Source organism: Lytechinus variegatus, chromosome 10, assembly GCF_018143015.1.
Source record: "Lytechinus variegatus isolate NC3 chromosome 10, Lvar_3.0, whole genome shotgun sequence".
NCBI lineage: Eukaryota > Metazoa > Echinodermata > Echinoidea > Temnopleuroida > Toxopneustidae > Lytechinus > Lytechinus variegatus.
Window position 1 is genome coordinate 1333078 of NC_054749.1, and position 57911 is coordinate 1390988.

The following is a 57911-nucleotide window of genomic DNA, read 5'->3' on the forward strand; positions in this document are numbered from 1 at the left end:
TATGATAGCATATTTCAGATCTGTTGTTGGAAATTCTTGGAAATAAATAAACCTTGAGAGATTAGAATGACTATTTCAAAGAAGTTTAAAAAACTTAAATCAATGCTTCTGTTATTTAAATTACTGGCTAGAAATGTAGTTCTTGATAGATTTACATGGTTTCATAACACATTTGGGTGTTCTGGGAGTATTGTTTATTTCTTAAATAAATTTTCGACTTTCTATGTAGGTTATCTTTCTTTGATTATTAGATTATTATACATGTAAAGTAGACCAATTGTCTACTCAGGACTAAAAACGAAATGATTAATACTTTGAACTTGGGATACAGAGTAATGTCAGCTACAGTTTCTGTCGTTAGCACCAACCATATGTTTCACTCGGGTTCGATTTCAAACTCCATGCACCGAAAGTTCTCGTCACTTTTATTGTGTATTGGGTTATTCAGACCTGAAAAAATTCTGTGTTTCTTTCTGTTACATTGTTCAAATTTGCTTTGGTTGACTTTTCTGATTATTTATGAATCAGTTGTGATGATAAATTAATCTGGATTGATTCATGACAAAAAACTTTTCCAACAGCAAAACCTTGTATCTGAAAACAAGTAAATATTCAAGAATATTTTAAAACCCTATAATACTAACATTATCTCTTATCCGATCCCCTTAAAGTGATTGGTTAACATTGTTTTGACTTTTAAAAAATCTGAGCTAGAAGGTCACACTTGTCACCTGTGTCTGTGATAAGTTACAAAAATGAAGCCCAGAAAAAATTGCGTTCGAAAATAATTATTTAGTGTTTCAAAAATTGAAATATAAAGTGACCTGAAACACCATCTTAATTTCATCCCATACACTTATGGGTACTATTTAGGTGTCTATAAGACGCCTACCGGGTATTTACAAAATCGGGGTTTGCCTTGTAGTTTTTGCTTTTCATTCTCAATAATGGTTTTCAGGGTTTATTAGTTCTAATACATGCACTTGTACACATGTTTCATCTTAGTTTGAGAATTTTTTTAAATCGGCTGCTCACAAAGTTAAACAATACCTTTAATGTGGTATAATGGTTTCATTGTTTGTGACCTAAGAACTATCAGAATATATGAAGTACTATATAGTCAATCATTTATTTTCATTATGCCGCAATAGGATTCAATTTTTACATAACTCTAAGATCATGTTTATAAATTTGTGAATGATATCTGTGATAATCTTCATATTGTGTTATCTCTTGTCGTCATATTTCTTTATGAATTTTGTTAAACATTAATACCTTGAGTTAACTTCCAACCTTTTTGAAATTATAACGAGTATTAATATTTATATACTTTCCAGGTTTCGTTAAGAATGAGTAGTCAGTATGTTATCAATTTATATGCGAGAGAAGATGAATACTATACTTACAGTACAAATGTTGTGCTCTTCCATTCTACTATATGTTATTACCTCTGACAAAAACTAACAAAGATATCTATATCATTCATTTATATCAGAACCTACATGTTTAATTATTTATCGATATTTATAATTTTTGAATTCCAATAAAAATAAAAATTGATTTGATAAAAGAATATCAAACTAATACTAATCTTTCCTCGAAAGAAAACTCAATAGGCCTACTCATCTGCTATATATTTGATCCGTTGTGTTATCTAATGGTTATATTTATTCTATTAAATCCTCACTATTCTTCTAAGACAAGAGTGGGAACAAACACAATCTATTTGTACGTGGGAGATATATATTGAATTTTAAATGAAGTATATGCACATGCGATACATGTGTGTACACTCAGTGCGTTTGCCATTGCAGCAATAACTTCTATTGATGGACTTTTCCTGTGTTACCTTGCTCAATGTTCTACTTAAGTTATTGTGACTTTTTACATCAGGGGAGTGTTTCATCAATATTTTCATCCGACAAGTTGTCAGATCTGACATCTTTCTTTGATGTTGATTGGCTGAGAAGTACTGTTACTATGGTAACTGTCGGATAAAATGGGACTTGTCGGATAAAACGTCCGACAAGTCCTTTCATGAAACGCCCCCCAGATTTATGACTTTCTTTTGCATGTGTAATTGTGTGAGGCATACAAAGTGACAAGGATATATGTTATTTTATCTCTAGAGATGAATATAGTTCAGGTGCTGGTGTTGGTCAGCTCTTTAAAAGCACAATCTTATTTGAATTTGAAATGTTATCATATACTGTGTAAGATTGTTACTCGTTGGGATAAGACATCCCATTTGAACTGCTTTTATTGGTGCATAGTGTTATGCTAAAGATACTCCTCAAGCCATTTGAGACTTAGTATCAAAAGGCATTTCATTTCTAAGATTCTAAATTGCAAGTGTTATGTTATAAAAATTAGCTTGTGTTCCTTCTCTTAGCTTTTGTATTGACAGAATTATGTGAACAGAATACAAGTGTTGTATGATAGTAATATAGATATATATGTATATTGACCTGGAAATTTGTATAACTTAAAAAATATGTATAGAAAGATCTCATGGCAGTGAATAAGAAATCTTTATTGTCAAAATTTATTATAAAAACAAGGAAAGGACTGATTTTTTAATGTGATGTTTACAATGTGGCCGATATGTATAATAATGATAATTTGATATATGAAGGTGAACATGTATTATATTGACGCTTCTCAAAAAGATGAATGTATATAAAGTATGAATATATTTTGTGGCCTTTTGCTTTCCTGTGTACATGTTCATGCTGTTGATATCAAAATGTTCATATGATTGTCCATATGCTTTTTCATCAGATGAGGAGAAAATGACGCAAAATGGAATAAAAAGCAACACCCCAACTTAACTGTTAGTACAGAGCATAATGTTAGGAGTATGTGATTACTGAATTTGCTTTTGAGTTATATTTAGAATGAGAAAGAGGAATAGATAAAATGCATGCGACATCACATCCACGGCCCTAGAGACAGAATGGTACCCTCATTCAGAGGACTAGCAAGATTGCTAGAGGTTACTCACTCTCACTTGATTATGTGTAATTCTGATTGAGTTCAGACTTAAAGGGATGGTCCGGGCTGAAAGTATTTATATCTCAATAAATAGGGTAGAATTCACTGAGCAAAATGCCGAAAATTTCATCAAAATCGGATAACAAATAATAAAGTTATTGAAGTTTAAAGTTTAGCAATATTTTGTGCAAATAGTCGTCATGAATATTCATTCAGGTGGGCTGATGTCACATCCCCACTTGTTCTTTTGCATTTTATTATATGAAATTAGGTTTATTCCAATTTTTTCCTCCAAGAACTAGAAAAATTGGATTGACAACTGATATAGTGCTTTAGATATTTATTGCTGCAACTTATTTCATTATAAGGGAGACATATTATTCACACAAAAAATGAAAAAATTATGATTTTATGAAATAACAAAGACAACGGAAAGTGGAGATAAGACATCAGCCCACCTGATGAATATTCATGACAATTGTTTTCATAAAAAAATTGCTAAACTTTCAACTTCAATAACTTTATTTGTTCAGTGAATTCTACTCTATGTATTAAGATATAAATATTTTCAGCCTGGACCATCCCTTTTAATAGTTCTTTTAAAAAATGGTGCATTTTTGCTGCGTTTTGGGAGATTCAAACCGCAGTAATGGAGACTAGAACTTGCACTTCTACTCCGTCTACGGCATACTTGCATAAATTCTCAAAAGTATGCATGTTTCAGTGTTAACATGGCATTGTGATTGGTTATGCTGCACAAGGTCTATAAAGAATGAGGAAACACATTGTGGGGGAATTGTTACGAAGAGGAGAGGGGAAATGTGAGAAAGAGAAGATAAAGGAAGGAGAGATTGGATTGGGATGAAAAAGAGAGTGAAGTAGAAAGGGGGGAAGGAGAGTAAGGGACCCATATAGAGAGAGCGGTATGGGCCCGGGGTAGGGGGTTGAGTGAAGATGGGGAAGAGTGCAGGGGGGGGGCAGAAGATGATTTCACAAAGGGGACATAATAAGGTGCTGTGGCTCAGTGGATAAGTCTCTGGACTGTGAACCACAAGGTCCGGGGTTCAAATCCCATCACAGCAGTAGCGTCCTTTGGCAAGGCGTTTATCTACATTTGCCACTCTCGACCCAGGTGTAGTAAATGGGTACCCGGTAGGAAGGAATTCCTTTAATGCTTGATACGTCCGATCAGGGTAGCCGTGCTAAAGCCGGGGGAATAGTATGCAGCGCTTAGAAACATTTGTATTAAGCGCTATATAAGAAATTGCATATTATTATTATTAATAAATGTGCTAAACAACATTTCATGAAATGGAGCCAAGGAAAGAAAATATCTTATAATGCTCTACACTAACACAAGAGTGAAGAGTCATGATCAAAACACCTGAACATTTCTCAATGGAAGTTGTAGATGATTCTTTAATTCCATTATCAATTAAATTGAAAATGAATATAACATTTGAATAAAAGTAAATTATTCATATATTGTACAGTAGATAACTTGAGAGTAAAGACTAACCGATTCTTGATAGCATTGTCGCCTGATATTTAAGGCTGAAGGGCAAGACTCCCCCTTGGCAACCCCCCTATTTTTTCCAAGAGATGAAAAGAAGGGGAAATTTGAAGAGATAAGAAACAAAGGAAGAAACATGAGTGAAAATATAGAATAAGAGATAGATCTATATGTAGCTTAGTCATGTAAGTTACACTTACATGATGTACTCTACAATAACCTCCCTACATACATGTATGTATTTTCAACAAATCCATTATAAGAAAATGAATACAGGTAACTCTTTTTGAAAAGTATCTGGGTGATTTTTCTGCTTTTCAGATTAGATATTTTGATTTCTTCATAATCACAAACTTGAATTGATTGAATATAAAGCATTTGAATAGTTTTTACCCTACCTTATATTCTGCTTATTTGGCGCAGCTTTCTAATTTCTGCATTCAGATTATGCGTAACAACTTTCCCTGACATAGAAATTTAGGCCCAATAAGAGCTAAAGAAATCATAAAAGTCTAGTGAAGAGTTGTAGGTTTCTATCCATTTGAGCACTGAATAGTTTTCAGTGCCATTTTTTTCTGCAAATTGAAAAAAAGAATCGAATCTGAAAAGCAGAAAAATATTTTTGTGTCAAACCAATAAATCACAATGCTCCTAATACAAATTATATTTCCCATATTGAATATATTGCACACATTCAATAACTTCACACAAAACCTCTCATTCATGCAGGTCTTAATAAGTATTTGGAAAAAGGTTAGTCATTGTAAAACATGCTAAAAATTTTGCATACATTCGTAATTCCGAAACTTCGGATATTCCGAAGGTTCGTTAGTCCAAAAACGAAATGATTAGCGAACCTTATTTCCTTTTTGGATCAGCAAACCTTATTTCGTTTTCAGATTAACGAGCCTTCGGATCATCAAACCTTATCTTGCTTTCGGATTATCGAACATGCGGAATAACAAGCCTTTGGAATAACGCCACAAATGTTCGGATTAACGAACCCTTTTATGTTTTCGATTAACGAACATCAAGGTATAGGCAATTTACGTGTTTTGGAATTACGAACCTTCGGAATTACGAAGTGTAACCAAAAATTTAAGGTACCTATCTTTCATATTGATATGTGAATATTTTAATGAACAGCTGTAGGCCTGTACGGCATGAAAATGACAAGAAAGGCATCTACATATTATCAAACAAAGAATGATGAAATATTTGAGTGTCATCACTCACTTCCAGTAACGGTATGATGAATCCTGGTAACGATATTCTTGTTTCTACCAGCAAATACAAATAAATCAATAAATAAACAGAAGCAAGCAGCACAAAAAGTCAGTTATAAAGCACTCTGAGAAGTATAAATGTAGTTTGTACATTACAATAAATGAAATAGTAATTCAGTCTCTCTACAAACTATACTTACGGGACAATATAAAGCCTGTCTTTAGTAAAGGATCAATAAGGTGGATTATATTTGAGTATCATCCAAAAGTCCAGTCTTGAAAATTGATATTTTTTAACTGCCTATTCTCTGTGAACATTTAAATTCTCAAATGAAACATATTTAGTGCCCTCTATTGGCGATATCTATTATTTTCCTAAATTAAAAACAGGCTCTTTAGACATTTATCTTACAAGTTTATAGATAATATATCAAGAAGCTATGAACAAATATTATATCCTGAAATTTTCTGCCCAGTCCATGCTTTGGAATCGGTTTGATATCAAATGGAAAAACCATGCAGATATTTTAACTTGATCGGGCACAAGATCGAAATAATTTTCACGTAAAATTGTGAAATTTATACTTTAAAATCATATTGATTTCATATCCGCCACATCATAACTATTTTTAGGGCATACACATTTATATAATCTACATGTAGTAATGAACTGAAAAGTGATTTTTTGGGATTCACCATTTAAGTTAAATACAGGCTTTAAGTCTAAGTTCAAGTTTATACATTGAAATGCGTCCTATTTAGGCTATTATATTATGTTGTGCTTCTTGCTTTAAAAAAAGCTGAAAGTATTGGTTTTCCAGATAAGGGCCTTACATACTGAATAAGCTTTGTGCAATAGAAACTTTACAATTAAGACAATAAAAAATTGGATTTGAATTTCCGATAAACTGTAATAAAATAACAAGCATTAAGATCTTTTGATTCTCTGTTTAAAAACTTATACATTTGATTTCTATACAAAAAGTTTGAAGATGAGAAAGTGTTTAGAGGGGGAAAGAGTAAATTTCATGACAGCTTTTCCCTGAAGTGGCTAAAATAATTGATAGAAAGTACATGTAGAGATCATACCAGAGGAAACAGTAAAACTTTGTTAATCAAGAAGAAAATGAAGATAAAACAATAAGTTCTATGTAAGAATACATAGATATGGAATAGTCTGATTGCTTTACATGTATGTCATTGTCCAAAGGCAAAGTGTACACTGTTTTGATCTACCTGTAATTTAATTGATATAGATTAATGCTGGAAAAATGAGGTGATAACATATGACTACAGAAGCCATGCTCCTCGCCAGCCATCTTGAAGAGGAAGAATTTTTTTATAGATCTATATAAATAGGGGCATATTGCAAGCTTGCATTCAGAATCTTGCCTACATTTACTGTAAATACATGTATCCTTAGAAATATAAACATTGCACCATACAGTTTACTACTTTCCTAGCACTACATCCTGACTTCTGGATCCTGACGAGTATCATCTTAGAAGTAGCGTGTACTATTCCATGTCTAGTTGGGGTCGAGACTACTTTTTGATGCCCAGTTCCATCCTGACGAACATCTTGACATTGTAATCTTCAATCGAATCCACAATTTCTTTTAATCTTTCTTGATGATCTGGATAGTAGTCTTTGACCTCTTCGGCATACTTGATCCAGACACAGTTCACGCAACCGCTTTCACAGCACGTCTCGGGATCTGGGGCTACCGGTGGCTCCTTTCTTCCAGATTTATCATCATGAAGTGTTTTCTCTGACGTGTCATTTGTTGAGTTCTTCCCCTTGATACTATCATCCTGTGTACTACTTGACATTGAACTTTTACTGACCCGAGAGGTATCTGACGTTGATCTTGTCGAATAAGCACCATCTACAGACTTTGTTGTGTTTCCCTGATTTTCAATTAACGACGGTGATTCAACACTTCTATTCTGTGTTGCAAGTGTGTGTCCGTTATCTCTAATATTCATACCACTTCTCTCTTTATGTTTGCCTTCTTTAATTTCTTGCTGTGTTATTCCATTTAAGTCATTGTTGGAAGCATCATGATGACACTGATGAAATTGAGGGTGGTAGGGACTTCTGCCTGTTAAGACAATTGATCCAAACTGTTTCCATCTCAAACACCTATGATGATGAAGAACCAAACCGTACATAGCCTGGAGTAGAACAATGAAAAAATTAGAATATCAAATCAATATCAAGAATATCAAAATTGCAACTCGGTGTTATGAACAAAGAGTTCATGATGTACAACTACAACAATTTGACAGATATGAAGTAATATCATAAATTATGTTTGTTATATGTATATCAAGTTATGAAAATAAAAAAATAATTGAAAAAAAAATCATAAATTACAGTAAACAAAGATCCAGCTACACTAAAGATTTCCATTTTTTTCTCATATTTTTGGTGTCAGCTCTCCACTATCTAATCAATCAATCAACTGAATTTCAGGTGCATTAAGCATCAATTGGTAACAAAATAGCTCTATTTGGGCTTTGATTTTGATGTTGTTCTAAGTCTCAATCAGACTTTGTCTAAGTTGTTTACAGGTAGTACTCGACCACAAAAGTGGTAGGTATGTGTCAGGGGGGTACTCGACCACAAAAATGGTAGGTATGTGTCGGGGGGGGGGGGGTACTCCACCACAAAAGTGGTAGGTATGTGCCGCGGAAGAAACAAAAAAACGGGGGCTTTAGAACGGGCTTCGGAACTACAAATGTTTGTGAAAACGGGGGTCCTTGGAGCGGGTCCCCTGTGTGTGAGTGGGTATGCATCGCTATGGAATAGGCATATGCGCATTATATGATTATAAATAATTATTATAATTATTATATTTATAATCACGCATTAAATTCTAGTAATTGTTAAATAATAATTTTTATCTATAAATTGTTCTTCAAAACGGCATTTTGAAACATCGCTAATTGAATGTACGTCATAACGAAGTGGTTCACAGGTCAGACCTATTGTATTTGCTTTGTTGACAAACGGATCAAGGGATCTACACAAGAAATCGGTCTGGTAAGAAACCTTAAAATTTTCACTTTTTTACCAACCAATTTTTGGAACCTTCATACGCATTAGGCGTTTGAAGGTTCAAATATCAATAAAATTCACCCGTACAAAACCGATTACACCATCAACATGAATTTCCTAGGGAAATCAATCCGAGTGTCTAGGTCTCACTTCTGCGTCTATGGGAAGTGTCAAGACTCCATGATGAAGTATACCCAGTTGTTGTGTGTCCGGACGATCAATTTTAGAAAGTCATTTGGAAAAAATTACAAGCGAAGTTTCATCAATTTTTAGTACAAAATGTTGGGAAATATTTTAAAGAACAATATAGAAGATGATTACAAGTAGTGTACTAAATTCATATTTTTTAGTGTAATCCAAATACAAAAAAGAAGGCTTCAAAAAGATAAAGTGTCCGGACACCCTACCATGCCGACCCCCCACTCACACAACATGCGAGGTTAGAAATCCTATATGTCAAAATATTTAATAAACATGATCATGGACTGGAGTCCTCAACCTCAAGGCTAGTGTTATCTAGAACGAGGCATCAGTCTCCATCTACATGATATATTTACCTGCCGTGAAAAGGCAATAATTATATCCATGTTTCCTCTGACTCTGTATTCTGACCTTCTTGAACTGAATAATGAAGACTTGATCTTATCATCTTGTTTTGTAGTCTAAGTTACTCTAACTCTATTTGGCAAGCAAAGACAGGTCGTGCATATTTAAAATAGTAGGCCTATTTTCATGGGCATGGGCTGGCCACATTATACCGGCACTGCATAAATCTTGATCTCGTCGTTTTTATTAGTACTAGTCTCAGCTCGGCGATGTAGGATAGTGTAGGTCGTTGAACCGGTCACAACGTTTGCGAATGGAAAAAAGACTGAATTGTTGTTTTACTGAATGTTCGACATTATTGTGATTCCGGGATTCCCCTGGCTTGTTCGAATTGTGTTTTTATTTGTTTATTAATAACACAATAAAAAATAAAAAAACTCTTCGTTAACATTGAAAAAAATTTATTTTATTTTCTTATTTATATTAATGAAACAAAATATCCTAAAAAATGATATACAAATGATTTTAGAATCTAAGTCACGAATTTACAATTTGGATGCTAGTGACAAAACAACATGGCAGCGCCCATTGATCAAAAGACTTTGACTCATGGCTCACGATTATTTTATACCTTTCCAAAGGAAAATAACCAAAGTGTGGAAACTTTGCATCGGAAAAATGAAAATTTATTTCTGACGTATATGAGAGATAATGTTATTGGGCATGATTCAACATTCTCAGGGCCTTTTGGACCCCGAAAAGGTAACTCGTGTCGCGAGCTGCTAGCTGCTCAGTCATTGACGCCCCGCCCGGCACGCCAGCGCTAGCGCCGTCTGTCATGCCGGCCGGCAAGCGCGGCGCCACTGCGTCCGCGACACAACTCACTCATTCAATGAACAAGGTTATGATATAACCTTGTTCTCAGTTATATCTCCATGTGTGGCAAAATAAGGGTGCCAATCATGGCAATGTTTGGCTTATTTTTTCTTTTTCTTTGGGGCAAATGCTTGATTTTTTTACACTGACAGTTTCCATAGACCTGTTATTCATACAACTTGGCTCTTATTTGAATTTGATTCTTTATATCATTTTTTCTTAAAGGGGAATCCAACCCAAATAAAAACTTGATTTTATAAGGAAAAGAAAAATCAGACAAGTTGATAGCTGAAGGTTTGAACAATATTGGACAAACAACAAGAAAGTTAAGAATTTTTTAAAGTTGTAAATATTGGTAATCACTATACCCATGGAGACATCAAATTGGCCACATATGGGATGTCATAGTGATGTAAGGCAAGGACTACTCTTCCATGTACTCCAATACATATTATGGCTAAATTGTCATTTTTCCCAAAAGTTTTATTTCAAATTATATTTTTCTTTAATGAGGACATAAAACAATATACTATCTGGGTTATATTTAGATTACAGCCCCAGGGGAATGGGTACTTAGGAGAAAACCACAAATCCCTGATAATAAAGTACATGGCCTATGGGAAAGTTGTCCTTGCCCCTTGTCATAATTTACTTACCCAGTTGCCAATTTGAAATCTACATAGTATTAGTGATCTCAGTTTTAAAACAGCAATAACTTTCTTATTGCTTGTCCGATTTCTTTCAAACTTTCACCATTCTGTTTAATTTATTTTTCTCCTTCCCAACACACCATTTTATGGCCAAGGCTGAATTCCCCTTTAATTAAAAATAGAGATCAAAAAATGAAAATTTTCTTGCCATATTACTTTCCACCAATACTAGAGGGCGTACACAAAAATATGCCCAAAATTCAAGTTTTTGAGCGCTCTGGTGAATACAAAAATTATTCCTACATTACTAATGATAAATAAATTAAAACTATATGGAAATTAGTAATTTTGGCCACAAAAGTGATATTTTAAGGATTTTTTAAAGTATGTGCTCAATACAGCATTGGCATGCCATAGTCCTACCTGTAGATTCTCCACAGGCCAGATGGTACATTGACAATCTGATGAGAAAATTTACAAAGTTGGTTTTTAGATTTAAAGGGGTGGTCCGGGCTGGAAATATTTATATCTTAATATGTAGAGTAGAATTCAACATGTTCAATGAGCGAAATGCTGAAAATTTCATCAAAATCGTATAACAAAGTTTAGCAATAGTTTGTGGAAACTAGACCAAAAGCTTCAGTCTCTGTATGAATGGGGATTATAGTAAAATGTCAGAAATTGTTGAATAAATTCCTAGACATGCTAGAAATGATGGTTATTCCTGTCTAGTGAAAACGGTCATCATGAATATTCATTGGGCTGATGATGTCACATCTCCCCTTTCCGTTTTTTATTTTATATTACATAAAATTGTAAGTTTTTCATTATTTCATACTTGTGTGAATAATATGTTTCCCTTTATGAAATAAGTTGCAGCTTCTTCTTGATTTCATCCAGTCTGGAGAACTGTACACAGTGTACAAATACAGGTAGTTAGTTTGAAGTTATACGTGTACATGCAAGTAGTGGAGGTAAACGTAAGGTAGGTACAAAGTGCAGACACAGGGACCAAAGATACAAGGTCAAGGGTTTAGAACCTCTAGTCGTTTGTGATGTATTTCAGTCAAGAATCGGAAAGTGAAATAATGAAAATGCAATAAATACCTAATGCACTAGGAATCAGTTGTCAATCCAATTTTTCTAGTTCTTTGAGGAAAAGATTTGAATAAACCTAATTTCATATACGGTAATAAAATAAATAAAAAAGAACAAGTGGAGATGTGACATTATCAGCCCACCTAATGTCTGATGTCTGTTTTCACAAGCTATTGCTAAACTTAAAATTCAATAACTTTGTTATTTGTTATCCGATTTTGATGAAATTTTCGGCATTTTGCTCAGTGAGTTCTACTCTATTCATTCATCTAGATCTATGTTTGATACTTTTAGCCTGGACCACCCCTTTAAACCATCTGTTGGAGTGTTGAATCCAATAGAATATGCAGATTCATTTAGTAGATGCGCTGGTCATCATGCCATGGTCCGAAATCAAATTTGAAATAGGCAAAAATTAGGATTGTCCCAGACCTAGCCTGGAGGCCCCTGGAGCAGTGCCCAGTCTACAATACGTAAACTTTAATACTCCCAAGGGATGATGGAGCCTGGAATTGCTTCCCATACATCTACACACACTGCCAAAAAACATGAAACTTTTGCCCCCGAGATTTCTGCTTTCCTTCTAAAAGATCTAGCCCTAAATCATAGGCCTACATGGGGTACAACTTCATTTCTGACGTTTCTACAACATTTATTTCATTTTTTAACAAGAATTCATTAAAAATGCGAGAAAAATGTTATGAAAAGATGGACAAGAACTTGCCACTGTTTATGTTGCCATCTTGATTTCATTGTCTTTCGCTTGGCGACGGCATGCAAACCGTTAATGTTAGGTGTATTTTAATCCACATTTCCATCCACATTTTAATCCACACACTTCGGCCCGCTTTGCGGGCCGGAGTCCACCGTGCATTTACCATAGAAGGCATAGTCATGACTAGGGTAGATTGTGGTCTCAATAACTTGGAAAGAAAATTGTGAAAACAGAAATTATGCACTTATTACGATTATATGGATGAAGGTCTATCACGTGGCATTATCCTGACATTGAGGCACGGACTGGAACCTAAAAAAAAACCGGAAAAGTTCTCTCCTACTACAGTACTACCCCAGTCTCGATCGGCCATTTTGTAATGAATTTTGAAAGAATTAGGAGAGGTATCGCGACAGAACTTTTTGTTTTTTTGAGGTTCCAGTCTGTGCCTCGATGTCGGGATACTGCCATAACGATAGACCTTCATCCATATAATCGTGGTAAGTGCATATTTTCTGTTTTCACAATTTTATTTCCAAAGTGGTGTTGGAACCAGCCACCCACAAAATTCTGGCTTATGACCTTTTTTTTCGCTTGTGAATTTTGTTTCTTGGTTCCCTCCCTCAACCATCCCCCCACAAAATTCTGGCTTATGACCTTTTTTTTTTTCTTGTCAAAAATTTTGTTGGTCCCCTCCTAAAATTTTTGGCTTCCGCCGCCAATGGATGTTAAAGGGAAAGTTGAAGCACTTTTCTATTTGAAAGGAAGGAAGAAATATTACAAAACTGTTTTATTAATAATTGTAACATCCATCACAGATTTTTCAGCTCAGTGGGCCTACATGTACATGTATATTGTAACTCTAACTCTGAGGTCTAGATATAAATGTTTTGTCGTTTTAAAGCCTCTTCATCATTTTTATCAAACTTAAAATTTTCTTTCTATAGCAGTTTCACATATATATTTTTCTTTCTTCAGTTACCTACAGCGATTACACAGCATCAGGAAAGTAAGTAGTTAAATAAGTAGTTCAACAATTAAGGTTCAATAAAGTAGATTACATGTATATCTGATCTTCCAAAAGTATAGGGATTATTGGGTTGTACTGTACCGAGCGAGTTGGGGCATGTCATAATTGCTCCAACTTTCTCCTTATTACAAACCTGAGTTGAGTTCATTTGCTGCCTTTAACTTACATGGTCGTGCAGCCCTTATTATTTTTATGATATCCTTTAGTTTTCTGTATTCATGTGACTTCATTCAATCTCAGTTTATGAGTTACTACCAGTAGTAGTAGCCATATTGTACGACACAAGTTCAAGTCAATGTTTAATTGCTAATGCTATTCAGTCTGTTTTGTGAAGTATGGTATTCAGTCTGAGATCATATATTTCGTAGAATCATAAACCAGTACCAAATGTAAAACATGTTGCAGAGCTGCCAACCAGTGCTGATTTTCAGTATTTAGTACTGAAAAATGAGAAGAATACTGATGGTTTCGTGCAAAATACTGATTTCTTATGTTTCAGTCTTATGTGTTGTGCTATGGTATGTCTTTGAATATACTGATTTCCTCACCAAAATACTGATTTTCAGCATTTAAAATAATGTTGGCAAAATTTTATCACTCTACTACCACATATATGTCTCATTTTTAAGTATATTTCCTTCAATGTGGGGACATGTCCAGTCTAGGTCAATACTCTATCTCAAATAAAGAGGATCTATTTAAGTGCTGATACCTAAATTGATATACGTCCAGTACTAGAATTACATATGATATCAGTACACTATTAAAACTTATACATGAATGCATTAGAATTGAAATGCCTGTGTAAAACCATACCATCACATGAACACTTATGTTTCTTTCTTTTTATACTAGGTCATTAGGATTCATAGAGGATTACATCAGGGCTAATGTTTTACCGACCTATGGTAATACCCATACTACCACCTCTGTTACATCTCTTCAGTCAACTCTCTTCAGGCACGAAGCAAGGTACAGTACATTCAAGATTGCAGGGTGCTACATAAGCACTTGCCCGAATGCCTGGGGCAAGTAAAAGTTAGAATCGGGCAAGTGCTTTGAAGTAAAGACCAAAACTACTTGCCCGAATTGGGCAAGCAAAATTCTCACAGTACTAGAATGACCAAAAATAGGGTCAATATGATATGATATTGACCATAATTCATAGTCATGGTAGGCAAAATAAAATCTCTTTGGAAAAAGAAATGCAATAACAAGGTCTATCAGTGCATGTCAAAAGAGAGAAAAGGGTCATTGGTTTAAATAACCGCAAAACTTTCCTTTGAAGAGATAAAACTTAATTTTTCAAGGATTTTTTTCGGGCAAGTGAAATAGATTTTTGGGCAAGTATATTCCAACCATTTAATAATTTACTTGAGTTTCATAACATTTCTTCAATATAGAGAATTATACTGTATACATAATAACACTGATTGCTGGCTTGATTCGTAACCATACTGCTTAGATGGGAATACATGATGATGTACCTGTGATGACACATATAAGACTTATTTTATAGAATCTTTTATCTTAAATTCTTGAATTTAATTTTTGTAATCAACTCATTATGGTACTTGCTTTTTTTGATTGTCAGTGTTTTGGGATGGTCATGACTGTCATGTTAAAACTGTTTTTCTGTTATTTTTTATTCTAACTTTCAGTGCATTTCCTTTTCTTTGTCAGAGATATCGTGCGGAATGCGGTGAATGCGAGTGAACATGATGCAGTCATCTTTACTGGGACTGGATGTACAGCTGCCATTCATAAACTTGTCAATGCACTCCATCTAACTGACCCTCCTGTACGTAGGTATAGTGCCACTAGGATGATGATGGTGGTGTTTGTTGGTGCTGTGCTGGTTGTAGTGATGGTGGTGGTTGTAGTTGTGGTGGTTGTGGTGGTGATGGTGGTGATGATAGAGGGGGTTGTGGTGGTGATTATGGTGGTAAAAATGGTGGTGGTTGTGGTTTTGAGGGTGGTGGAGGCGGTTTTGGTAGTAGTGGTTATGGTGCTGCAGAGCTACCAAGTCTCACGCATTATGCGTGAGACTCAAGCATTTTGGACTCTTGTTCATCCCCTCGAATCTCTGTCTCACGCAACTATCACAGCCTATCCCCATATACATTGTACACAATGTCTGTGATCTCACTCAGATTCACAGAAAATCTCACGCATAGCTGGTCTTTGAACTTAGCATCTCTGGTGCTGGTACAGGAATAGTAGTAGTCCAGATTGGACCTTGGCATTTGGAAGTGCCCTTTCCAAAGCTAACATAGAGGGCACATGACTGCCACTCTCTAATCAGCACCAATCCACTCATCTTTTGAGGGGGAAGATGAGTGGATTGGCGCTGATTAGAGAGTGGCAGTCATTTGGGTAAGAGAACTTCCAAACACCATTTCGATAAATCAAAAAATTTAATTGTTCACTTTTAAAATCTTTTTTTTTCTTTTATTACCACTATTTATGATCAAGAGTTTTGAAGTTCATCTGAGAGTATGTAAATATTTAACAATTTTTGTAACCGTGATCTGTTATTTGTCACAAAATTTTGTGCTAACTATCTAATTTTTTTTCTTTTTAACTGACTATATATTAAGGTGGTGTTTGTGGGACCTTATGAGCATCATTCAAACCTGTTACCATGGCGAGAGACAGGAGCAGAGGTAAGCATGTTTCTGTTATAATTCTTATAAACATTCTCTACTTTCTGCATAGTGTGAATACACTGTCCCCCATATGTTTATCCATGTGAGCTTTTGTTCCAATTGAATCATTTGTTTCTGAGATATCACTACACTGTAATATAAATATTTGATCTGTATTTACATGTAGGTCTATAAACAGTTATAAGTTTTTGTACATGGGTTACTGTAAGATTTACAGCTACAATGCATTAAAGTCTCCGGACTTTAAAACAGAGGGTCATGGGTTCAAATCCCAGCCATGGCGTTAATTTCCTTCAGCAAGGAATTGATCCACAGTGTGCTGCACTCGACCCAGGTGAGGTAAATGCGTACCGGCAGGAAGTAATTCCTAAAAAAGCTGTGTGCACCGAATAGGTGGCCTACATTGTAGCTTACCCGGGTAATAATAGCAGGGCCCGCTGGGAGAACAGTTTTCGGAACTGAAGTGGCTACCCTGGGTAAATATACCATTTATTATTATGATTATAAAGGTTCAAAAAGTAATTCTTATTGTACATATTTACTAAGAGGTATATTTCAGACATGCATGTAGATTTGATGTTAGTGTTGTTTATAAGTTTGATGTGTAATCTCTCTGTTGTATTCAGATCATAAGGATACCTGAAGATGCTGATGGTCTAGCTGATACAAGAATCCTTGATTCACTATTACAGGTGAGAATAAATATCTCTAGGAATCAAACTAATATTAATCCAAATATATATAGCATATAGCTAACAGATAAAAATGAGTTCGTACAGACTCCAATGAAATGACCACCAAAGTGTTTGTGTAAATAAAAAACATGTTCCAAAAGATTCTGGAAGAAATTGTGTAATTGCTGAGAAATTAGCAAATAAGCACAGGATTCGGGTCAAGCGTCGGGCCGACGTTCAGAGCAATTAATGCCCTGTCCCAAGTGCGCTTATCTGTGTTGGTGATCTTCAGTGTGAACATTTTTCAGCGTAGATTTCAAGATTTCACAAAGTTCAGTTTATGCAACTGTACCAGATCTAGATCCTCGATGATATACTAACAATTCAGCCTGGTTTTACAGACTTTCTCATGAAATCAGTGTTTTCTGCAACTACTGGCATTTCTCTTTTACATTCATGTTCTCTGAAATGACATTCTTTCCCAGGGCTCCCAGCCCATCAGGAAAATCAGGGAAAATTATTTTATTTTTTCCATTCAGGGAAAAATCAGGGAATTGGATTTTGAAAAATGCCTCTGTTTCCGGAGATAAGATGTGGAGGATCATTTCATTTATTTCATTTTCAACAAAATATAAATCAAGTAAATACAATCATAACAAGTCAACATCATAACAAATATACCAATGTCATAAAATCAACTTGAGAAAGACATGTTATAAGAAAGTTACATACAAAATAATCATGTGTAAAGGATTTGTGATTTATAATTTGTGAAAATGGAGGATCCCACTAAAAAGCTAAGCTTTTTTATTTTGGGCTCCTCAAAATATGACAAACGAGAAATAAATTTTATATATACAAATCAAAATAGAAACCATGATTGCCAACAGGAGACATCATTAAAAGAAAATATCAAATAACCAAAATATACGAAAATTACGCAAAAAACTCAGGAATGAGAAACTATAGAAAGAAAAGCGGATGAATGAGAGAGGGAGAGGGGAAAGGGGGGTGGATGGGGAATGAATGTGAGAACTGCATATGAACTATCATGATAATGATGATTGACTTTTAAGCCACATTACATGATCTATACACAACAAAAAAAGTAAGTCCCCCCTTAAACAAACATCAATAATATCCGAACCAATATATAATATATTTTTACATGAGCGTGTAGGTAATTTTTGGCCCCTTCAATACAATGTGCTTACTCAACGATATCAAAATTGTGTGTGGAGTGGCTAAATGATGGATAGTAAAACAGTATAACACCATAAAATTCATCGAAAAACAACTTTTGTCCAACTTTGTATTTGCACAATCTGAAACACGACTCTTGTGACTTTCAAAAATTGTCATTTTTAATTCAATCTTCGATTACTCATACATGACTCATCCGATCACTCTCATATTTCTCCAGGAGTTGCTTAATAGGTGTTGAAAACTACCTACGAAATATCATATCTCAAAACAATTCCGTTCAAGATTTAGGGGGGGACTTACTTTTTTTGTTGTGTATATTTGTGATCCGATTTTGGGAAAATGTGTAATTGCATGTAATGTAAACAATCAAACCTATAAAATCTTTAATGATCAAAGTTACAAATGGTGGTGTGGATACTCAATGTAAATTTTATCTATTGCGAGCCTCCCTGTAGGAATTCAATTCCAAAGCATAGTGATGCCACAGCAATTTGCTATTGGCTACAGTTGGAAGCCTTTATGGACTGACCACAAGACTTAGAAGACCCTGACCACAAGACATACAATACCACAAGACTCCGACCACATGACTTACAAGACCACAAGACTTACAAGACTCTGACCACAAGACTTACAGGACTCTGACCACAAGACTTACAAGACCACATGACTTACAAGACTCTGACCACAAGACTTACAGGACTCTGACCACAAGACTTACATGACTCTGACCACAAGACTTACAGTAAAGCATAATTATGATTTTTTGTATTTGTAGCATTATTTTGAACTTCAAATAAGATGATTTTACTTGTTTGAAATTTTAAAATGGAAAGTTGTGAGAACAATCAAATATCAGATTTTATTACAGTGTAGGACAGGCTTAATGCATTCTTCATGTTCATAATAAGATGGGTCGTATTGGTATTCTTTCAGACGTGGAGGAGCACAGGACGTCAGCTTATAGGTTGCTTCTCAGCAGCATCCAATGTAACTGGTATCCTAGTTGATACAGTTGCCATAACAACCATCCTCCATCGACACGATGCCCTTGCCTTTTGGGACTATGCTACTGCTGGTTAGTGTATTGTTTGATTTGATGATGCTATCTCTTTCAAGATAGTGCTTTTGTATAAATTTGCTTGATCTTGAAAACAGTATGAACAAGATGTAGGCTTCAACAGACCAATGTTGTAATATGTTAGAATTTAAATGCTTTAATAGGTGTGTGTTGTAAAGTGCTTGAAGACGAATGCTCAATCTTTCAAAAGTAATTGTCTTGCTTGCATATGTTGTTAGGCTCAGCAATCTATGATGATTTCCAGCCTCTTAACAACCAATTTTTATTTCATTTCATGAGATGTAATCTTAACGGGTGATTGTATTCGTTAGTTTCAAATGTAGTTTGGATAAATTGAGAAACTTGTCTATGAATAGTTGTTCACATGCAATAAGCTGATGCATTACTATTCAGATATTTTCTGCATACTTTTTAAACCAAAGGTTGAACTTCACAACTTGTAAGCTTGCCTGAAGCATACCTAATATAGCAGCATGATATAAGCATTCTGCAATCCAAGTAATGTAGTTAATTTGTAAGTAACAACTTGATGGAAAACTCTATCATTATTTTCCAGGAAGGGAGCATGTATTAATTACAAGAGCTACTTGGATAATAATTCATCCATGTTGTTTATAAACATTTTACATTTAAACTCTGGAAAAAATGAACTGTTTGCCATGCAGAATATCCAGTGATTCCTTCCTTTTGAATTTACCTATCTTTTATTCAATCTTTTGATTGCATTATTCAGGACCATATGTGGAAATAGACATGAATCCTGTTGTTGCAGGGTAAGTTTTGATTAAAAAACAAACAAACTGATATGTTTGAATTTTACTACGGAATGAGAGAATATTATTGAATTATTCACTGTGACTGCAGAACTTCCCTGATTGTCATGGGGATTTCCTTAAAATTGTATTTTTTTTGCAAAAATCAAAGTTTATGATGGTATAAATATTCCACCATTGATTACTTCCAACAGATTGTGTGTAATGTAGATGATCTTTCAGAAAAGCAAAGGGGGAACCATTAAATCACGATGGTATAGAGAATAATATACAATTAGTGAATAGGCACGAGTGCGATGGTGCGAGATTCGCATGAGATGAAAGAAAGATGCTCTATTCAATGAGGCGTTAGCCAAGTTGAATAGAGCGTTTCTTTCTTTACTGAATGTGAAATCTCGCACCATTGCACGGAATCTAGCGAAAATATGAAAAACAAGAGTTTTTCCCTGCAGCAATCTGTGAAAAGGGAGCAAAAATATTGAAAGCAAAATCCCACAAGCCAGGCCCACAAATGCATGATCTTGGACAGCATTGCGCATTTAGCCAGCGGGCTATACGTGCATTGTCACCTTATTTAATACTGAGCGCAATTAATTACATGTAAATCGCATTGTGACATCACCTCCTAAAGCCATTTGGATGGTACGTCTTGTGTGCAACGGAATGAATGTGTGACATTCAGCCTCCCATTTGCTTGGGTACAACATGCTATTAGGCGTTGTACAATAGTGATAAGTAAGAGGTGCATTCCTTTAATAAGTGATTCTAATGATGTATAAGTCATATTTTTGTCCCTTTGCCTACAGTGGGTGAAAGCTCTATGTTCAAGGTAACACTTTTATTAGAATCATGAAAGCTGTTGAAAGTTCTACAAGTTAAGCATGAAATAGATTTCATATCTGGCATTGGTGGAGGTATAATTATACACTGCATAATCAAGAATCCAACTTGCTTTACATTTTTACTTTTTTTAATTCAATTCAATTTATTCAAATTCCATTCAATAAAAATACAAGATACAATATCAGAGAAATGCATAATTGGTAACAAAGCAATTAAACATGCATAAATGCAAAATGAAATTTGGGAGACTGCAAATGTAGCAAAAATAACAAAGATTGTTTTATTACAGGCCTGTGAAATCTCCGCTATTTAGCGGAAATCCGCTATTTTCATTTTTAAGACCGATTTCAATATCCGCTTTTTTCCTGTGTTCCATTTCCGTTTTTTTTTTTAGTCAAAATTCCGCTATTTTATCCAAAACGGCTGGAAAACAAGTCTAGTTAAATGGATGCGAGCAGAATGTGTGTGTTGTCAATATACACGTTACGGGGCCTTGTATTTTGCCTTCGAGAAGTTTCGAATTTTTAGTAACTATATGAAACTGCTGCAGATCACACCGTTGCCGTTGTTGGCATACAAGCGCAAAGCAGCGGCTCAAATCGCGATATTTTGCGACTGGTAAATACGTCTGTAAGGATGATGACGTCATCCAAGATGGTAATTTATGTTGACCAACGAAAGGATCGAAGATGACAACGTTTCCATCATTATTTCAAAGGAATTAGTGGTAAGTGCGGTCTAAGGTACGATATTTCTGAATTTTAAACATTTTTTTGTAAATAAGGATGTGATTTCTTTTTCATAATGTGACATTTTATGTACAAAAAACGATCGGAAAATCGGGTTTCCACTGTTAGATACGTTACTGCTAAAATACGTTGTCTGTGCGTATGGGCCTCCAAGCTCTTCAGTCTATGTACATGTATTGATGAGTGAGCCAACGCAGTTCAGTGGAACAACCAAAATACAGAGACTGAAGCTTTTGGTCTAGAATACACCGTGAATCGTGATGGGCGCAAATGCAGCGGCTTGGTGATAGTAAGGTAAATTTTCAGATTTTTCCGCTATTTTTTTGAAACCCCACTCACAGGCCTGTTATTAGAAGTTCAATCTTTCTCTCATCTCCTGTAATTTGAAATAAAAGGCCACTTACCATCCCCCCTCATACTAAAACTAGAAAGTCATACATTTATAATGAGCAATCCAATTTCTGTGTATTTTTCAGAATTCTGCCATCTCTGACCTCCAAAGATGCCATCTTCTTGTCTCCTCATAAGTTTGTTGGAGGTGTAGAGACTCCTGGGATATTAGTATCAAAGAAGGCCCTCTTTGTTAATCCTAATCCAACTGGTGGCGGTGGCGGTAGTGTTTTCTTTGTGAGTATTCAAACTTTTGGCCACTTGGTCTTACAACCAGCTCCTCTAATTGCCATTTAGCCTCTTTACCATTTGGTCTAATTTCAAGTTAGGCTATATTTTGCCCGAGTCGAACCGGGCGGTCCACTGGTGCCGGTACAAGGCAGTCAGTCACCGGTGCAATTTCGTCCGGACCAGTGCACCACTTAAATAATGAAAAACATAACAAATTCAGAGTTCCCAAAGAATATGAATATCAACAATTTTTCAATTCTTTATTTCCTTTTTTAGATTTATGATCAGAACTTTCACATGGTATATATTTCCGAACTTTCAATCAACCAAGTAGAGCTATAAAAATAATATTGTAAAGCAGAACTTATCAATTTTCTTGATCAAAGAAAAAAATGGATGAGTCAGGCTTCGGCTATACCCATTTCATGTCATATCCACTTGTTCTAACAACACTAAATAGACACATTGGAAATGAGATCAACTGGGCATTGCACAAAATTGATTCGTGCAAGTTTCAATATTTTCTTTGCTTGCAAATAATCAAGTTCTGTTATCATTATGGCATGTTTCTATCTGTGCCATAGGTACGGAGAGAAGCTCATCGTTATCTGAAGCAAATTGAGATGAGGGAGGAGGGTGGGACGCCCTCTATTGTTGGTGCTATCAGAGCAGGACTGGTAATGCAACTCAAAGAAACTATTGGACATGAAATGATTATGAGAAGAGAGAAAGAAATATGGGGGTAAGATTTCATTGTTAAGTTTGCTAAATGTTTTGTTTAAAAATATGTTTAAATGCATATTTTAAAATTATTTCATCAAAATGCAGAGCTTAATACAGTGATGATAGATAGCAAGACTTGAAGTAAAAAGTCAGCGAGCAGCACAGTCCAAAAAATTCGGGCGGCAAAAATATTGCGCGAATTGTTGAGGGGGGGGCTTCTGAGGCCCCCTGGCCTAGATAGGGTTAAATGTAGCAGTAATTTGTATGAAAAGATACGCACAATTTTTTTTCTTCTATGCCTCAGGAAGTAGAAAAACAAGTTTGAAATTACAAATGCAGTGTATTTCCACTTTAATGAAAAATTATAATAAAGGAAAATGCTAGAGGTGTCCGAAATTGAAGCCGAAAGTTATGTTAACCTAGGCTTAAAATGTTCAGTCAGGATCCAAAGTTGTTGTGAAACTTACAACATATCTGTTTTATTTCCATTGACCCAGAATGCCACCCAAATAATAGAATTGCCCAGCATGGTCAGTCCGTTTTTTTTTCACCCTTGACACACCATGAAAATCCTCATATTCACCCAAACAAATTCCGTGAGCTTTACATAAATGGATATTGTCAAAGATTCTGTCAAAAATATACTTTCATCTGATAGGTGAAAAAAATATTACCTTGTATTTTTTTTTCAATTTTGGGGATCTTTTCAAAGTGTAAACTTTTTATTGATACAGATGGGGATGGCCGGTCACATGTAATATATATATGTTCCATTGGTATCTTGGTCCACACAGCTCTGTTCTAGAACGTTTCTCCTCCTGTCCTAACCTGGTCATCCTAGGGAGTACATCCCAGCCACGCCTTCCTATCATCTCATTCTTGATCCGTCATCCTCACACCAAACAATTCCTCCATCATAACTTTATCTGTGCTCTGCTCAATGATGTCTATGGGATACAGGCTAGGGGAGGATGTGCGTGTGCTGGTCCCTATGCACAGGTATGACGGCTTCCTTTTTATCTCATTCTTGACTCTGATTCAGTTACCTATGATTCTTTGGCTTAGAGTGCATTTAGATTTATGAATATCATACATTTTAAACTGCGTGTGATACCTTTGAATGAGGAATTAACAATTTTATATCAGCCGCTATTAGTATGTAAAGAAATAAACTGATTTGACATCAGCTTATGATTTTCATATGTATTTTTATATGCCTTTCTAGACGTATTATGGTATCACGCTCTGTGTCCGTCCTTCTTTCTCTCCGTCCATGAACTTTTTCTTGTAGATGCAATAAATCAAGTTTAACTTAACCTAGGCTCATATAATTTGGTGTTTATAATACTAGCATGAATCCCAGGAAGCCTATTGATTTTGAGGTCAATAGACCAAAGGTCAAGATCACACTGACATGTTTTCATCTTACCCTTCTTCAGTCCTTGTAAACGCGATAACTTCAGTTTAACTTGAAGGTTTAAGGCTTAAGGCTCATATAATTTTGTGGTTTATGATATTAGCATGGATCCTAGGAAGCCTATTGATTTTTTTTAGGTAAAAAATGTCAAAGGTCAAGGTCACACCGACATGTTTTCATCTTACCTCTCTGAAATCCTTGTAAACGCGATAGATTTAGTTTTTTTAACCTAGGCTCATATAATTTGGTGTGTATGATAATAGCATAAATCCCAGGAAGCCTATTGATTTTGAGGTCAAATGGTCAAAGGTCAAGATAAAAGTGACATGTTTTTATCTTAACCTTCTAAAGTCTTTGTTAACACGATAACTTTAGTTGAACTTAACCTATGCTCATATAAGTTGGTATGTATGATACTGGCTTCGATCCCAGCAATTTTGTTGATTTTGAGGTCAGAAGGTCAAAGGTGAAGTCGCCACCTTCCACTTTTCTTGCTTGACCAATAACTCCATTTTTAGCAACACTCTTGTTGGTCAATAAAATCACAAATGGAGTTGTGTGACATTTCTGTGTAACAAACTGTTCTAGGAGTTTGTCATCAAAAGTTGACCCAAGGTTTCTGCATGTACGAATAATATTTCCAAACCTGATATGATTATTTCCCAACACAGGACTTGCTTGGTATTGATGAAGATTTGGCAGAGCAATTTGAAGATATGTTACTTGAAGACAGGTAAGTGAATATAATGCACAGATTGGATTAATGAAGTAGTCTTCTTTAAGTGAATTTCATTTGAAAGCATTATACTTTGACCTGATATGTGGTCAAACAAAATTATTTTTAAAATTTCTTTGAGCAAGGAAGTATTCTGTGTTTCCCCTATTAGGGAGTTTTAGATTAAAAAAAACTCAACCCAGGAAGTGGAATGTTCTCTCCCTACGACCTCAGTCCCATTTTCTCTACATACCGCCATACGGTGAGTCGAAAACAGCCATTTTATTCAGTTTTATTCAAACCATCTATATGTAGCTGGTACCAAAAAGTGTTAAAATGGCTGTTTTCTACTCGCCGTAGAGCAAATGTGACTTGGCGTTTTAACACTGCGTTCTCCTTATTAGAGAGCTTTAGATTTCACAACCTAGCCCATGACACGGAATCTTCTCTCCCCTCAACCATGGACCTATTACGAATGGACATTCAACGAGAGCATTTTATGACCACCACCTGTTTCCAGCTGTTAAAATCGCTGTCTAACCCTTAACTTTCTCTTTACGCGTTTTTTACGACGACCGCCCGGGGCGATTGTGTACACAAGCTCCTTTCGGCCATTGATCGTCACCGATCGATCACTGGCCCTCTTTCGATCAAAGACGGTCATGTTTAGCCCCGATTGCCAAAAGGGAAAATCCCTACATTACCTAGAATGCAATGCGCAATTCATATCCGGTTTTTCAGTACATTATTTTAGGCTGTCTATAATGTGCGATTGTCGTCTGACCATAAAAAAAATCCCGTTAAATTTCATCACTTCTGACTGAAGGTAAGCGCTACTATCGACATCAATATTGTCCGAAATAGATGCATTTTTAACGATTTTCCGCACGTTTCTCCGTCAAATTTTAACTGCATCTTTGCCGTAAATATACTGATCTGCAAGGTGATGTCAATGCATTTCATGTGCGGTTATTTGCGATGTACGTAAAAAATATGTTTATGCACGCCTGTTTTCTTGTTTCTGCAATCATTTTCATAGTGCTAACGTTCGCTGCTGTGCGTTGCTTTTGATAAAGTGAACGAACAACATCGCAATGGGTAGGAGCAGCGCACAATTGATTTCCGCTGTCCATCAGTGATAGCGTGTTTTACGACCGGCTTGATGGGCGTCAGCTGCCAGCGCTCTGTTTATAAAAGGATTAGCGGTGATGGTCTTTGGCCCAAAGGAGGGGATTCGTTGAATGTCCATTTGTGATAGGTCAATGCCTCAACGCTGCATTCTTGTTATTAATGATCATGTATCAGGAAGGAGAAACATAAAGGTATTGATATTGAATAAAAAATATTGTGTTTTTCTTTTTATTTTCCAGTCGTCTTGATAGGGTTCATCTTAGGAGGTACAGTGAATATTCAGAGAAAGAGATTCTCAGGTAAATCATAATGTATCATACCATTTTATCATGTTCAGTAGAATGTTTATGACTGTAAAATAATTCTATTTTTGTTTTTTCTTAAAAGAAATTGCTGTCTATTGAACTTTACATCTAGGCCCTTCCACACAAAACTTAGGCTTAGCAGTTGATTGTCAGGCTGAATTTTAGGCTTGATTATGTTGATCATTATGTGTAGCCAAGTATGTAAATCAATTGTAAGTTCAATCGCTAATCTTTGTACTTCTTGTGTTTATAATACTGACTAATCTTTGTGTTATTGTGTTATATTCTTTGTCTAAAAATTTTAAAACCAACCATCCAGCAGTGTCCTAGAATTTTCAGCATGTCATTGAACCAGGGGTGTGAGAGTTGAGATTTTTATCTGATTTCAGATTTTTATGTTTTGATTTTCAGCTTTATTTTAGCTTTTTTGGGCTTTCCTCTGTACAAAAAGAATGGAGCTTGTTCTATTTCAGACTTTTTCACCACTCCTCAGCTTTTTTCAGATCTTTTTATTTGTGACCACTCACACCCCAGTTGAACTCTAGAGCAAATGCAAATCTTTAAAATAAAAGCAAGGAAAATGTCTTTTTGAAAGTTCAGTGTGATTATTTTTTTTTTATTCCCTCTGCTGTCATTAAACCTTTTATTTTTATTTATTACAAAACTCCATTTTCTTTGGGTATGAATATTTTTTTTGAATGGAATTTATTTTTCTAGACCTGGTTTTGCAAGACTCAACTTCCCATTCTTCATGAGCGAGGAAGAGAAAGACTTTGTCATGGAAGCCGTTGCCATGGTTGCAGAAAATGGATGGAAACTTCTACCACAAGTAAGTTTTAAGAAATACCTTAGTTTGATTTGTATTCACCTGAAGAACCAGCTTTTCATTCTCCTTGCCTACAAAGAAACCACTCGTATGTTTGAATGGAGAGGACCTATAGCTTTCTGTTTTTGTTGAAGGAATAAGGATAAGTGCTACTGGAACTATTTAATTCAATTTGTTTCAAACTAGGGTCATCCTATCAAGCAGTTTTCAAGAAGTTCTTTACAAATTGCAATTACTGATTCTTGATAAATTCAGCTACATATAAATGAATTTTACAAAATATCTTGACAACTTTGTCGAATTCATTGTATGTGAAACTGAATGTTAAGTATGTGTAATAAACTGAGGAAGAACTGTTTGAATACTATACATTTCAAATTGAGAAGCTGTGCATCTGTCTTTCCACAAGCTTTCATTGCCAATGTTTCAACTAAAAAAAATAGAGAAAATGTTTTACATTTCAATGTCATGATGTCAATACCACTGCTGAATTAGCCTATTGTCAAGGCCCTGGCGGCTGCTTCCTGAGCGAAGCGAGGGATTTCTTAATTCGTTTAGCGAATTAGGCCTGGGGAGTGCAGCGAGCCAGGGCCTCTTGACATCTGGGCTGAATTATATATTCATGAGGAACATCTTCCTAATGAATATACATGAGCCATGAATATTACCGGTCACCTAGTAAACCAATGAAGTGTCAAAGCTGTTTCGTTCGGGGTTCGGAAGACTAGTAGTCCACTATTCAGCAGGGGATTTATTTGATTGCGGGACACTAAAGGGGATATAACCAGCAAAATGCTACAAGTAGTACTAGTACTATCTGTAACAGACCCATCACCGCCCAAAACTTCCCGGGAGATCGGCCTGGTCAGACTCTAGGCAAGGGGAAGCACCAACTGAACATCTCGACTCCAGCATTCCCTCTCTGCACCGCGGAGATCGATAATCGACGCATACAGGCATAGTGGAATCGTATGAAAGATTAAATTTTTTCCATATCCTGTGGGTAACATCTCGTCATTTCAGTGCATATTTAATTTCATCGACTTGCAAATCCTTAAATCGATCAATATTCCGCATGTTAGAGGCATATTCAATGTTCATTGATATTTAATCATCACTCTTCGCCAAGAATCAATCGGTCACCATTCAAGATGAGCTCATGAATATTCAATATGACGTCATTGCAGCCCGTGCTCTCCTTGGATGATTTTCACCGACCAGTTTTGGGGCGGAATATTGGTAAAAACAATAAATAACAAAAGATAGTCGGTGAAATTCGGCTCAGATGTCAAGAGGCCCTGTTCTCGCTGTGCTCTGCTTCGCTATATCCCTCACTTTGCTCGGGAAGCAGCCGTCAGGGCCTCGACAAAAGACTACTGCTGAATTGACTGTGATTGTGGAGGCGAGACTGTCTTGGATGTTTCACTTGTTCTCATTAACTCTCTCACATTGATTTTGTTCTCCATCATCTTCTTTCTCTATCTGTGTGTGTGTGTGTGCATCTCTTTTTCTTTTCTCCCTCTCTCTCTACCTCTCTATCTATCTATCTATTTATCTGTCTGTCTGTCTATGTATCTATCTTCTGTAGTACATGTTCAACCCCGAAACAGGAGAGTGGAAGCATCAAACACATCAGGTCTTTGAGGATCGTCGTTGGCTTGGTTCTATCTCCTACACCTCGGGTCACATGACCTATCCTGAACCTCGTGTGGTCAAGAAGAAAGGTTCCCTGCCCAATGACTATCAGGTAGATAGATTCACAGTATGTTCTGAATTGTAATTGGAATTATTTTTAATAACTGGATTAAATCATGAATAGACTTATCACCAATTGTAGTATCCCATTTCATATTAGATTTAGATTTATTCATTTTCCGTTCACAAAGCACAACAAAATCAAACAATACATAGTCAAATTTAAAGTACAACATCAATCGAAATGAGGTATAAACAATGAGAACTAATGCAAACTAAAGTAACTTTGACTATGATAACTATGTAAAACAGAACGGAGGGGCTTGCCAAGAAAAGCGAAGCTTGAATGGGAGGCAAGCCCCCGTAACTTAGTTTCAATACGTATATTACAAAATCATAGTATAAAGGAGAGACAGAAGACAGTTTAAAAGGAGGCTATACAAAGGAGACTGTTTACAAATATTACTAATGTTGGGACGGTTATTTTCTGTTTATCGGTAAATGAAATTGGAAAATCTATTTTGGTATTTTACTTTTTGTACTGAAAATTCATTGAACTTACTTTGCTATGTACATTTTCTATGCCGAAATGGAATTTCAATTTTAGATCAAGTTTAATAAAGAATTGCAGGTTTTCAGAAATGGATGATCGCTTTTCCTGAGCATAATGCTTTATTTGTGTATCCATTCTCTATTTATTAAATATATATTTGTTATTAAAGGTATTGTTTAACTTTGTGAGCAGCCGATTCAAAAAATTCTCAAACCAAGATGAAACATGTGTACAAGTGCATGTATTAGAACTGATAAACCCTGAAAACAACCATTATTGAGAATGAAAAGCTAAAACTACAAGGCAAACCCCGATTTTGTAAATAGGCGTCTTATAGACACCTAAATAGTACACATATTAAGTGTATGGGATGAAATTAAGATGGTGTTTCCGGTCACTTTATATTTCAATTTTTGAAGCACTAAATAATCATTTTCGAACGCAATTTTTTCTGGGCTTCATTTTTGTAACATATCACAGACACAGGTGACAATTTGCACCTTCTAGCCCAGATTTTTTAAAAGTCAAACCAATGTTAACCAATCACTTTAATAATAATGATAATAATAGTGATGTCTTATTGAGCGCAAACACCGTCTAGAGACGCTCATGGCGCTACTTAGTTATAAATATAAATCTTATTGCCTGTATAATGAATTGAATTTCCATTGTGGTCAATAGATATTGAATTGAATAAGGTGAATTTTTATTGAATGCAATATTGTTTTTAAGTATTAATTATGGGAAGTTATTAGTTATTAGTTCTAAGTCTCCGGACTGTGAAGCACAAGGTCCGGGGTTCAAATCCCACGACAGCACTAGCGTCCTTTGGCAAAGCGTTTATCTACATTTGCCACTCTCGTCCCAGGTGTAGTAAATGGGTACCCAGTAGGAAGTAATTCCGTGAATGCTCGATGCGCCCTATCAGGGTAGCCGTGCTAAAGCCGGGGTAATAGTATGCAGCGCTTACAAACGCTATATAAATGTTGCATATTATTATTATGGGGTAGAGAACTGATTTGTCATCATAGCAGAGTTGAACTGTATGGTAAATTTGTACACTTACATTAACTCACAGGTTTTTACGGTGTTGTGAAATGAACTTTGTTTTAACCCTATAGTAAGAGAGAATGAGGAAAACATTTTCATAGGTTGGGAGGAATAGTGATAATTCTTATTTTTCATGTATTTTTTTTATTTAATACAGCACTGCCTCCAGCTAGCCGAAGAAATCTTTGTGAAAGCAGCAAAGGTAGGAAGGGATTTTTTAAAATCAATTCTTTTGTCATTATGCCCCCCTCCAAGAAAATATGTTTGTTGCAGGAAAGGAGGTTTAAAGAAGGGGGTCGTTCGGTTGTTTTTTTCCTTCCCATATCATGGTTGATTGAGTAGAAGAAATAACCAGTTGTCTCACGATGTAACAAACGTAGTTTCTCACATCGTGAGACAACTGTTTATTTCTTCTACTCAATGCTTCACCACAATGAACCTCTTCCACATCATCATCAGTCAGACTGCAGGTCCCAAGAAAGTGGCTTCTTTCATCCAAGTGATATTCATGACTTGAGTTGTTTTGCATATTTAATGAGCTTGATGCGGACCAAAACACCTCTTTTCATTCGGTCATTGCTGCTCTAATTGTGCATCGAATTTCATGAATTTGGTACCATTGTAAAGAAGAAGAATCATTCTTTCAGGTCATGTGTTTGGATTTATTCAAAGATTTTGTAATATAGGTTAAAATTTTGATCTAAAATATGCTACAAAATAAATATTTTCACCTGACAAAAGCTGCTATTTTCACACTTTATTTATGTTTGAGCCCAAATGATTTTTATATCATGATAAAGCTGAATATGTATGCTTTAAAATGATATAGGTTTCAAAATAAGATTTGGTTTAATCGGGTCAAGATCACACTTTTCATTTGCCAAGTACATAAAGCAGTTTGAAAACAAGAATACTGCACTCTGATTGGTCAAAGAGACCACCCAGTGGCAAATTCCAACGGTTCCAGTGCCTGGGTTCGTGGGAAGGTCACACTTCCCATGTGGTAATCTCCTCAAATACCGCGCGCCTGTTGTTCTGTGAACCTTATCCAGCCAATCAGGACTCTGGATTTCATGCAAGTACAAAATTTCAGAAATCTCGTCTTGTACCTTGGTGGGAAAAGTGTGATCTTGACCCGATTAAAAGGTGCCGCATATCAAGTGTGGCATTGTGAGAAAGTACAGAAGTTCAGCTTTATGGTGATATAGATATCATTGAGGCTCAAAATAAAAAGTTTTGCACAATTTGCAAAAGAAAACGGAGGAAGAAAATTCAGTTTTGAGGCACACTTTCAGGCCAGAAATTTACTTATTTAACAAAATATTGTATACAAAACAAATGACCAATATGAAAGAGTAACTTTTACTCTATCTGATGGTGCAATAATATTTCATTTAACTTGAGGTTAAAACAGGTAAATTCTTAGAGAAAGAAAATCTCACGAATCACGAGATTTTGCAAGGAGGAGGATTCAGTCACGAGATGATTTGGATGAATCTGGCCTTTTTGCTCATTAGCATAGGGACCTGCGGTCTGACTGTCATGGGTGATGTTCAACTGCACCATTCGTTAGTAAAAAAAGGGAGAAGCAATGAAAATTAAGGTCAGGGGGGATTGAATTTGAATAAAAAAAGTGGACAGGTTTGACAAGGGTCCATCAGGTTACGGCAAACAATTATTTCTTCTTTTGCCCAATAAAACTCTTCTTACAATAATGGAATACCTTGTTTTTATCAGACATCAATGAATTCTGTTTATTCACTGTTGAGATGACTTTAAGAGCTTGTGGACACATCACAAGTTACCTATCAAAGCTTTATAGGAGCATTGTAGCCCAGCGAATTAGTATACAATCGCAAGCAGTCCAAAGACTGAAATATATGACTGTTTACAAATAGAATCATAACAAAAATGTGAGGAAAACATTACAAGTAAATATTCAAATACAATACACAAATTCATACAAATAAAAAAAAAATTAGTATAAATACATGAACTGAAGGAATGGGAAATGAGACCCAAAGAGAAAAAGGAAAGAGGGGGTTAGGGGACAACCAGGAGGACCCCAAAACTGTCCATTAACAAAAGCCCCAAATCAATGTAAAGGAACCCAAAACCACACACAATATCCTACATCTCAGAGGGTCTCAGTCCCATATTAATTACATTTAATAAAATACCAATAATCATTACATAATTACTACAAGGAGAGGTGCCAATAAAGTTGAAAATGGAAAGAAAGATAGAAGAAGAAAGAGGACAGGAAGGCAAGCAAGAAATAAGTCAAAAGAAAATGGAAGTCTTTGGACTCTGAAACATAAGGGTCGTGGGTTTGAATCCCAGCCATGGTGTTATTTCTTTCAGTGAGAAATTGATCCACAATGTGCTGCACTCAACCCAGGTGAGGTAAAAGGGACAGGAGGTAATTCCTCAAAATAGCTGTTAGCACCAGAATCGGTATACTATCTTAGCTGGGGTAATATAGGAGCACCTAATAAGGTGGATACGTGTGTTATAGAAATACCCTGCATATATTATTATTATCATCATCATCATCATCCTAGGTCATGTTTCATCAAACTCACTGCCAGAATTTTATTACGGTGTCGTCCCTCAGCCAATTACATTGTACTAATTAAGGACCTTTTAATTGTAGCTTGTAAATTTATATTGACAAGTTTTATCCAAGTTTATCAACAAAGGGTCAACAGCTTAGGGAAGCTTTTTAAGGGATTATATATGTGACAGTTCAAGCTTTAGGGTTACCCATTTTATTAGTAGTGTTACCATCCAAAACTTGTAAATAAAAGATATGTCTCAAATAATTGTTGTAGAAAATGTGTAATTGCCCAGAATTTAATATTAACACTGCATTTCTGCATGGCAATAAGTCTTTTTTCCAATTAATTATGATAAATTGTCCCATATAGGTTCTTTTCTCAAGTTTGTCACTTTTCAGCCAGATTTAATGATTTCACTATGTTGAGTTTAAATCAACATTTCAAGGTGACAATTGACTTGATTTTAAATAATTTCTCATGACATTATATAATTTGTGCGATTACTTAAACTTATCTTGAACTTTGATTTTATTCCAGACTCAGATCCACCACTTACCCGATCAGACCATCCTGTTTGATGAAGGAACAACCAAGCTTAGATGGTTTATGCTTCCGAGTGAAGCAAATAAGGTTCTTAAAGGCAATAAGAAGACCATCCAAGCTTCCACTCTTCCTTTTGAACCTCCATCCTATCCCCTGACGGAGGGTGAACTGGGTAAAAGGAGAGAACATCTTAAAAGATGCCAGCCTTCAGTGACATCTACAAAGATTCGTGACCGTGTGAAAGGTCAAAGGTCAGTTAGTGGGTCATCATATGAAGATGGATTGGAACAGAATGATAAGGATGTGGTCTTGGGTCAGAAACCGGGAGAGGATGACAGCTTGGATGATGGTAAGAATGTTCACCAGAGGAGCAGCAATGCACAGAGATTTGTTGATAGTGTTAATGAAGGGTTTGGAGGGTCATGTGTTGCTTCCTCAATATCACCTGATACATCACATGATACATCACCTGGTAGTGGTGAGTCACATACACACTGTGTCATACTGCAAGAGGAATCAGAGAACAAAGGGTCAGGAGATATGGTAGCTGATATATGTGAAAGAATGCCAAGGTTTTCCAAAGGTAATAATGATGTTCCTGATATTCTTGGAGAATCAAGTTTAAGTGACCAAGATCGATTGATGCAATCAGGATGTGAAAACAACCTTTGTAGTGTGAATGATGATACGCTTGACCAAGATGGTTCCGTTTTACCAAGGACGAAAGAAAATGATGGCATAGTGAACAAAGATGCAACTCTTGAATTTTCTCTGCAAAAGGAAAACTCTAGTAGCAATACAAATTCTGATGGTTGCCTACCATGTCAACAACAGAGTAGAGCACCTCAATGTGACAATGCTCAAGGATTACAAGATGACGTCTCAATAGATAGTGATGTTTGTCAGAAACTTCAAACTCCTCCAAAAACAGAAAGTAGTCATGACAGCAAGGGAGAACCTGCAGTGAAATTCAAAGTGCCACCTAAGAAGATCTTCAAACCTACATTACAGGTAAAAAAAATTCGACTTTTAGAGTCAGACAAAATGAAAACCTTAAATGTTCTAGCATTCTAGTTATCAAAATATTGGTATTATAAGCATATGAGCTTTTCAGATGTAATTTATACCATTTATGATATGTATGATGTTCAAGTACAACTCCTAGGCCCGTATTCTGAAGTGGGGTTTAACTTAAACTCAGGTTTAAAGTTGTGGTTTAAGTATGGATAGCCAATTGTTACATAAATCACAACAGTAGAGATTTCATTTCAGCTCACAACTTGATAAAAATTTTGACACATTTGGCTTCCCATAATTTTAGCATGGAGTTAGACCATGGTCATAGACCTAATTTCAGAATACGAACCATAGTGTGCTGACTTTGTTATAATTTGAAAATGCTAATAATGTATACATTTTGATATGAATAGTTGGTCCTCTACATACAGCTCCTTGGACATGGTTTACTGATTTATTTCAGGCTTTAGAGGATTATAAGATGTTGCGAGATGGAGATCGTGTTTTAGTTTGTTTATCTGGAGGCAAGGATAGTCTCTCTCTGCTTCATACTCTCAGACAGTATCAATTTGCTGCAAAGAAAAATGTAAGTTTATTATGTAGTTTTCATTATTTAATATGTATGTATATATAAACATTGGGCTGACACAAAAAAAATTATGTGAGTAATAAAAAAAAAATTATGATTGGTATGAATGTTAAAGGGTAGTTTGAAGGATTGAGGTTTCTTTCATATACATTTACTTGCAGGGAAGGAATTATTAGGTGATTGCTGAAAATTGGGGCCATTTCTTTCATGTTCAGGAATTCTCCTTTTTTTTTGGTGCACAACAAGAAATTTTGCAAATAGCATTTATCTGCCATATATATATATGTAGATTGATGAATTGATTTTCTAACTATTTTGAAAGCAATATGGTCTGTGACAAGGGTGAAATATCACAGTACCCTTTTGTATTTACTGTTTACTTGCTCAATTAGCAATTATGTAAATATCATTTATCTGCCATATATATATGTAGATTGATGTATTGATTTTCTAACTATTTTGAAAGCAATATGGTCTGTGACAAGGGTGAAATATCACAGTACCCTTTTGTATTTACTGTTTACTTGCTCAATTAGTGCCTATTTGGTTTTTGTCTCACCTGCATAGCAGAGTGAGACTATAGGCGCTGCTTTTCCGACAGCGGCGAAAGGCGGCGTCAACATCAAATCTTAACCTAAGGTAAAGTTTTTGAAATGACATCATAACTTAGAAAGTATATGAACCTAGTTCATGAAACTTGGCCATAAGGTTAATCAAGTATTACTGAACATCCTAGTAGAGTTTCATGTCACATGACCAAGGTCAAAGGTCATTTAGGGTCAATGAACTTAGACCATGTTGGGGGAATCAACATCAAAATCTTAACCTGAGGTTAAGTTTTTGAAATGTCATCATAGCTTAGAAAATATATGGACCTAGTTCATTAAACTTGGACATAAGGTTAATGAAGTATCACCAAACATCCTGCATGAGTTTCATGTCACATGACCAAGGTCAAAGGTCATTTAGGGTCAATGAACTTTGGCTGATTTGGGGGTATTTGTTGAATTACCATCATAACTTTAAAAATATGTTGGTCTAGTTCATAAAACTTGGACATAAGAGTAATCAAGTATCACTGAACATCCTGTGCTTATTTTAGGTCACATGACCAAGGTCAAAGGTCAATGTACTTTGGCCATAATGGGGGTATCTGTTGAATTGCCATCATAACTTTGCAAGTTTATTGATCTGACTTTTGAAACTTGGACATAAGAGTAATCAAGTATCACTGAATATCCTGTGCAAGTTTCAGGTCACATGATCAAGGTCAAAGGTCATGTGAGGTCAATGAACTTTGTCCACATTGGGGGTATTTGTTAAATTACCATCCTATCTCTGTAAAGTGTATTGGTCTAGTTCATAAAATGTGGAAATAAGAGTAACCAAGTATCACTGAACATCTTGTGCGAGTTATAGTAGTTTTCAAAGTCAGCACTGCTGCTATGTTGAATCGTGTGATGCAGGTGAGATGGCCAGAGGCATTCCACTTGTTATGTATTGATTTTGTGAACAAGTGATATTATAATGATGTAAATGTGAGACTGTATTCTATTACTTTGTAGACATTGTGATAGTTTGATTAAGCTCAAATAAATTTCCAGGAGTTGTCATAAGAACAGTTAAAGAAAGACAACAAACAATACATTACATTGTCTCGTTGCTGATATGATTTTTTTAAAAAAATCATATTCTTCATCTTTCCTTTCCTTAGGGTATAACCTTTGACCTTGGAGCAGTGACTGTTGACCCACAAACATCCTCCTTCAATCCTCGACCTCTCATTGGATACCTCGCTAAACTGGGTCTGCCCTATTTTTATGAAGAGCAATGTGAGTAACAGGAGACCTGTTAGGGTCACTTCAATTAAATGGGAAGTTCACCCTGAAGAAAACTTTGTTGTAAAGATAGCAGAAAATATAAAAGAAATATTGGTGAAGGTTTGAGGAAAATCCATTAGAGATTAAGAAAGTTATTAGTGTTCAAAGTCTTTATTTGTGACGTCATAAATGAGCAGCTGCCCCATATGTTATGTAACATAAAATTTTGTATGGTTCCTGATGACTTAATTTTGTTTTCTATTCATGATCGGGTGTGAAATGATTTGTCTATTGATATACAAAAGGTACAGTGAAAACCATCTTCAATTTTCTGAGAAAATGACATTTCATTGATTTTTTTACCATTTGCTATGTAGGAATGCGGCTCGCATATGACGTCACAAATCAAGTAATTGAAATACTTATAACTTTTTAATTCTTTGATGAATTTTTCTCAAACCTTCAGCAGTATTTTTTATTATTTTTCTACTACTTTTACAATAAACTTTTTGTCAGGGTGAACTTCCCCTTTAAATGGTCATCCTTTGTCCGTCTGACCCCAATTATTTTCCATCGTCATTTCACTTCTTCTTCCTCTCTGGTGTATTATCATGCTATTCTGGTTTGCCGGGACCAGCTGGTGCAATACACTGGGTGACCACCTTACTATTTGACGAATGGTGTATTGGTTTTGACTTGCATAGGTTGTGATTCTCCTATACTTGGGATGAACATTTGTGTATTTTCCGATGGGCGGAGTGTTTTCTAACTGCATTCACACCTGCACTGAATTCAGTGGTGAGGCACGCCAACTTGCAATGCTACATGTAGCTTCAGTTTTTTGTCTCGCCTGAACAAATTTCGGCAGAGACCAAATGATAACTTTTCCTGTAAGTCTGTTGGTCCACATGTGAGCCCATGAGAATGATGGGGTCAAAGGTCATCTAGGGGTCAAAAGTTCGAAAGATGTGAGGTCATGTCCATCCTTTTTGGGAACTTTTCATGCAACTTGCTTTCATTTGTTAATTTCTACATCAATTTTGATCACACTTGGTTCAAATGATTCTTGGGTAATATCACACGTGTGTTCATGAGGATGATGGGTCAAAGGTCATCTAGGGGTCAAATGACCACATTGCAAATTCACTGATCGCCAAATCAGGCGAGACTCGTGGTTCGTGTACCACCTTATTTTTGTTAGATGTCTTTCGGCATAAGCTAGACTCAAACCCATGCATGTTGAGATCATACGATCTCATCTGAAACAGGTGCTCTTACCAACTGAGCTACATGTATGTCACTTGATGAACTGCTCTAGCTATTATAATCTGAGAGAATCCCAGCCATAGCGTAATTTCCTTCAGCAACAAATGTATCCACATTGTGCTGCACTCGACCCAGGTGAGGTGAATGGGTACCCGGCAGGATTAATTCCTTGAATGCATGAGCGCTAAAAGGCAGGTCGAGCTAAAGCCGGGGTAATAATAATAATAATAACAACACACCTCAGAATAGAATATTTCTAGATAGATGGTGCTATATTAATGCCTATTATTATTATTATAACCTATTATTTGAACTAGAAAATAGAGAAATAATGGAATACATGTAGCTCTTATGAGAAGAGCATGTCAGACATATTCAGGCGCGCCGGAACACTTTCAGTTTTGGGGGGGCAAAATCCCGAAAGGGGCACAATATTTTTGACAGCGTGAGATACCGAAGCGATCGAGGGGGAGAGGCTATGGGACCTCCCCCCACGTAAGGATTTTGTGTAAAATGGAGTGTAAAAGTTGCGTTTCTAAGTGCATTCAAAAATAAATTTCTTGAGAATTAAACAGTCTTGGAGTTCTTTTTGCTCCTTCTGTTTCCTCCGGCCGGCCGGCCCTTCTGACCCAGCCTGGTGTTTCTTCGTGACCAGGGTTGCAGTTCCAGCAAATTACAAGCCTTATTGCAAACGAAATTGTTTCAAGCCAGTGTAATATAGGCCTTTTAAAGACTTTAAGATGACAAACATGACCGTACGCAGCCGGGGGCCGCCGATCGAGAGGGCAAAATTCACAAAATTCACCAAAAGTGTGCACGAAATCCTTCAATTTCGTTCTAGAAAATGCAAAAGCTCCCCCATCACAAATCCCCTCGCTCTTACGTTTCTTCGAAAATTTAGGTCTTGCAGCCCCACCCACTCCCGGGTTTTTTTTTTTATTTTTGCAAACGTCCATGAATAACAAAAGCTGGGATGAACCAGAGAACATAGCTGCCATCTCGATCTGACTAGTAACAGGTAATGGGAAGAAGTTTTGGAATCTAAAATACATAAGTGCTATATATGAGCTGAAATAGTATCAGACAAAACGCCTTCCAATCATGCCAATGAAAAGGAATAGAGGAAATACGGGGCTGTGAAAATATCTTAAGATTTTTTTTATAGTAGAGCACTACTGTAACGCTTATTTTTTTCTTTTATATTCTTTACATTTTTATTCATATCTCGGATAATATCTTCCGGTCAAGAAGACACTTTCACAGATGACTTTATTTTGTTCATGTCTAAACATTATCTCTAAGTTGCTTTCGAGTGGGATTCACCATTTTTACAAATTATAAATTATAATCCTCTACACATGATTATTCTGAGTGTAATTTTCTGATAACATGTCTATATTGAGTTGAAATGACCTTGGTATTTTCTTTAGGGCACTGAATTGTTATTATTATTTGTTTGGCGTCACCTGTGCCTGGGAGGCGAAAAGCGAACTGAATCACTATGATCCACAGGTCTCTCCTCCCGATTTAACTGATTGGAGGGGGGGGGTGCAGGTGGACCTCGACACCGGGGTTTCCCCCTACTCTTATACGAATAGTGCAGTGGGTTCTTAACGTGCAAAGGTGGTGACTCTCCTCTACACGGGGCCTCCATTTAACGTCCTATCCGAGGGACGGAGTGTTTTCCATTGTAACATAGCCTGCATCTATGAAACATGGGAGAGACGTTTACACACAACGCACTGACTTCAGTCATCCGCCCAGGGTGGACTCGAACCTACGATCTTTGGTTCGACTTCGACGGGCAGACGCGTTCCAACACCGCTTTCTTGTTATCACTGTATTAACTAAATTTAAATTTAGTTGAAAATGAAATAATTGATATATATAATATGGTTTCTGGGCTTGATAGCTATGACATAGATTCCATATCTTGCTCGAGTAACTAGTGTTCACGCGCGTTAGTTATATCGGGTCCAGTCTGAGCGTTTCTGGGCGACCGCGCGTTTGTTAGACGACACAGCCAGCATCATAGAATTATAAACCTAATCATTGGTGGACCACTATCAATTTGCCATTCGCTTTTAGTCTGAAATGTATTCATTAAAAGGTTAAACGTTATCACACTGTAATAAGATGGAAAAGGGGCTTATCAAAGCTATGTTTCACAGAGGAACTGTTCGTCAAAAGACGCGAGGCTTACTATGATAATGTATTTGCCCCGTCAGGGGCAAAATTTTTTCATTTTTGACAATGGAAATGACAATTTTCAGGCAGAAAAGTGCCTTCATTTACTTTTGTCCTTAAATAATTTATCATTTTTTATCTGTCAGGGGGGCACGTTGGGGGGGCAAAATCTCGTTTTGCCCCCCCAAAGTTTTATTTGGGGGGGCAAGTGCCCCCCGCTTCCGGCGCCCTTGGACATATTACCCAAAGGTGTGGAGTTATTGTGATCAATATCATTCACTTGGAAATGATCACAGTTCATACTATGTGAATACAAACGAACACAATCAATCCAACTTTAATTTCAGTGATTGCCACTCAATTCATCGTACGCACCACGAACCGTCCTCTCTGGAATAGATACAATGCACTATCGCGCCTCGCGATTTCACCACGAACCGTCCGCTCTGTTACGATGCCCACTGTAGCGTAAATAATTCACTTCAAGAATATATAAAGATACGGGATGGAAATTTGGAACCTGAACTTTCAAACGAAGACACCGGTAAATAATTTGCTCTCCTTGTAGGTGCACTTATTGCTGGTTTTAAACAAGCTTTTCTTTAAATGCGTTTTCTGCAACACTAACTTTCGCATTGAAGTACGCAGAGAGGACGGTTCATGATGCGTGTGACAAATTAAACAATATCTCTGCCTATGATTTACCTTTCATCTAGGAGAAAACAATATATTACAACTATTTTTAGAAACACTAAGGTTTAATATTCTATACGTTGAATCCAAGGTATCATTGATCAAGCAGCCGCTTTGCCTGAAGGATGCGATTCTATTTGTAGTTTCTGCTCCCGTATGAAGAGAGGCAGACTTTATGCATGTGCCAGGAGAGAGGGATACAACGTCCTTGCAATGGGCCAACATCTTGATGACCTCACTGAAAGGTAAAACGTATAAAAAGGGATTATATGGCCCATATTTTGAACTGTGGTTTATTTAATTTAAACCTTGATTTAAAGATATGGGTTAACTATGGAAAGCCAATAATGTCACAAATCTGTCAGAGTCAAGGGTAAATTTGTCAACTCTGTCGACACTGAAATCATTTATAGTTAGCTGGGAATGATAAATAAAATAGTTTTCTTCACCATGGTAAATTTGATTAAAGTACTTTGATTAATGTTTGTGTTTTATATCTTCTGAAACATTGAAATATTATATTATCATGGACCTAACCTCTGTTTATAGTTTCAATACCACAATATTCTGATATTATCATTATATCATCCAGTGAAACATGAAATATATGAGAGTATTTTTTTTGTGTGTGTTTTTCATTTCTAGTTTCTTGATGTCTGTTTTCCATAATGGTCTCCTAAGGACAATGAAAGCCAACTATACAGTCAAGTAAGAACCATAACTGACTCAGTATAATAATATTTAATGTTTTTATGAATCAGGAAATAAAGAAATTAATCATATATGATAAATAAAATTTCATAGTGGTGGATAAAACTTGATGAGATTTTGATAATTGAAGTCGGTCATTAGAACATGGCATTTAGTAATCAATATTGACATTTTTGAATTGTTATTGTATTTTATGGCTCAGAATGGGATAATACATACCATAAATATTCCAAGATTTGGGGAATATTGGATTCGTAAGGAATTGCACAAAGCAAAGATGAGTGCAATGTTAGACCTAGCAAGTTAAATATTTTGGGTGTCTCATGAAGGAGAGCCATCCAATGATGTTACTTTTATTGATCATTATTCATTAAAGGTCAAGTCCACCCCAGAAACTTGTTGGTTTGAATCGATAGAGAAAAATCAAACTAACATAATGCTGAAAATTCATCGAAATAGGATGTAAAATAAAAAAGTTATGACATTTCTAAGTTTTGCTTATTTTTACAAAACAGTTCAATGAGCAATTCAGCGATATGCAAATGAGAGAGACGATGATGTCCATCACTCACTATTTCTTTTGTTTTTTATTGTTTGAATAATACAATATTTCAATTTTTACAAATTTGACAGTACAGGACCAACTTAATTTAACCATAAACTGTTAAAATAATGGTCATTCCACATGTTCAGGGAGAAATAAAACATGGTTCACTTGACAAGGAGAAAATTAGAATACAGTGTATTTCGTATTTCATATACCAAAATACAAAAGAAATAGTGAGTGGGTGACGTCATCAGTCTGCCAATTTACATACAGACCAGGATGTGCATATAACTGTTTTGTGAAATTAAGCGAAACTTTAAAATGTCTTAACTTTCTTATTTTACATTCGATTTCAATGAAATTTTCAGTATTTTGCTAATCAACTTTTGTTGGGATGGACTTGTCCTTTAAACCTTGCAATACAGTATGATAGTGCACAGCAAGTTTTGTACATTGGCCAATAGGAATCTATCAGGTATCGGTGCATCATGCAGTCTTCTCTGATATTGCATAGGGATATCAAGTGGACCAGATTATACATTTTCAACGCACTACTAAAGACCCTGTATAGATGATATTATTCATTTTTTATGTCAGTATATAAGTATGGTGCATGAAGTATGGTAAAGTGCCCTAAGTCTGCGCAGTGACCTTTGTCTGAGCATACACATATCTGTGAGATTCTATTGATAGAAGATACAGCACGACCACAAAATTTATGTCTGCAATGCTAAGACAGACAATACTCAAAATGGTGGAAAATATTGAATTTCAGGCATTTTATGTCACAGCCCCAAGATGCAATGTTTCTCATCAAAGTCCCTAAATCTTTTTTTAATGTGAATGAGTGCGCAGACATGGGGCACCACTTTTTTGTTCAATCTGGAAATGATTAGCCGAGGTATTTTCCAAGAAAATCCTACATTTCTCTCAAATTTTTATGAGATTTCTGGCACCAAGGAACATTATCAACTGAAAATTTTTGTGAAATAAAGAAACATTCATGTTTAACTGGTGTGTTGGCTCAGTTGGTAGAGCGTCCGTCTCACAACCGGGAGGTCAGGGGTTCAAACCCCCGGCCGCGTCAGACCAAAAGACGTTAAAAGATGGGAGTTGCTGCTACCCTGTTTGGCGTTCAACAATTAAAGGGATAGAGCCTCGTCAATCTGGCGCTGCACGGTGGCTGCTGGGCCCACGATCAATTGGGCAAAGCAAATTTTCGGAGTATTTCATTTCATGTCTATTTCGAACAGTAAATTATGGATGGAGGGAGTTTTAGTCCTAAATTAAATTTTCAGATGTGCAGACATGCCCCCCCTTCACACTCATGTTGTTTAATTTACTGCACGCTCAGTTATATAAGCTTCAGAATGCAGCTGCTCGCATTGTCACTTTGTCAAGTAAACACTCTCATATGACTCCCGTCTTGTATTCGCTGCATCGGCTCTCTATCAGAAATCGGATTATCTTTAAGATTTTGTTGCTTGCTTTTCATAGTATTCTTGGATCAGCACCACAATACATTCTTTCATTTATCAATAACGACAGACCAAGCAGGTCTTTGCGCTCATCCACTTCGGGCTTCCTTGTCATTCCAAAGTTTCAAAAACTTGGGGGGAAGATCATTGCTTTTGCATGCCCCACTTTGTGGAATAGCCTTCCTGAAGGCATAAGAAAATGTACCTCTGTAGAAACTTTCAAAAATCTTCTAAAAACTTTTTTTATTCAACTCTTAGTTCTTTGTGCGCCTTGAGCACTCTACAGAGTGGATTTGGCGCTTTATAAGTCACATTATTATAATTTATTCCCTATATGTCCTTTATTTCTGTTCTTACTCTACAGAGAAGGTGATCTCAGAGTTATTAGACCATTTGTGTATGTCAGAGAAAGGGATCTTAGGGACTTTGCCGAACAGGTGAGATCTCTTCTCTTTCTTCCTTTTTTGGTGTTGCTGAAAGAGCTGTTGTTTCTATATGAAATAATCCATTCCTAAATTAGGTTGTTAGGAATATTTCTAAAGTTTTCTTTTATATGTCGTAGTATTTATTTTCTTGTTAGTTTGTTTCTTTTCATTTCCCCTGCCTCTCAATCTTTGCCTTCCTTTTTCTTTCTTTCTTTCTTTCTTTTTTTCTTTCTTTCTTTCTTTCATCCTTCCTTCCGTCCGTCCGTCCTTCCTTCCTTCCTTCCGACCTTCTGACCGTCCTTCCTTCCTTCCTCCCTCCCTCCCTCCCTCCTTTCTTTCTTTCTCTTACATTTTTTTGCCATTCTTTGTGCCTTGCTTTACATCTCCCCTTTTATTCTTCCTTTTAATGTCTTTTGTCTTTCTTCCATCTTTTCTTCTCGCCTTGCTTTATATATTTCTTTTTTCTATCCTACTTCCCTGACGATGTACAATTTCTTTTCCTCAAAGAATAAATCAGAGTGTATATGTGTGTCATTTTAACAGGCAAAGCTTCCTGTAATACCAGAAAACTGCCCAGCCTGCTTTGAAGCACCAAAGGTAATTGCTCCTTCTAATCTTTCAAATATTCTACTAAATATTATTCTACTAAATATACCAAAACAACAATGTAATAAAAATAAATTGATTATTTAAATAAATAGATTGAAAATTTGGGGAAAATGTAACAATGCTATTATGTTGAATAGTTGCCTGCTAATTTTGCTGCAGTCGGACAATCGGGGGGGGGGGGGGGGGGTCGTAATGGGAGAACTACGGTAGATAGGAAATCAGTGTAATTGGATGAGAAAGACATATACCTAAAATCATATAGCTTCCTTATTTATTGAACAAATATCTTCTCATTGTATTCCTACCGCAATCTTTCATCCTTTCAATGCCATACAGGAACGTCACAGAGTCAAGCAGTTGTTGGCTGCCCAGGAACTTTTGTTTCCACGGTTATACCCCAGTTTACAAACGGCTCTGAGACCTCTCATGTCAAAGAATAAAACTGGGATGGAATCTACCCTAGCAAAGATGAAACATGACGAGGATGATATTGATTTCTGATGGAGGAAGGATATGCCTTATATCAACGATCTTCAAGGGATCCCAAGTTTCCAGTTGTAAAATGGAAAATATCATGGATCCATGGACTGATTGAGGCACTTAAAGGAAGAATTAGGCTGCAATCAAGCCTTCAGTAGTCACAGGCACTAATTATGCCTGGGAGTAAACATCGATTGATCGAATGGTTCGATTGGCATGCCGCCAATCGATCAGCAAAATTTACACTAATTGAATGTTCGGCAGATCCCGATTATGACATTGGGAGAACTCGAATACCCAAGTAATAATAACAAAATGACAAGAAAACAATGATGACAACTGTTTTTGAATACTTCATACAGGTTTAAAAATTATGTTACCGAGGTAATGTTTAAAAAATTATCAATGATTGTATCACATTCACAGTTACACACCAACATGAAAGCGCCCCGAAAATGTTAATCCCACCCGACCTTGCCCTCGATACACAAAATAAGTTCATTGTCTGCATGCACAAAACAATAAGTAAACACACAACCAGCTCACTTGAGCTGATTGGACCTTCGGATAGCCAATGAAACTTTTTGGGAAACAGAAGACGGCACGTGGTCCCCTTATCAGGAAAGGTCATGACTTCAAAAATAAATTGACCCCCCTCCCCCATCTGTGTGTGTGTGTGTGAGGGAAAGAGAGAGAGAGAGAGAGAAAGATAGGGGGTGGGAGCCGGAGAATTCCTTTCATGTTTCAAAACAATGCAACCTTTTTTATATCCCCCTCACACAATGAAAACTACATTCGAACATTAACACGCGCCCGCCTTCACTGGTAATTTCTCGACTAGTCTCCAAAAATAGACCCAGTTATACATGTAGGTTCAAATGATTAAAAAATCTTAATTTTGAAAGGTATTTCAAGTGAAATATTTTGCCAAATATTTTTTTGAAATACATGTGTAGCATCGTGGGCAGTGCCACAAGTGGAGGCGGGGACATGGTGTGGGCAAGGGATGAATTTTTTTAAGTGAAATGCTCCACCTGGGGTCAGTCTCAAAGAATACTTCATGAATGAGTCGTTTACGTCTTTGGGCTTTGGACTCGGCTGATCTGGGCTGATTAATTCATATGCAGGGGTGTGGCACTTGGAGGGATGCATGCATGATACATGGGTACCAGTATTGATTTAGGAAAGATTTTCATTGGAACAATAAACTGAAAGATTTAATCTCATTTCATGTAGTTTCTTTTGATATAAACATTATGGAGAAGGGGGGAAAGGGCCTACTTTCATTTATGCTAAACATGTGACTTTGATGGAGATTTCTTCATTGGGGGGGTCACCATAAAGTAGGTCAACTATTGTGACTTAAAAGACGTGATTCCCGATGAACAATCGAATCATTCGATTTTTTTTCGGAAATAATCGAATGGTAAGAATGACAATCGTCCCAGGCCTAGCACTAATGTAACATTGAGTTCTTATTATGTTGGAAAGGCTAGCATGCTGGAAGAATTGATCATTAAGGGAAACAGTTTAGATGCTGACTAACAGGCTTGTTAGTTTGTCCTTCCATCTGGGTTGTTTAAGAAATAAGTTATGTTTAATTTTGGTTGAAGTTTCGTATGATTTCCTGTAGCAGGCCCCAATATATAATTATGAAACAGATTGAAAAGTCATGGCAAGAAAGAGAGTGCTGATGAACCTGTGACAGGAATAGTTAAAGCAACAGTGTACAAATGACACTACTCTCTGAATAGTATTTTGATTTTACTATCTATGTTAGGATGTTATGTTTCCCAATACAGTGTCACAAAAGGCGATAGTTTGCACCCATTTCCTATTAATTGACACAAGTTAGAGGAATACTACTATTGTGAAGGATAATTTGGAATGCCCAGTAGCAGATAGGATAAGTAAACTTCATAAATTAGAAATTAAAACCTTTCTCTATATCTAAACCTCATTTATTTCCATTTTAACTTCATAAACTTGCCAAAACATGAGATCTTTTTATGTGAAATAGAAAACAGAGAGGGATCATTTCAGGAAGGCCCCACTTCATTTATCTTCCCCACCTGTCCCCACTTAGGGACAGGCATTCTTAATATAATTACCTTTTAGCTTCATCTGTGGATGTTTGTCAGCAAAGTTACTTTATAATTTCTTTCTTAGGTGGTCTGTCTATGACAAATCACCTATTAATTTCATCAGAATTTTCTTATTATTTATTTATTTTATTTTCAAGACCAATGTTTGTCACCACAATATGTCAAAAGCGGCTAAGTCAATTTGATTAAATTTCATGTCAAGATATGCATATAGCGTCCTTTGGCAAAGCATTTGAATACATATGCCACTCCCACCCAGGTGTAGTAAATGGGTGCCGGGATCAGGGAATTCCTTGAATGCTAGACGGACCGATCAGGGTAGCCATGCTAAAGCCGGGGTAACAGTATGCAGCGCTTAGAAATATTTGTATTAAGTGCTCTTAAAATGTTGCATATTATCATCATTAAGATAATAACAAGAGGAGCACAATTCACTTTCAGTTACTATTTCTTTCTAGAATTCCACAACACAAGTAGTTTCAATACCATACTTTATCCGTATTATTTTTCTTTTTGCAATTATCTGTGTTATTGTTTGAATATTTTTTTGTGTCATTACCTTGTGACTACATCGCAATTTGGCCTTAGCCGCGATGCTGTCTTGATTTTTATTAATAAACCATTTATCTATCTATCATATATTTTGTTTGAATCTTTTGTTATTTCATTCCATTTTATACAAATAAATGATATGGAATGAAGTAAGTTGTTAATTGGCAAACAGGTTTTAAATGTTAATCATGATTATTATTCACAGTATTATTTATCATTTTTTTGATTACTGTTATACACATGAATTTGTTACGATACTGCAACACTGTATTAAACGAGTTTAAATGTCTGCGAAGACAATGTTGATGATGATTAAAAGTCAATTTCAGCAATGGGTTGAAAAGTGTTCATTAAAACAGGTTGATGATCTCGATGAGAACTGAGAATTCCTCAAAGTAACTGCAAACAGTTCATTGATGGTGTGCAAATAATTCCACAGAAGATAGATGATGTATTCCAGTTGGAAATAAACTATGCTCTGACATAAAGTCTGGTGTGAAACTCTGATAATGAAGAAACTGCCAGCTTATATACATAAATTTCCACTATTCTGGAAGCTTCTAGTATTGTCTTTAAAAAGAACATTCTCCTTTCTAGAATAGTCCACTTCTAGAAGACTCTTAAATGACCTCAGTGAAATTAACAATGTAAACAAAATAGCTAATCCTATTGTCCTTTTCACTGCAGGTAGGCTCTATATCTTTGTACATTCCAGAAAAAAAAAGATTACTCTATCTCATTTAATATAGTGCCTAACAAAGCTTTACTGAGACATTCCGGAATATTCTTTATCATTAATCTTAATTATTTTAGATCTCTTCCTTTTGTTTAGTGTATGAATATCCTTAAAGAGGAAATAACTAAATAAATGAATGTAATTGCTCTTACAGTTCTAATATATAATAGGTGAGCAGCGAGAGGCCAAAATTTGGGACTTTAATCACCCTGACTGGATTCAAAGCAAAAACATGCATCATTTTGAAGGAAGTTTTATGATTTTTTTAGAACTGAGAATTAAATGTGTCTCACCATGAAAACCAGCCTTGAATAGGCCACGCCCATTTTTGTGATAAATGCAAAGCAGTAACTTATTATTTATATTTGTTAATCAATTACACTAATTTATGTATGAATATAGGCTTTACAAGAATGAAATCACTACAGATTGAATGCATACGATAACGCCTAGCAACCAAATATATATTTCATACATATTTGATTTCAAAACTGTTGCCTATATAGCAACATTTAATTTTAAAATCTAATGAAGAAGGTGAATTTTGAGGAAAAAAATTAATAAAAGAGGAAGACTAGGATGTATAATGCATTTATGATCATGAAAAATTACATTATTGCCATGTTTGATTAACCTCTGTATGTGACGGATATCACTATGTTTGAGTGTATTTACGACTATATGCATATGTAGTCTATTATATCATTTAATGGATTTTATAATATTGTTATAAATCATTCTTAGATACCCTGCTGTGTCATGTTATCTGTTCTTATCTAAATAATTGAGTATTCATCGATTTTCTGTTCCCTATGGAAACCATTATGTTGCCTAGCAACAGCATGTTCCCTAGCAACCATTACTTTTTGGCGATATTTCAAGCCTGTAACTTAATTCCCCTAAATTCCCTTTGTTGGTCCTCACAATGCATCTTATACTATTCTAAGCATTTATCGTGGTGATGGCAATTGATTTCAGCCATCTTGCCAGGCAGTCGGCATATTCAGACAGGGCATGGCTATATGCATAAAATTTTTCCTTGGGGTGGCAAGACAACTAACAAATTTTTGATGAAACACAGCGAGGGAGCGAAGCGACTGAGTTTGGCAAGGGACTCTTTTTCATAGTAAATTGAAGGATATCATGCACACTTTTGGTGAATTTTGTGAAAATTTTCAGTTTAAAAATGTAAGTTTTTGCTACATATGGAAGTGGGAGAGGAAATGGGTATTATTAACAATATTTTAATAGTTATTTGGAACATTTTATAATATAACATTTAGGAAGGGTAATACATATCTAAGACCAACCAATAAGTCTCAAAAGTGTCTGCAATGGGAAACAAAATTATTTATCAGTATGGCAAATATAATTCCTAGTCTGCAAAATATATCATATATAGGTTTATAGGACCTACTAATTGTGACTTTATTAATAATATAAAGCTATAAGGTCATCATTGATCTCAAGAGATGTTTGTTTGGTTTTGATGATCAAAGTTCACGTAATTGAACAAGCTCTAGAAAAATAAATTGATTACCAACACTTTACACAAACTGCATTCAACGCAAGACATTTTTGTACTGAAAGGTTGATTTAAAATATAAAAATCAAGCTTTTTTATCCACAATGACATCGTACAAGCTGATTTACTTCCCCGATCGATTCCGGACCGAGATATGCCGTCTACTCTTCGTACTCGCCGACGTCGAATTCGATGATCACCGCATCGGCTACGAGGAATGGTCGACGAAGTTAAAGAAAAGTTCGAGTAAGTTGAGAACAGATCAGAACAATGTTGACCAATTCATATAAAAATGCATCGAATAGAGTTTGGAAATATTTTCCATGTACATAGTCAAAAAGAACCCCAACATGACCGTCAAGTTGGGTATATATGCATTTTTGAAAATGAAAGTTGTAGTATAGGGTGTCTACTTCAAGAATCCGACGGGTGCAATAATTTTGATCATATCTACCCGACTAACACGCTTATTTTGAAACAAGAAAGAGCATATCATTAAAACAACATGAAACCAAAAAATTAAATGAATAAATGTAATACAATAGCCTAGCTATGCCTGATAAAAGGCAACTTGATATAATGACACTTACATAATACACAGTACTTATATAGGGCACGTTTTTTTACACAAATGTATATAGGGTAATATTAAAAAAAAATGATGTTTTTATATTTTTTTAATTCAGATACACCCACTGGGGATTTACCTATCTTAGAGATTGAACACAAAGAAGGAAAGATTCTTCTTCTTCAGAGTCGAGCCATTCAAAGATACTTGGCAAAGGAATTCGGTGAGTCGACGGTGTTTCCTCATTTCATTTGCTTATCTTATCATAACTATGAAATATATTCATTTTAACATAGCAATATATACATATCTATACATAATGTATAGATATGTATATATTGCTATATGTTAAAATGAATATATGTCATATATATATCTCTCTCTATCTATATATATATGTATACAGTGCGTATCAAAAAAAAGTTTACACTTTGAAAAAATCCTGTAAAATTATGCATTTGTAATATCCTGAAGATTTTTCCACATTTTAACATTGGTACAGGTCCATTAAAGCAAATAACGATATAACTGTCAAAAAATATTTCCGCTTGAGTGAGCACCACTTTTGAAAAGTTAGTGAAAAATGATTTGCGCAGAACATTGAAATAGTCATGCGAATAAAAGTAGACTGTAATCATGAAGAACACATGGAATTTAGCTAGTAAAATTGATTTGAAGATATCTTCTACTTTGTTAGACTTGTTTCCTTGCCCAAAACACTTCGAAGAGTGCATTCGCCCTACCCCACTCCCCCACACACCGAGCCCATCGTGACGATATTTGCTTTACACTGAGGTGTGATTTACATGGAATGGCTTAAGCTTGATTTTCATTATGTTTATCATTGCTAAAATTGAGAAAAGTTTGGAGAAACAAGTATTAAATGAAAAATGAAATGTAAACCTACTTTCAATGATAAAAACTTAGTGAAAAAATGCTGGAGATGTCTGATATAAACTTTTCTTCAGATTCAGTTATGTCCTCAGATCCAGCTGGCACAAATAGGGTAAAGGTTGTGCTTAATAAGAGTTGAAATTTCACTATGGGTGGCAAAATTGTTACAAAATGCTGGAATGTATCCGTTCCATTTCAATTGACTAAAAGTGCAAGGGAAATGTATGATTAATGTTTCGTAGGGTAAGTTTGATTTCGCCCTTTCCCCTTGACACAGCATGAAAACAAGCATTTCTGCGAGCTTTACAGAAATGGACAGTGCTCACTCAAGTGTAACATTCTGACAAAACTTTTACTTTCATTGGATAGATGAGACCCAAAACCAAGATTATACGTGCAAAAATTACCCACATGTTGTATATTTTTGAATTCCCAGGGCTTTTTCAAAGTGTAAACTTTTTTTTGATACGCACTGTATATATATATATATATATATATATATATATATATATATATATATATATATATATATATATATATAGAGCTCTACTTTTTGCATATCAACCTGCGTTGTCCACAATACTGTTTTGCAAAATCGTTTGAAACTTTAAAATGGCATTGCTTTCTTATTGCTAGTTTTTTTTCTCCTTCTTCATCTTTCTTCAATCAATTACTCTCATTCTTTCTGTCTCCATGCAATCCGATGTATCTTCATGTTCATCCGCCAACCATATCATCCAGCGATAGTGAAGACCTCTGTCTGCATGATACACAAATGTATTTTTCCATTACTTTAATAAAAAGGTCTGTATGGAGGTTCAAACGATGAGTCCGTGATCATCGACGTCGTGACGGAATGCTGGGATGAATTTCTTGATGCAGCAGCCAAGATCATGTTTGAAGAAGAGCCAACGAAAAAGGTGAAACAAATTCTTAATTTCCTTCATAATTCCTGAATATCGCCTCAAAAAAAAAATAAGTTCATTCAGCCCCTGTGGTGTATATGCGCAGGTGTATAGGCCCAATCATAATTAAAATGTTGGCAGAAGTTTTTGAAGTTCATGTTTAGAGTTGCAATGGTAATTGAACGTGGGGGTATTGACGGTAATTCTAATTCATTGTTGCACATAGGTTGCATCATTCAAAATAATTATATTACAGAGAGTGAGAGAAAGAAAGAAGGAAAGGATGGAAGGAAGAAAGAAAGAAAGAAAGAAAGAAAGAAAGAAGAAAGAAAGAAAGAAAGAAAGGAAGGAAGGAATTAGGAAGGAAGGAAGGAAGAAAGAAAGAAAAATAGGGAAAAAAGAAAGAAAAAAAGGAAGAAAGAAAGAAAGAGAGAAAGAAAGAATACAAGAAAAAATAAGAAGAAAAGGGAATTGTAATATAATTGGGCAAAAGTAATTTCTCTTGTGTAATTTTTCTTGTTTACACTTTACTAGGAATCACTAAGGCAAGCGTTTTTACAAGAAACTGGTCCACGGTTACTAAGCTATCTCGAAAACTTGTTCAAAGACAACAATGAATATTTACTCAGAATGTACGTATATATATATATTTCATTACTGTTCGTTTTTCAAATATATATATACGTGTATATATGTCTCTTGTCTGATTCAAGAAAGCATTTTCTTTTAAGTAGGTGGCAATTAAACCTTGCCAGAATTAATATAGAGTTATATCTTATACCCTTACGCCGACTTGAATAAATCGACTTGATTTGTAACCTTCACCCCTGCTGTATACCTCACTGTCATTTGACAAGCAAAAAATAAAAAAAGTTTGTCATCCAAAATCGAAGGTCATTTCGTCCATGGAAAATTTGACTTGCAAAAAAAAGTTCTCGCTTTCTAAGGAGGGGGGGGGGCACACTCGTGTTAGAACGGCGAGTGCCCCTCCCCCTGGATGCTCCAGTGGCAATGACCATCACTAATTAATTCGCTAATTTTATTAAGATTTATAAACCTCGATCTTCAAGAATGTTGAAGGATCCGGTCCTCTGATTGGTCAAAAGTGGGGTCATTATATTTGACCTTGCCTGATAAAGCAACAGGCTATAAGGGCAATGAGCATGTCCTATGCAGTTAACAAGATTTATGCAACAGAAACAACCATGCCTCTCATAGCAGTCTGTAGGCCTATATCTAGAATAAAGATTGAACAAAATATATGATATCATTACTGGGGACATGGGGCATATCATCCACTTTCTCACTCTTTCGTTTTTCCTTCCTTTCTTCCATTTTCAGCCAACATTGGGTGATGTGGCGACCTTCAACTGTATCGATGTGGTCAAAGATTGGGTTGGCGATGAACTCTTCTCTACTTATCCAAAACTGTTAACTATAAGAGACAAAATAAGCAAGATAGAAAACGTAGCCGCCTATCTTGCAACAAGACCAAAATGTTTGTTTTAGACTAGTAGTGTGCATAACTACTGGCAGATTTAGGAAGGGGGGTGTGCCCCCCCCTTTTTAAAGAGGCAAAATCAAAATTTGTAATGTAAATATGCTGTTAATCACAAGTGTGCCCCCCCCCCCTTTGAAAGTGAGGACGCTTTTTTGGGGGGGGGGCTTGTCAATTTTTTTCCTCAGGGGAAAATGTTCCCCCTCCCTTTGGAAAATCCTGGATCTGCCCTTGTGCATAACAATGATCTCCAAATATGTATTTTTCAGAAGTTGCTTTGTCAGTTTTGGTTGACTTACAAGGACTTACATGTACATGTAGTTGTATGGAAAAATTATTATATTTTTGTTCTTTTACCATTTTATTGAGATAAGACATCAAGTTTATGTATCAGGTGAATCCATATAAACTACACAAAAAATTAACAGTTTCATCGAAATGGATAAAAAGTAACGGGTGGGTCGGCATAAGTGGTTCACATAAGCAAATTTGATGGGTTTAGAAAAATTTGGTTTTCATTGACAGAAAATATGATCCACCAGAATGGCAAACAACTGTCTCCTCAAGAATTTGACTCTCTCTCAACCCTTTCAAAAAAGTTATCAAGTCCTAAAACTGTTCTGACGAGGCAAAGTTGAAAAATTCAATATAGGCATGATCATTGTTTTAACCAAACTCAGACGAAATTGTTCACGTTTTACTTTTTTTTAGTTTTACCTTTTTGTTAAATAATTAAACATGTTCATTTTCAGGCTTAAATATCAGGAGACATATCTTCATTATTTTCCTCTCAAATTCAGGAGTGGAATTATCATTTTTGGGGTTGGGGATTCAGATATTCATAAAACACACAAAGGAAAAAAGTAATATATTTCTCAAAAAAATTTGAGGTCAACATATTGAATTGTTTGTCATGGTATCTGTGAGTTAGCTCTGTAGTAAGTTAAGTTGGTATTTTATTCATAGGTCTAGAAAAAAACCTACACAGGCCCCCCCTCCCCCCCAAAAAAATAGAGGTAATTATTAAGAAATGAAGGGCACTTTTGGCTCTTTTTCTTTGGCATGTTTGGGGTGGAAATTTTATGGGGCTTGCACCTTCCATCAATACTCCCACCTGGACTTTTCAAAGACTAAAATTCACATCTTCAACTAAAGAGTGATCTAAAGTATATATCCTAGTCATTTGTAAAGACATGTCTTACTTTATGAGCAGCCTTATGAAACAATGTCTGATGAAACAACATAAACAAGCCTGAAGTACAAGATAAAATAAGAGAATCCAATATTTATTTACAAATGTACTCTCATCATTCCCTGTTGGAAAAATATACCACGGCTACACTGTTCATAACAAAAAGCACACAGGAACATATATACAATTCTTAAAAACGCATTAAAAGCGTGATGAAATATTGCATATCGAGTACGAATACACTTCAAAAGTAGACTTGCACAGCTAAAGGCTAGGATTACAGCAATTTCGTTATGAAATGTTTTTGGTTCTGAGTGCAAACACTGCAAATGTAAGATTTAATCGATAGCAATAAAAACAGGATGGATGGCCTGTATAATTTTGACTAGAATGGTAACAGTAGCTGGTAGATAATGTGAATATTATAGATAATAAAAAATCTTGATTAAAACATAACTAGTCTATAGGAATGGATTTCATTTACAAGGTTCAAAATGGAATATATTACAATCACCATTTACAAGAAAGGTATAACATATTGAATGAAGAATGGATTGCAATGCAAATGTATACACAAGAAAAATATATGCAAATATTTGCAAATGTGAAGAAGAAAAAAAAATTAAAACACATGAATAAAAAATCACTGCAAAAAACACAACTTACTAGACCTGCTAGGCTGTACATTTTTTAATGTATTTCTCTCCTTTTTAATGCACTCATTCCAGTTTCATTTAACACCACAATGTTATTGATATAATTGACTTACCAAAGTAATAGTCAAATACCTCTTTAAGAATATATTCAAATTCAAATATGCATAATAATTATTCAGACTAATATTGAATTGTACTTGAGGACATGGAGGAAAGGCAATTATTCTTCTTTTTGATAAAAAAGGGGCAGAAAACAATTTAAATGTAAATAATAGGGGTACTATTGTATAATACATTACCAAGTCCTCTATTTTTAATTGATACTATTATCTCTTTATTTTTTCCCTATTTTATTTCTTCCTTTTGCCCTTTCACTACCTGAAATGGGGAGGGGCTGTCAACTTAACGATTGCCCCACCCAACTAACATTTAAACATTTACCTACAGTTTGTGTATAACTCCAATGATATACATGTACATAGTTTTTGAAGAATTCTTTCGTCGTAGGAAAATTTAACGATCCACGTCACGCTGCTTAAATGTGAATAAATGTTAATCAACCTGTGCGAATGAAGATATATTGCATTGACTATTAGTATCACCATGTGTACAATGTAGCTTTTAAGACTACTTTATTGCAAAGGATGCACTGAAAAAAAGTGTTTTCATCCAAAATTAGTTTCCGTCACAGATTACTCTTCAAGTCATTTCGACTGTATATTATCCAGTAAGACAACAAAGTGATATAAGAATACAAGTACAACTAACGAGCTAAGATAAAGATGATGCCGTTCTGTCTTACACTCCCGAGAGGTGTGAATGCAATTTCTTGGATAGAATGCACGATCGTCTGCATCAACGGAGGTAGACATGTATAGTTGTGGCATGTAACGTTGTCATAGCAACGAGCCATGTTGACAAGAAACGAGCAACAGACATTACTTGGTGACGTTCATCACTGCAGCATAACAGTTAAGCGACATGGAGGTGTGAATGAAAGTTGAAACTGATTTTGGCCTCAGTAACGTTTACTCCGCATACATCCGTAATTCCGAAGCTTCGTTATTCCCAAGGTTTGGATATTCCAAAGGTTTGTATTTCCGAACGTTCGTAAGTCCGAAAACGAAATGAGGTTCATAATTCTGAAGGTTCGTTAGTCCAAAAACAAAGTGAGGTTTGTAATTCTGACAGTTCGTTAATCTGAAAATGAAATGAGGTTCATAATTCCGAAAGTTCGTCAGTCCAAAAACGTAATGATTGACGAACCTGCGGAACAACGAACCTCATTTTGTTTTCGGATTAACAAACCTTCGGAACACTAACCATATTTCATTTTCGGACTAATGTAATTCTGACAGTTCGTTAATCCGAAAATGAAATGAGGTTCGTAATTCCGAAAGTTCGTCAGTCCGAAAACGTAATGATTGACGAACCAATGAACCTGCGGAACAACGAACCTCATTTTGTTTTCGGATTAACAAACCTTCGGAACAACAAACCATATTTCATTTTCGGACTAATGAACCTTTGGAACATCGAACCTTATTTCGTTTCTGGATTATCGAACCTTAGGACTAACACCACAAAGGTTCAGATTAACGAACCTTTTACG

General features: G+C 35.7%; 3 protein-coding genes across 3 annotated transcripts; 2 read left to right on the plus strand and 1 right to left on the minus strand.

Annotated features, from left to right (window-relative positions):
• Positions 1–5791: 5791 nt before the first annotated feature.
• On the minus strand, positions 5792–9434 carry LOC121423359. The gene is made up of 2 exons (XM_041618714.1): positions 9354–9434; positions 5792–7910 (listed from the first exon to the last, which is right to left on the minus strand). The coding sequence occupies exons 1-2, from the start codon at positions 9381–9383 to the stop codon at positions 7278–7280; spliced, it is 663 nt and encodes a 220-aa protein (XP_041474648.1). The 5' UTR covers positions 9384–9434; the 3' UTR covers positions 5792–7277.
• Positions 9435–9906: 472 nt separating this feature from the next.
• On the plus strand, positions 9907–45917 carry LOC121422867. Its single transcript, XM_041618093.1, has 24 exons — positions 9907–10104; positions 13660–13690; positions 14567–14683; positions 15395–15512; positions 16312–16377; positions 17007–17072; positions 19197–19338; positions 20075–20114; positions 22183–22333; positions 22912–23069; positions 23845–24049; positions 25139–25200; positions 26553–26612; positions 27336–27447; positions 29033–29191; positions 30900–30944; positions 33841–34857; positions 35327–35449; positions 37167–37284; positions 41510–41663; positions 42064–42126; positions 44519–44591; positions 45123–45176; positions 45525–45917. The coding sequence occupies exons 1-24, from the start codon at positions 9918–9920 to the stop codon at positions 45687–45689; spliced, it is 3486 nt and encodes a 1161-aa protein (XP_041474027.1). The 5' UTR covers positions 9907–9917; the 3' UTR covers positions 45690–45917.
• Positions 45918–50690: 4773 nt separating this feature from the next.
• LOC121422557 (hematopoietic prostaglandin D synthase-like) lies at positions 50691–54462 on the plus strand. The gene is made up of 5 exons (XM_041617701.1): positions 50691–50832; positions 51273–51377; positions 52853–52968; positions 53488–53589; positions 54295–54462. The coding sequence occupies exons 1-5, from the start codon at positions 50691–50693 to the stop codon at positions 54460–54462; spliced, it is 633 nt and encodes a 210-aa protein (XP_041473635.1).
• Positions 54463–57911: the final 3449 nt, after the last annotated feature.

What these genes read in the sequence shown, in the direction of transcription:
- LOC121422867 (XM_041618093.1), top strand. Translation starts at nt 9,918, where the DNA reads ATGGCAGCGCCCATTGATCAAAAGACTTTGACTCATGGCTCACGATTA. An exon ending in TCCATCTAACTGACCCTCCT is followed by an intron (nt 15,513 to 16,311) that starts GTACGTAGGTAT and finishes CTATATATTAAG; the next exon opens with GTGGTGTTTGTGGGACCTTA. An exon ending in TTGGGACTATGCTACTGCTG is followed by an intron (nt 19,339 to 20,074) that starts GTTAGTGTATTG and finishes TGCATTATTCAG; the next exon opens with GACCATATGTGGAAATAGAC.
- LOC121422557 (XM_041617701.1), top strand. Translation starts at nt 50,691, where the DNA reads ATGACATCGTACAAGCTGATTTACTTCCCCGATCGATTCCGGACCGAG. An exon ending in ATACTTGGCAAAGGAATTCG is followed by an intron (nt 51,378 to 52,852) that starts GTGAGTCGACGG and finishes TTTAATAAAAAG; the next exon opens with GTCTGTATGGAGGTTCAAAC. An exon ending in AAGAAGAGCCAACGAAAAAG is followed by an intron (nt 52,969 to 53,487) that starts GTGAAACAAATT and finishes ACACTTTACTAG; the next exon opens with GAATCACTAAGGCAAGCGTT.
- LOC121423359 (XM_041618714.1), bottom strand. Translation starts at nt 9,383, where the DNA reads ATGGATATAATTATTGCCTTTTCACGGCAG. An exon ending in TTATTGCCTTTTCACGGCAG is followed by an intron (nt 7,911 to 9,353) that starts GTAAATATATCA and finishes GTTCTACTCCAG; the next exon opens with GCTATGTACGGTTTGGTTCT.